At 43.3% G+C, this 72089-nt stretch overlaps 1 protein-coding gene across 1 annotated transcript; it reads right to left on the bottom strand.

Annotated features, from left to right (window-relative positions):
* Positions 1-22695: 22695 nt before the first annotated feature.
* Positions 22696-54889, bottom strand: LOC146190304 (guanylate cyclase soluble subunit beta-1-like). The gene is made up of 10 exons (XM_084599767.1): positions 54784-54889; positions 52085-52324; positions 49484-49649; positions 46832-47087; positions 39764-40168; positions 30956-31144; positions 29411-29557; positions 26709-26863; positions 24978-25197; positions 22696-23259 (listed from the first exon to the last, which is right to left on the bottom strand). The coding sequence occupies exons 1-10, from the start codon at positions 54866-54868 to the stop codon at positions 22696-22698; spliced, it is 2427 nt and encodes an 808-aa protein (XP_084455893.1). The 5' UTR covers positions 54869-54889.
* Between the last annotated feature and the right edge of the window lie 17200 nt (positions 54890-72089).

Raw genomic sequence — 72089 nt, 5'->3', positions numbered from 1 at the left:
TGTGTACATATCCTGAAGCTTATTTTATGAATTATTTTGTGTGTAATGCTGGAGAAAGATTTGATGTTGGGAAAGGTTGAGGGTCGCCGGAGAAGGGGTAGGCAGCGATCGCGATGGTTAGATGGCATTCTCGAGGCATTGCAGATGAAGCTATGTGATGTTAAGAAGATAGTGAGAGACCGGAAAGCGTGGCGTGACATGGTCCATAGGGTCACGAAGAGTCGGACACGACTGAACGCCTGAACTGAACTGAACTGAATGCTTTGTCTCCACCACGCTTAAGGAATTAGCTACTGATTTACACATCCTGTCGTCTGCTAAGTTTGAGAAAAATTAAGACAGCAAAAATGTTTAGAAATGTCTCGCTCGAAATGTCAGCTCCACTGGGAAAAATATTCAGATATATCACAGCTGGTCGGAGCTTATGTCATCGATAAAACTAGCCACAAGTACTTCCTAATTTATTTTTTAAAACATTTAGAATAATTTTGTGACCCAGTTCTATTATTGGCACCTTGTAAACTACGCGTCGACCCAGCAATAAAGCCAGTCCTTCATGACCTTGAACATCTACGTTTTACTGAGGGGTTTGCGGCCTTGGCGAAAAGTGCATCAAATTCTATTGCCTACGTTTTTTTTTTTTTTACCCTGCTGAAAAAGCAAAGAAAGGGCGTGTTGCAGTTTTCTAGAATGAGACCCGACATTTACTGTAACATGCTGATCAGATCAAAAATGTCGCAGTAGATTACAAAGAACGGTAGTAAACTCTTCTTTATGGATAATATAAACTGGCTGAGTGCAGATTCTTTTATTTTTTACATGTCGCATCACGTAGTTCTTACAACGCGAAACAGGTTTTTATGAAGCAGTGCGACGCTTGGTGTTCACTTTAGTTTTTACGGCCTAGAAATATTTTATTATCCGGTTCTGTTTGACTAGCATCGAAGGTTCTAAACCATTGCCATCATGAAGTTGCCATCGCGTAGAATTAGTTTTTGGTGCCCTCGTATTGCCGTTAGTCGGTATAAAAATAGCAAGAAAAGAAACACGGGATATATGGCTATTTCTATCATATATTTTTATTGTAATGCTGTAATGACGCTTGAGCAACCCCTAAAGTTTATCAAGGCTGCTTTCACTAAAAGCTTTCTAGACTCTGTCTTTTGCTGAAATAGCGGGTGTAAACTTGGACTTTGAAGTGAAGCCACATTTGTGAGATCCTCTGTAGCATGGAAGTCCCAATCTGACGCTAAACTATCGGCATATTTCCGCCTACTAGAAGGACCTTTTATTCTTTTAATCTTGTTTGCTGAATCCAGTGAAAAAGTAACTCTATGATATGACTAAGAAGGTTTGTAGATCTCTATTATAACGCAGGCTTACATTTACGGCATGGGTAGCCACTGAGCTGTACGAGCATGATTTATTAGAAAAAGGAGGCAATGGAGTATATAGGATATTTAGGAACTATTGTGAGCCTTTGGGGATATTGTACAGTGTCAGAACTTGCGAGCTTATGCGAAAAATAAATGGTCTCTCTCTCACTTTCCTATACATGACGCTCTTACATCAAATATTAAGATGAACGAACTGATGAATCGATGAACTGAGCTTGATGATGATTCTTCCCGTTGACGGAAAGAGAGGGAGTTAAATATTGGCATGAAGGCTGCTTGATGCTTCATCCGTTACAATCCTACGTTGACTGGAAGAAGAGGAGAGTGTGCTATCGTCGGCTTTCCCTTCGCTCCGCTTAGAGGAAGCACTACGCGACATATTGATTTCGGAGGGCAAACGTCTTCTCTATATTCTTGTAAGATATGAGTAATATGAGTAATGACTACCTCTTCTCTCTTCCCCCACTTTTATTCCTGTACTGTGACATTTTTTTGCCTAATTGGATAATAAGCGTCCGTCAGAACACGATGTTTTCAAGGAAAAAAAAAAAACACGCTTAATAGAGCAAAGTGCAAGATATCGATCACGGTCTAACCAGCGTCCTTAGCAGCGATATGAGCTGGAGTACGCAAAAAACGGCCTGCGTGTGACCTCTTATAATGAAGGGCACAGGCAGGCAGAGTTAGAATATCTCCAGATTGCGGGCAAAATGTCGCCAAAGTAGCCATTTTTCATTAAATTGTCTCCGCACGGTAAATGTAAGGTTATACAGTTGCTAACTATGGGGAATGGACCCCTTGCAAAAATCGTTAAGTAGGCTTTCCCACGCTGCTTCTTTCCCCAAACATGGCGTCACTGGCCGCCAGAAAAACGGCGATATAGACCTGAAATCGCATGTTGCTTCTACACAGATGCATGTAGTGGTAATAGAGCAATTATGCGAATATGTTCTGATGCATAAATGATATGAATTATGGCCATAATATAATGTTTCAATACACTGCTGTTCCTCCATTAGAGGGGAATGCAGCATAGAGGTGAAGCTGACTTAACATTTACGAAAGGGGTCTATTATATGCGGTTCATGTATTACTTCGCTGAAAAGTAAACAAACTCAGCCTTCTATATTTGACTACACCAAACAAACCAGATGTATCGAAAATCCTGAGCTAATAATTTGTTCTGATTAGCTTTGTATTTAGGTCACCAGAAAAACTGTTATCACCGAACTGATTTTTTTTTTTTTGCCTGGGGGTTATTAATAACAGTAATAATAAAATCCAAATTTTGTACACGGTCGTTCATCAAAACAACCTTCAAAATGATGCGATTATAATAATGACCTGCCAACTGTATACGAAATGGAGGCGTCGCGTTAACGTCGCCCCCGAGAGCGTTTATGTCGACTGATTTGTTGTGAATGTCACGTCACCTGCATTTCTTTCACTCTATACCCTTATTTTTGTCGCCGAAGGCGATATTCTTTAATACTTTATTGCAGCTAGGTGCAATATGCAAAAAGTATTGCGACAGCAACAGATTAAATATAATGCAGAGAGCGCGATTGATGCTTTTGATGGTGCCATTTTTGCCAAAAGTAACCAGGCTGAAAGGTTTGCTTCTCAGCTGAGCTGCGTTTAGAGCCTCTTATCTATCCTAAAAGCAAAAATGTTCTTCGCAGATTAGGGTAGGTATCTTTCTTTCCGCACAAATGATTAAATTTTTGAAATGTCTCATAAAAGCTGCACTACAGGGCTAAGGAGCAAACCGCGCTGCCTAGCTTCTTTTGGCAAAGATGGTACTTGCCTTCAGCAGAGGTGTAGTGAACGCTGTAGCTGAGGCACACGACTCCTGAGGAGCACTTCCTTCGCGTCGGTGCGCAGGAAGTAGCGTACGTCAAACACGGCACATTTATATCGCCTCTGTACGAGTCAGTCGAATGTGAGAAACATTGGAATAGTTTCGTTAATATTTCTGTTTTTCATCTCCGGTGTCTCGGAGAATCGGCAGATGTCGGAGGCCACCCTACCTTAGCCAAAATAGTGGGTAACGAGGGACGACAGCGCATGCTCGCGACATGTTATGATTATGGTGGTGCAGGTTGCCAGACAAAACACTGACCGCACAACGACTCTATGCTTACCAGTTTCGGTGTATACATTATAGGGCTTCAGCTAGACGTACGAGTTGTGCGAATTGCACGAAATGGGTGCCGGTGGCTGCTCAATTCCAACAGAAATAACGTTGTATTGCGATTACTATCACATTCTACTTTTGTTTCAAACGTGCCAATTGAGATGCTTTGTCTCCTGATTTCTCGATCTTAGTTGAAGCTTGATTTAGGAGAATAGGGTGAAATACTGCTGCATTGATAGGCGCGTTTTTACCACGCTTCACCGTCGGCCGCAACGGTCACACTCGGGTCACACTCACGCTGGACTCCAAACGGAAACGCATCCTGACGGCGAGGAAGTTTGTGTGAATAAGGCATGTTTCTTGCATGAAATTTCCCATTCTAACTTAATGGCGTATATGTAAGCAGCGCATAGTTTGTATGTCTGCTAAATATGTGACGAAAGCGTGTGACGCAATGTGTATTAAACATTTCGTGTTTACTTCAGATAGCTTTAGCAGTTTCTCGCCTCTCAAAATTACCACTTTTTAAGGGGGGACACGGCTCTTTGGCACCGAAAATCGGCCCGAAAATCGGATTTTCAATTTTTTCATTTTCGTATTCCTCGCACCATTCCGCATCTGCACGCAAATTTTCATCCTTATACCCCGCGTATTTATGAAGTTATAGCGATTAAAAAATGCAGTACCACACCCACTGCCCTTTAAATTGTGGACAAACGACACCCAATTTCGATCGCCCGGCGCATGAGAACTACGCGTTCCACCGCGGCGATTTTGGTCTCGTTCGAAAGCGCGCGCTTTCGGCTTATTTTTTCTTTCGGAAAGCAACCCTGTGCGCTCCGCCTTCCCCCCAAAAAAACAAACAAAAAGATAGCATGCAGCGCGCGCTACTATTGGCCGGTTAAGGCACGTGATCAAAATGGCGTCGTTTGGTTGGTTCCGGCAAGCTAGCCCTGGAATGCGGACTCCCAGCGACGCCATTTTGTCTTTCTGCCGACCACGCTAGTGCAACGCGAGAGTCATGCCAGGCGCGAAGAAGTATCGCTCTTTGCACAAGTTCGGGCGAAAGCAACCCAAGAAACGCGTTAAGAATGCGACATCGTTGCATACTGTGCAAGAAGCAAGTGCCAGTGCTGCGGGATTGTGTGACGATCACGTTGCGGGCGGCGACGCTTCTCCGATTCCGCTGGACAACGGCGCCGTTCTTCGTGCCGACTGCAGTCGTGTACGAATTGACACCGCGCCTGTCACTAACAGTGACATAACCCAAGTGAGTGCCCGTGAGCAGGCTACGCTTGATAGACTGGTATCGACGCCGGCGACGGCACGAAAGACCGCGCTGTTCGCCGATGCAAGTGGTGCGTCCGCAGAGTCGGATGCGGACGGAACAGCCTCCTATGCGGTAATTGACATCAGCATTGTGAATATCCTTCTGGATGCCGTGCGGTGCAAAACGTGTCGTGGATGCGTGCGTTTAGTTACCAGTGACCGAAGCTATGGCCTCGCCGTAAAACTGATCGTGCTGTGCGACAACTGCGGTGAGATTGCGGCCGAGTGGAACTCGCGGAGGGTTGACGGCGAGAAAAGGTGCAATCCTTTTGAGCTGAATATTCTGGCTAGTCGAGCAATGCTGTCGACCGGTAACGGCCAGACAGCAATGAACGATATCTTTTCGGCGATGGGGTTGTCGCGGCGCGGGATGCACAACAAGACGTTTCAACGGCATCTGAAGAACACACTGCAACCCGCTGCTACCCGAGCCGCCACGACCGCTATGGCACAAGCCGCGCAGGCAGTGGCGAAGGTCTACGATGACTTGTGTTTTGGGCATAGGGGGAACATTGCCGTGTGCTACGACGGCACATGGATGACGCGCGGACACTCATCACATATAGGCGTCGGTGCCGTGGTGGAACTCTTCACTGGTTATGTGCTTGATTATGTGGTGTTATCAAACTTTTGTCTGGGCTGCGAAATTGGTCCCAAGCCAAACACTGACGGCTACGAACTTTGGAAATCACGCCACCAGTGCCAAAAAAAACACCAACTCCAAGGCTGGTCAAATGGAGGTAGAGGCTGGCAAAATTCTGTTTGAAAGATCTCTGCAGCGCCATAACATGCGCTACACAACCATGCTATGCGATGGGGACAGTCGCACATTCAGTGCTCTTAAAGATGCTGCAATCTATGGCTACATTGAAATAGTCAAAGAGGACTGCATAAATCACGTGCACAAGCGTATGGGAGCAGCTTTGCGCAACCTCTTGCAGAGGCACAAGGGTGCAGGGAAGCAAAGTCTTGGCGGCAGAGGAAGGCTGACAGCTGATCTAGTTGACAAGCTGGCAGTATATTATGGCCGAGCGCTTCGATCAAATGTAGGTGATGTGGATGCCATGCAGCGAGCTGTGATGGCGACATATTACCACATCACATCTACTGATGACTGCCCCAAGCACAGTTTGTGTCCTACCGGTGAGAAGTCATGGTGCCGCCACAACGCTGCAAAGGCAAAAGAGGAGCCTGCACCAAAGCACAATTACAGTCTGCCAAGAGATGTGGCTGATGCTCTTTTGCCTGTTTATAGTCGTTTATCAGAGAAGAGCCTGCTGCAGAGGTGCATTCGGGGGAAGACCCAGAACTCGAACGAAAGCTTCCACTCGGTCATCTGGACCTTGATCCACAAAGAGCGGCACTCATCACTGTTTGCTGTGGAAGCAGCCACAGCAGAAGCTGTGCTGCGCTTCAATGCCGGCTGCAAGCATACAGCAGCAGCAATTCTGCAAGAATGCAGTACAAACGTGACAGCAACTGGCTCCAGGAGAGCTGAAGAAAAGGACTTGCACCGTAGCGCACGTTCTGCAAAGAAGCGGGCGGCTTCGCTTGGCGTTGCTAAAACAGAAAAAAGAAAACACCGCGACAGCATGCACCCCGACTATGCTTCTGGTGCATTTTAATAGCATGAGGTCTTTGGGGTTGCCCTTCCTGATTAAATGCCGTGAGGCTTGAGTGCTTCCGACAATCCCCCAATTTTGGTAGTGTTGCATTTTTGAAAGATCAATATCTCTGGTCCTGTTCTTGCTATTGCTTTAAATTTTTTTTTTCTAGAAAGGGAATCCTGAGAGTCTCATGAAACCAAGGTAAATGCAGTGACCACAAAAGAAAATTTGCTGAGAAGGTTATGTTGTCTTCGGTACCCAAATGGAATTTTCCTTTCAAACGTTTCCTATTGCGTAACTTTGGCTCAAATTGGCATAGGCCATTAATTTTCGCTTCAGATCACTTTCCACCTGTTTCTGATATTGTTGACATATCAATCATTGACATAATTTACACCTACAAGCTGTGAAGTGTTTTTCTTCGTTTTCTCAAAACTGCAATTTTGAGGGTGCTGCAATTTTGGAGGAGAGATATCTCTTAGTCTATTTGTGCTATAGCTCTCATTCTTGTCTTGTTAGAAAGAGAAAACCTTTGACAGTGCCGTAGGACAAAAATATGTATAGTTATTATGCGGCAACATTTACAGAATTAATTATCAATCTTAGGTGCCAACTTGGGCTTTTAGTCATAAAAGTTTGACTTATTGTAACTTTGGTTCAAATTCTTCTACCACGTTAATTTATGACTAGCGGCACTCTATGATCCTTCTAGATCACTCTGGCAGGGCTATTCTCATCATGCCATAAAGTGTTTAGTAATTAACTCACCTCCAAACGAAGAACATGAATTAGGTAATAATTTGAAAGCTATTTGATCTACAAGAAAACTAATCAGATATTTGAAATCAGCATGCAAAAGTACATTAATGGTGCAAGTTTCAATCAGATCCACCCATAAATAAGGAAAAAAGTTTTAACAGGGGTGTCCCCCCTTAAGACAGCTAGGACTAGAACAAATTTGAACTCCCGACATTTTGTGAATATATTTCTCCGCGTTGTCATGCAAACGTTTAAGGCAGTCTGATGGCCACAGCTTTTGCCCTTTGCACTACTTTAAAGTGCACTACTATGCACTGGTTCTCGCTAGAATTAGACCCGTAATGTCGTAATTTCCGATGTGCCGTTATGACCAGCATCATTTGGTTCAATGAACGGAGACTGAGGAGACAAGAACAAGATCCGCCTGCAATTTTACATCATAGCCACCTTGGTCTGCATTTATATATCATTTGCATATGAATTAAATTCCAATAGACCACGCCTTAATGTTAATGCGCATTTCGAAGTTGTTCGCACTGCCATAGTGTCATGAGCTGCCTCACCTATTATACAGCGGAAGTTGCGGGAGCTTCTGCCTCAGATATAGAGCGAAACTCACGGGACCCCGCCGCTCCTCAGAGCAGGATTCAACACGCCGGCAGGGGCAGCGACCACGCGTCCTTGACACCGGCGCTGCGCAGCAAGCCGAGTGTATAAAATAACAGACCGCAGATCGCCCGTGCCAGTGCGCCCTGGGAAGATTCAGTCTTCCGGGCCTCTCTCGCGGCCGCTCTGGGAGATCGTCATGTGTTTAATCGGGCCCGCGATCGACGCATCTTTCTGCTCATCTGCACGACCTCCGCTACCGAACAACCCAGCCTTGGACGCCTCAACTAACAAGACATTCGTGAGAATTCCATTTCGCCATAGACTGTTGTTTAATCGAACACTTGCTTTTTTTCGCTTTTTGTTTGACCATACTATGACTTAGTATTTTTTCGCTGTGTTTTCTATGCAATCCTTGCCCATACGTATTATATCTGGAATACTTGCTTTGTTATCTTTATAGTCTTCTTTTTATCGCAGCGTTTTATTCATTGTCGGGTTTTCCTCTGGACATTTAACTAGTCGTCTTTTATCAATATCTTGTCATGGCGTTTTATATTTTTCATTGTACTCTATTATTATGCAGTGTAATTCGGACTACTATTTATAAACATTCAATTGTTTGTAAGAAAAAGTGAACTATATTCCTCAATCGCACACCGACACACGTACTTCACGGGTTGACCGGCTTAACTTTTAAATGTGTTCTCAAACTTCATAGAGGGACGACGAGTAACCATAAAGGGGATCCCGCGCTTCTCTTGACCGTAAAGGCTGGGGCTTCTGACATATAAGAGGCGAGAAAGCTGGGAATTCTAGCCGGCATGTAAGTAAAGCTAGAGGATGCATGAGTTTTACCTTTTTCGGAACGATCAGCTTTATAGCAGTGCCGGCATGACCATTTGGCTCATTAGAATGATGCGGCGGGCGCTGAAGAAGCAAAGGAAAATATCACTGATTATTCTCCAACGAAAGCATACAGTGCATCTGACCACGGAAATCAGGACATGACAGGACGAGCTCTCAATGATTGTAACCATGCCATGCAAAGGTAAAGACCTACAGGTGTGTCGCTACGGATTTGATTCTAGGTCACAGTGAAGAAGCGGCATGGAACTCTACCAAAACTTGCTATCTGCATTGCTTTTTATGTTAATTTAACAATGTTTTCTTCGGTAGTAACACATGTGCACATATATCTAGGAAGATATTATAAGAACCTGTAGTGCGGCACAATATCATGAGCAGTGATCGTAGCGTGGCTGGGAGAAATGCTCTTCTAGTCTTTTTATAGACGAGTGGTATATAAAGGCATCGAGTTGCTAAAGTGCATGGCTTGCAGTCCGGCTACTAAGTGAACAGGCTCAATGTGGAAAATATTAATGACGCCAATTGACACCCATGGCCACAAAACCTAACGGCACGCTTTATAGCTTTGTCTTCTCTATTTTAGGAACAATGTATCACAAAGGTGTATGACTACCACAGGAAGCTGAGTCGATTCTCTTCATAAACTCTTTTCTTCTTGTATGCAGTCCACGAACAAAGCCTCAAGGGTAATGGAGAGGCGAGCGGCATATTACACTGGGCTACGTCTTAAACGATTGATGGTATGTCATTGAAGGGCACACAATTTTTTGTTACAATCCTTAGTTACATGCGATTCCCATAATCACTTGAGCCGTGTCAAAAGGCATGAATGGATAGGAGAAATTCTCTCAAATCGCTGTAAACTTGAAGACCCAGTCGGAAAAAACTAGTGGAACTTTTCTGCTGTCGCGACCGAATATCTGTGCGGTTTTTCGCAGGAAACCAGCTTGACAACAAAACGTTCTCTAGTAGCATTAGCATTCTGAGTTCTTGGACTTTCATGACTAGCATGAGTTCTTGGACTTTCGGACTTTCGCCGTGCCTAAGAATGACGTTTGTTTTACCTGCTCCGGGGTGACGATGTGGCGGTGAAGGTGGCTAGCGTTCAGGGAGACAGTGTTTGTAGACCAGGATAAATATAGACGCGCGCGCCATAAGAGAAATCCATGTTGGCAATCATTATTTCTTCTCCTTCTAGCTGACGCCGAATGGTTACGTCAGTCACCCGTGGCCAATCTGCAAGTATTTAAATTCATTAAAATGTTTCTCTGGCTCCAGCCGCGTGGTCACGAATTTTTATAATTTGAAATCTGCATGTTACTGATATGTCTACGAGCGAGAATTCCTACGCCTCTTGAATGAACGTTCCACTGGGTCTTCTTGCTCACTGCACAGATTTAGCACATTAAGTGCAATCCTTCAATTGAGTGTGCCTACTCAACTTCAGAAAGTTCAGGCTTAGAAACTTCGTGAGATGAAAATCCGTGTGGCCGATTATTTGGGCGCGATGCAGTAGATAAATAATTGACTGAGTTAACACGCGCTAACGAGATTCAGTTTTTAGTTTTCTCAACGAAAAATATGCCGGAGAAACAGCCCTCCACTCCCCTCAAAGCTTGTGATATCTTTTGAGTTTTCAACTCTTGCATTTTTATTGCATTCAGAAAACGGCTAATATATGGCGGGATTCAATTACCAGGAGGGATGGTAGCCCGTTACGCTCGAGGGAGTAATGAGTTTACCAGGGCGTCGCTCAATTAGCTAATCAGATAGTGGGTAATTGGATTAACCTGTTCGTTTTGGCTCAGAACGTGAGCATAAGGCTACCTGTACAATGCTACACAAAGCGAACCTGCATGAGGGGCAGCAAAGGCTTGCAAACTACATCTGCGATTTCGATCTCGGTTAACTAAAAAAGTCTAAGTTTATATAAAAAGGCTTAGTTACGAATGACATTTCGAAATGTTTCGACTATAACAGAAGTTGCATTGCAGCTTCCTTTCATATGAAGGTGATGGTGACATGACCAGAACAGGCTTTCTTAAATGTATTTTGCCTGCTAAAAAAGTGCGGATATTAAGCTCATTTGGGCAGTGAGATCTAAATAAAGGAAGACACTAGCGAAGAGTTTAGAAATAGCAAAGCAGAAAATATGAATGTGTGGAATAACTGGGGTGAACGTAGTTATGTACTGCACTTTGTACTTCCCTGCCTGCTGCATTACGTACTCTACCTCTCGGAAGCCGGTGTTATCGAATTAAGTTCTTGCAAAAGGTTGCTTCGTCCCAACAGTAACATTCAGATCAGCCCTTACAGTGGAATAGAATATATTAACGTAGAGCCTAGCTATAAGGCTTCCTACTCTGAGATCTGTAGAGATCTGATCAAGCGGTAGGCAACAGCAGCCTGTTAATGCAGTCTACATCCAGCTATAATTTGCATACTGCGCTATCGAGAGTATAGTAGCGCCTTTCTACTTCTGGGACTTTTGATATCCCTTGACGATAAATGGTTTAGACCTCTAAACCGCAATCGCCCAGGTAACGTCAGGAGGGACTCGTAAATAACACAACGATAACAGAGATAATTATGTGCAAGATAATGGTGTTAACGTTTGAATTATTCACTTTAATGCGGCAAAGCTCTACACGGGCTACGAAGAAGGCCGTGGGGGAGAGTTCTAAATATATTATGAAGGTTTATCGGCCGTTGACTCCTGAGAGCTAAAGGGCGTCCTTGCTTATTTCGCCTCCATCGAAACAGAGCTATCGTGGCTGACGTCCAACCAACGACCTTAAAATCAGCCGCAGAACAGCGGAGCTATCGATACTTCAGAGGAGCAGGTAAGTGTACAACAAAGGTTAGCCGGAAATATGAATTTCTGATGAGGTGCTGTGTGAAGGAGAAAGAGAAGAGAAGAAAGAAGGTGGGGGGGGGGGGGGGGGGTGTTGAGTGCAAATGGAATGAGAATAATTATGAAAGTGTATGCAGTAATATGTGTTGACATCACTATCACAAGTCGGAGCTCGTATCTCTTGAAAAGCGTGAAAGCATCCTCTCTTCCTGAACAGGTATATTCAAATATCAGAGCCCGGGTCGCGCAGTTAGTTTTCAGGCAGTGGCCTGCTGTCTAAACGTTTTAGGGAAGCGTTTAGGGGCGGAAATTTTAGGGGCTGAAGTTAGCCTTTTTTTGCGCATATATGGTGACGTCAGTAGCAAATAGCCTGCAACGTTAGATACGCCACAAAGGAAGCAGTCCAGAGAGTTAGCTTATCCAATCAGGCTTGCGCTTGAAACCAGACATTTTAGTCTATGAAGCAGGTATAACTGACAGCGCGATGTTCTATGTAGAAAAAAATCTAATTGCCGGATCAAATCTTTTAAGATGCCTATGTTGAGTGTTTGGCTTTTCCTAAATCTTGCCGTTGCATTTCACGAAGAAAGCCTTGAATAGGGCATGTGGTCTTCAATTTAGAGAAAAGTACGTGTATTCAGAGGGCACTGCTGAAGCCGCTTACTGGTTGTCCCTTTCATTGTCATTGGGCTCTTTGTCTGCAGGGATGCACTGAAACCTTATACGATAGCATTTTGTTGTGGGCATACGAAAGAAGTCCATTATGCCCAGTGTTTAGGTTGTTAGGAGAGGCACGAGCAGGAGAGCGCCGAAAACTTGCTGCTCGCTGCTCCGGAGTGTCTGAGTGTCTGTTTTTGGCCCTGAAGGAAAAGACCCCTTCGTGCCCATCCCCCCCCCCCCCCCCCCCCCCATCTCCAATCCAAAACCATTGTCACACGCGCGCACTGTTATCCTTCGCGGATACGATGGGCGATTTCAGTCCTTTCCTGATACGGGTCGAGGCCTCCTACGCTCCGAGCCAGTGGGGGCAGCCCAGATGATGTGCCGTGAAGAGTGCGATAGCGGAAAAGGCAAGCTGATGATATAGCAAATACACACCCCGATTGAGGTGGTTCCCGGTAGATTGGGGAAATCGACTTGTGAATGGCCCACCAGCTTCACAGCGGTTGATGTTGCATTCTGTCCTAAAATGTATCTAGTATTCGACGTCTGCTTCTCGGTTATCTGCACAGCTGCTCTCGTTGCATATGGTGACACTGACCAGATGTATGCCAGAACAAATTGCCGCATTGCACTAACTGGTCGCACAGAGCCCTTTAATATAACGGGAACATACAGCCACATAGAAAATTCATTATCGACAGTGGCGTAACGGGTTGATGTGGATGGTATTTCAAATGGCTGCTGCGGGTACTTGATTAATAGCGGTTGCCCCTCCTCTAGAACCATCATAAATGAGTGACAATAGTGTATGGTAAGGAAAATATACACAATGTGCTCTTACTGAAATTACAACAATAATTGTCAGACACTTGCTTTCTCATTCCTGCATTTGTTAGAAGTGCACGGTGACAGTCCAAGCCATGTCTTGAGCACCAGCGCTTGGGCATAGTCTAAGGCCTGAAAGCATGGAGGGCTTATTTTATAGCGCAATAGGAGGCTGTATTGCATCTAACGTACGACATTGTCTGGTAAAGTTTTAGTAAGCAGGGCTCTTTACGGCCCTACCTGACGACTGTTACGAAGCGAAGAAAATGCCTAACATAAGTGAATCTTGTCTTCAGCATATTACCAGGTCTCTATGTGAGGACGAGTACTCTACCCATCAGGTGCAGGCGTGTAAATTTAGCAGCTGTTAAGGTAGCTCGGAATGTAGAGGAAAACCGGAGGCTGATTTATGTGAACGGAATGTGTCTGGTACCTACAACCTGTAATTCGGTGCAAAAAATACAAAATACGCTACAAGCAAGCGAAATCGCACATCAGAAATACTTCAACACAAACCTTCCTGCGCACGAAGGGCAATAGCTTTACTTTGGTTATGCGAGGTGGTCGTCAGATGCAAAACGACCTTGTGTTCTTATAAGTCGCACTACTAGCATGAAGAGTGCGAATAGCTGAGCCATTGGGCTCTTGGAGAGAGTGTTGCAAAAACATGGCCTGAAAGACCGAAGGAGAACAAAGCTCTCTACCGTATTCCACGCAAAGATTTCCCGAACCCCCATTGTGCTGCTGGCACCCAAGGACATGCACGTCTCGGCGATATGTTGACAACGGCCGATCAACAGTGGGCCGAAAACTCCCTCACGGTCTTGATTTCCCGCTCGAGAACCACCAGTGCTGCTTTTGCAACCTCCACACCCTCTCTTGTGGCTGCATTGCGTTGTGCTATGAAGTAAACCGATCACGTAGGCCATTCCATTCGTCCCTCGCGAGCAACCAAACAACGCCTTCCTCCCTTGCAGCCTTTGTCGCTTTTGTCCTCGTGTCATCGACGTATTTCGCTCGCCTGAACGTCGCTGCTCATGGTACGTTTGCTTTAATAGTTGTGTTCTGATGAGGAAGGCGGGGTATAGTGATGGGAACGGCACAATGGGGGCGAACGCTGTTTCGCTCGCAGCAGGGCAATGCTTCGCACCACTCGTTCATTGGCATTGAGCACTTGCAAGACGTATTTTTTGGGGCTAGTTGACTAAATTTAAGCTTTATAATACCATGCAAGCTCAGTCTTCATTATCATAGATTGCGAGTTCCTGTATTAACAAAGACAAGATTCGTTTTACCGGAGTGTACGAAAATCAGCAGCCACGAACTGTATTGGGTATCGAATAAGGAGTTGAGTACGTTTGTGTTTGCATTCTCCTTTTGCATGTTCTTTTACTACTCTGCCTTTCTTCGAGTGTTATAACAAGGTCATATTGCAGCTGCCTCTTTGCATCAATCTGAGAAGCAAATCGGAGGGACGTTGTTCGAAGATACCCTGGTGAATTGATATGAATACGTACCTAACATGAGCTCATAGAAACGGACACAGGACACGGAATATAAAGAGTTGTTGGGTCCTTGTATTCTCGTTTTGTCCATGTTTATGAGCTCCCGTTAGCGCGGGAATCGGGGTGTACTAAAGGCAGCAGAATTTATCCTTTCCTTTAAAGTTAGCAGCGTGAATATATTTAACCTGCATACCGTTTTAAACCTAAAAACTCATTTAAGCAAATTGCACGAACATTGTTATGCGGTAAGCTGTTGGACTGAGAGTCTAGCGTTAGAGTAAATGTAGGCACACAGTTATCGAAGCGTTGGCGGAGGATATTGTTCCTAGATGGAAGCCTTAAAGCCTAAAATGATGGCTATATTAGATTTGCTTTGTGTAACTAGCCGTCGTTTGGGACGTTCATTTGTTATAGTAAGGCGCCGTGTACGTGCTTGTGGCACATACCTACAGTGCTGTGTTCTTTATTGGCAGAGTGGCTTCACGTAGATGAATTTGTCATCCAAATATTTACTACTCCTTTTCCAGACCACAAACAAAAAATTCTCTTCTACTGTCTAAAGTGAGGGCGACCAAGGCCTGTAAAGTATGCAGATAATTTCCCAAACCTTAGCTATCGGATTAACGCAACTGAATCCTGTACTCTGGAGCGTTGCCGTGTTTCCGCAATATGCAGAGCGCTTCTGGGCGGAACTCGAGAGAGGAAGCTCTGTTATCAAATTCTTTAAGGCCAACCTTAGCTTTGGCTAGTGCATACCTGAAAATGCTTGCAAATTTTCTGTGAAATGTACAAACTAGGGCGAAAGTGATTCTTACCAGGTCATGCGTTTTACATTACATGTTAACAAAAATAAATTTTATTTACAAGAAAAAATTGAACCTTTATCGCAATCAAGTTATTGCTGATGGTAGCTTTCGCCGCGACGAAAATGCATCACGCTCTTTATGAACTGTTTAGGAAATCACAGTGGGTATCTGAAACGTCTGGCGACTTCTTTTTCTGTAGAGAAGGGGGAGGAGGAGCGGTCAAAAATAAAAACATTGCCCAGCCGGGGCGGTGCAGTGGTAAGACGCCCGACTACTGCCCGGAGTTCCCGGGTTCGAACCCGACCGACCACGGCGGCTGCGTTTCGATGGAGGCGAAACGGAGTGGCGTCCGTGTGCTGTGCGATGTCAGCGCACGTTAAAGATCCCTAGGTGGTCGAAATTACTCCGTAGTCCTCCACTACGGCTCCCCTTTCTCTCCTTCCACCTTCACTCCCACTTCATCCCTTCCTTTACGGCGCGGTTCAGGTGTCCACATAGCAAGTGTGGCAGATACTGTGTAGAACCAATTTATTATTATTATTATTATTATTATTATTATTATTATTATTATTATTATTATTATTATTATTATTATTATTATTATTATTATTATTATTATTATTATTATTATTATTATTATTATTATTATTATTATTATTATTCGAAACTAGAGTAGTGCCTCTGGAAAACGTTTCACACTACGCATATCATTTACTGTGTCCCTGTCGCCTTTTCTGGGCCGTATACCTCGCGTGTCAGCCCTTTCCGTGTACACTGATCTTCGTGTGGACTTCATTGTCGCAGCGGCTCCACAGTTCAGTGGCGGGGTCAAAACATCGACAGTGCTTTCAAATGTTATCAAAATCAAACATGTCGGAAGTGCTGTGCTTCGTGCCATAAAGAAAGAAAACGGGACCGGCTTTCGCACCACTTTCGCTTATGACGTGGGATATTTTCCAAGGCAGGAAGGCCGGCATGAACTTTCACACCGGTTCACGAAAACGCCACGGACTTGTGCAAGCCCGGACCCCTAGTCAAGCTTGGCAAGTTTCATACGAAGTCACTGCACACTGCGTTTTATTTGTGCAGATTACGTCATCATGAAACTTTTTGACGTGATGGGGTTCAGGCCTCGTTGATCGAAAAGCCGGCGTTATGAGCGAAAAATCACGAGCGTTGCGCTGGCAGCTGACTTAGTCGCGCACTGACTGAACGTTCAGTTCAGTTCAGTCGTTCAGTCGTGTCCGACTCTTCGTGACCCTATGGACCATATCACGCCACGCTTTTCGGTCTCTCACTATCTTGCCTAATGTTTTGTTTGGAAGGAGCTCCCAACTCCGCCCGTCATTTCATATTAAAAGGAGATATCATAATCAGCCTGCCAAGGCCCTTGCCTTTTCGATACCCCTGGGCCACTCAGGCATGTTCGCACGGGTTGGCTAAAGCGCGGCTTTATGTGGGGGCTGTTAGTTTTAGCGCTATTGCGTCATACCTATAAAGCCGAGCTTGTGTCTCCTATAGTTCTTTACGACCCCATCACGTCAGTGGCACTTCAGCGGTAAATGTTCACCTCAAGCAATAAAGCTATGTGACGTACGCATATGAGGGAACGCTGAAGGCGTAAAAAGGTGTAGAGGGAACGCTGAAGGCGTAAAAAGGTGTAGATCCTAGGCAGAATAAAATGAAGAAAGTTAAAATATAAAGGTGCATGCAAACCACACTCTCTCCTCCCTTTTCCCAGTACCGCATACAGAAAATAGTATATTTAGGATTGTGGCAGTCTTCAAGTTGGCAGCTGTGCTATTGTCCATGTGTAGCACACAATGGAATCTCCCGATATCCGGCTCATAGCTCCCATCCTCAAAGCGTTTAAGAAGTGATTTGCCCTAAAACTGCTGCCTCTAAGCTTCTCTCTCGAGAATATGTTGAGCCCAGCTTTCAATCTCTAATGGCCACTAGTATACACCTTTGCGGCTTCTTTGTTATTTGTTTCGCTGCAGGGTTTAGGCATTAGAGACATACAAGAAACTAGAATAAAGCATTTTAAATACGCAGGAAATCTCAAGTTCTCTTTTATATTTTGTTTTTCAGCTACTTTAGATAGTGTTCAATTTCTGCTTTGCGCGGATTTATACCCGAAAGCTGGCATCAATACAAGTAAGAATTTAGGCCGCGGTTTTGAGCAGAAAGAGGGTGACAAGATGAATGACGGTGTCAAAAATAGGATGGACACAAGTATTCTGCTATGTTTTGAGGAATCCTCTAAAGTGGAGAAGGTCATTAAAGGGGTCATGACACCAATTTCGGAATATAAAATGCTTATTGCATCTTATTCCCGATGTGCCAACCAACTGAACTATGAAGTTTCAGCTCCATCGGAGCTGTAGATATTTCTAAAACTAGTTTTTTTATTTTTCGTGAACAGCTGTTGACCTGGCCACCGGCGTAGCCGGTGACGACATGAAACGACGCCGCGTCGTCTGTTGCATACGTGGCGGACCAAACAGCAGTCATGCCGCCAACCGCGATTAGCGCAAGCCGCTTTTCGTTCACTGTTAGCGCTTGGATGGATGGATGGAATATAGGAGCGTACCCTTTGAAACGGGGTGGTAGCAGTTGCTATCATGCTCATTTTTCTCCCTATATTTTAATTATTGTTTTAGATTGGTTAACTATACCACCATTCTATGTATTGAATTTTTAACGTAGGCAATAGCGACGCCTGTGGGCGGGATTCAGGAGCACGTCGGCGCCCGAGTACGCAAGCAGCATGAGCACCGTAGTGTATAAGGTAGTCAAGGGTTCGACAGAAACCTGTTTACTCTACTATGTACCTTAGAACACATTTATTGGCAGCATTTTATCTCCCCCTTCATTTCTTTTAATCTGCTCACGATTCTTTCTCAATCGTTTCCTCCCCAATTTTCCATCCTACACAGAGTAGCACGTCAGCGAAATTTAAACGCCGGCTAAAATCTCTGTTCTTCTTTAAAGGGTCTCTCTCTCTCTCAGAAACCTGTCTGACAAGGGGTAAACGTAGGGGCAGAAGAAAACGTACACTCACCAAGTACTGGAAAAAAAATGTTTAAGACATGACGTTTTGGGACCCCTACAAGTCCTTTGTTCACAATGAAGAATGTGCGGAATGAGCCGCCTCTTATAAGCGTGCTTGGCAGCGTAGTGAGCGTGCATAGATATCGGGGAGATGGCCCTTCGTCCAGTTAATGACATTCGTCGTGGTCTGTCAAACATCGACATACGTCAAAGATTCATCGGATTTGGTCTCGAAGCTTAAGGATGTGTCTGTGGATGAAGAAGACTTCAGGGTATCTTTTGATCTAAAGTCAATGTTTACCTGCGTTTCTATTGACTTCGCTGTGGCATGCTTCAAGACGGTACTTGAAGAAGATGCATCACTGCTATCCCGAACGCCTTTTAAAAATGTCGATGTGTGCCCTCTCCTCAGCTTCTGTCTCAAAAACACATAATTCGTCTTCAACAACTAGTTTTAAAAGCAAGTTTCTGGCCCCGCTATGGGTGCCAATAGGGTGGGCAGACACAAAATCCAGATATTTGCCGATGTGTGTAGGTTTTCGGAAAACAGTAGTGGCAAGTCCATCCGGAGTGCGGAGAGCGAGAACGTCAAGGAAAGCGATGCTTTCATCAACTTCTTCTTCTATAGTAAATTGAATACTGGTTTGAGAAGAGTTGAGAGGGTCCAGAAACGGTTTGGCATCCTTGCGGGGAATTATACAAAATCAATCATCCACCTGCCTCTGTATAGTGAAAGAAAAAAAAAAAAACGAATGGTAAGAGCGTAATTTATTGCAAAACAGAAATACCTTTCCGGAACAAAGCTTTCGCCAGGCGCTATCCTGTTCCTGCAACAGTCAAAGCATTATCGAGGCGCAGATTATTATCTAAAAGAATAAATCGCACTAAAGCTACAGAAATAAGAAGATTTCCCACTTGGTACCGGAAACTTGTTTTAATAAAATTGATGATATTTTTCATCATTTGTGTCGGTTCGTTGATCTGCTGTTTTTTTTTTTTCTTCAGTTTTCTCTTCAGTTTTTGTTTTTATTTCACTGGGTGTAACGCCCAACGACAGTGTGCAGTATTTGTGGCCTGTCATGTAAAGGGAGATTACAACCCTAAAACGAGAATAGGAAAGGATTTCTTACCTGTTGCAACCTCAAGGCAGCCCACATGGTTAGAAAACTACAGATACTTTTCAGCGGACTGGCATTGTGATCGCATTAATTGTTCATTACTGCCGAATGTTCGTAGGTAACATATACTTGTAACAAGCTTCAAATAATTCGGACTACAGTTTACACTAAGCACACCAGACCTGCGTAAGCACTTTAATGTACATTTGAGGCGCAGTAGCACAAAATGGCGCAAAAACATAACGAAAGAGATCAAAACGAAAGAACATTATTTTCGTTTGAAACGTCACTATAAATTACTTATCATACGGGAATTTGAACTTAGCCCATTAAGCCACCAGGTCAGCTGAGACAGCCAGCTGCAATTCTAGCGCGGGTGGTTTGCGGCCGTACATCTATTCCCAAAAGAAATTTTAGCGGGAGTGCTCTGCCCAGTGCTTTGTGTTGGGGTTTTCTAATAGTGCATCACTACGAGATCCATACTGCTATGGTACTCTGTATTTTCAGACTTAGTGAAGCACACACTACAGACAATGGTGTTATTCAGATTTACTCAGATTGTGGGTGAAGTGTGAAGGGTAAATTTATGAGGTCACTTATTTGTACACTGCTCCGCGATAACTATATTGTAGGGCAACATATGGTGACATCCTGAGCTCTTATTGGAGGCGACCTCGCACAAGCTGCAGACTTGCCCATTTTTCATAGAGTGAGGCATGATAGCATCTCCCGGTACTGCTGCGTTTAAACTTGGACATACGTAACTGTGTAACAAGGGTCGGCTTTAGATACTACTACATTGTGTGTATTCTATTCGCAACCTCACTCGGACAGTATGCAGTAGGATTGTATACAAAGTGAATGACTGTGGCTGACTTTGAAGACCGACTATATATGCTCATTGCTGATTTTCAGCCTGCTACGATGTTTTGCAGCACGTTATCGTATGGCAGAATATTTGCGCTGAGAAGCAATTCAAAAAGTGCAGTAGAGCATACAAAGAAATGTCTCTCGCGTAATGTTACAGAATCCTGGTAACTAGCTGTCACTGTGGTTCGGTAATTACTGCCATAGGCATGATCAAGGACACTTGTTTTCTGTCGTTCAGTAGCCCCCCCTCCCCTCCCCCCCTTTCCCTTCTGTACGAATTCACTTCATGATAACAAAGGATATTTAAAAAACTCTTCAATACTTCTTCCGTCTTGGGAAACAAAAGAAGTTTATAAAACACTTTAGACACACTGGATATCTCCGTCTTGAGGTATATACATGTATAGTGCACAGATAACAATATCCTTAGGCCGCCGCTTGTTTTTGGGCTACAGGACAGAGTGCCGACGACTTTTGTGGGGAAGAGACGCTACCGTTATTATGGAAGCGATCTTGTCTCTTGGAGGGCATATATCATTCGCTGTACCCTGCGTGGGAAATAGAGCTTAATCTTTTTGTTTTTGAAGTGGAAACAATATTTCAGATATAGATAAGCCGTCCCACATTTCCAACTGCAAAACGGCTGCGTCCGCCTGAGCCGTTTGAGGCAGACTGGTACCCCCCTCCCTCATAGGCGTGCAACGAAAATCAAGAGGGTGCCGACCGCCGCCTCTAGTCTGCACTTGCCTATTCCCTTTTTGTTGGTGAGGGCTGCCGAGTGAAACCGAACAGGTCTCACGAATTTTGTGAGTCACAGGAGTATGGAGGGAGCGACGGCGTTGGGGATGAAAGTGGGAACGAAGCCCTTGACGGAAGAGGGCGTGGACGCTCTCACCAGAGAGCGCGACAGCCCATCTATTGCTGATGAGTTTGCTTTGAAAGCGAGGCCCTGGGTCCGAGGCAGAGCTCAAACCACGGGCAAGTGGCCGCCTTAAATGATCGTTTTGGTTGGTTAACTGACGCATGCGACGGGACACTAACAATGACCGTCCCTATTTTGCCCACGAAAGAATAAAAAAACGAACATGACCGAAAGGAATTACGTCTGTACTGAGGCTCCATGTTTAGCACGTAAGCCTACAAGTACCTAGGCTTTAACTAGGGTACTCCGTAGAGAAGTAAGGTCGTGTTGATATAGTATCTCTGTGTGAGATTGTTTTTGTTTTAAATTACAGTTGTTTATTTTGTCTGTGTGACTTAGCATCGTTAGCTTGCAGTTTGTATTTTTGTAAATGCTGTTCATATTTATTCCTTCTGTATCATCGCCTCCTGCTTCAAGACAGCTGAATCACCACATTTGAAGTGATCTCAACCCTTCGAAAGAATAAGAGCCATCCCGTCAAGAGAACGAATCATCGTGAAAATTACTAATATTATCTGCACATCATCCTTGCTACCGGCACTCATCAGTGGTATGAGGGGAATAGGATGAAGGATTTAGGGGCGGGGACCTTTTACACGTCAAGGGACCATTAGTACATGCGCAGAATTGATAGTAGGATTATCTAGATACCGCACTGCTTGTCATGTGGCTAGGCAAAGAAGACCCAGAATAATGGCAGATCATGGAAATTTAACGGCAGTTATGTTGAACAAGAAGAAACAGCAAATAATTGTTTCCGCTCTAGGTATTTCGCAGCTCCCCTTACTTCTAATGCCTACACTGCGGATGTAACGAAAAGTTTACATTTCTTACGTCAGGTGAACATCCGCAAAGATAGACAAATTTGCTCTACTAATACATTATTTTTTTGCGCCCCCTTTTCTCTTTCATTCAATGCTCCACAAATAGGATTTAGAGGAGCATAGTAGAAACATTGTATAAGGTCAGTGCAAAAAAATAAAAGTAAAGAAGATGTGCTTTGAACATTCCCATGGATGTAAATAAATAATTGTCCTAGTTCCCTGCAATTTATCATTTAGAGATGTGTGGGAATGTTACAGTTCAAGACTCCATGCAGCCCCGTTGGGATAAGTAACGTAGGAACCCGGCGTTGTGAGGTTTGTTCAAACTCCAGATGCAGGACACACACGATGACCAGGTAGTCGGGGTTGTCGGTGAGAGGTGCAAGACATCGTAATAAAGCGCGGAAGACACAACACAGCCTAGCACGTCTCATCCTTAGAGAAGTACACTGCACGAGACTGCAAACACTACACCTCAGGAGGGGAAGATAGCCTGGGAACAGAAAGTTTCTTTCCGCACTTCGGTTTCCCCTGGAGATGCGATTTCCTCTAAGCCACCAATGCTTCGGTGTGTGCTGTACCAGATGATTCCACAGCAGATGATGGCAGATTTATACCATGTTTTGCCGGAGCCGATGGTCTTGGAAACGCAATGCCGTCTTCGCGGAACCGTGAAAAGGGACAGGGCTGTCTGATTGCATCTGTATCGTTACTCGTTGATGATGACTCTATTGCGCTCATCGGTCCATATTCAAGACTGTAACTCTTGTTTGAGTGGCATTGTGTAGAGTTGCTATCTCCTTCTGTTGGCCTATTGGGATGCGGCGGGGTCCAAGAGAGCTCAGGTAAGGAAGTCGTTTTATTCTCTGCCGCGTTCTTCTCGGCCTTGCTCCCGATGGTATGCTCTCCCATTTGGTCAACGCTGCTTAGTGCAGAACTACCATCAGGTACCGCTGTGAGAGAGATATCTGTGGGAAACGATAGTGGTCCTTCTCGATCTGCTGAGCCACACTTTTGTCTCTCTACTTCTTCGTTCTTCCTCCTTATCTGCATTCTCATACATTGGTCCTGAGCGTCGCTGCCATTGAGCCTACTCTTGATGAACATGCCGATCTGGAAGGGGAAATAATATACGCTTTAGTACAAAAAGCAAGCATGCCGTATTTCCATTCATGCTGGACAACAAACCCTCACGTAATAATTATGGGGCTGTTTAAGCTCCTCCTTAAGAGGGTGATGAAAAAGTACCCTGTCTCACTCTGTGGTTACACTCGACCTCATTAGCGAACAGTATTAAGGTGTGTGAAAGACCACATGATCTAAATACACTTCCGAGAGCACTGTGGAATCTACACTGCAGAAATGCAAAAGCCTAAGCATTGCTGGTGCACACGGTGCATCCTTTAGCTCTCATTATCACTATCAGCTAAATGCACCCCCATTATCATTGCTAATGTCATTATAGTCGTTATCACTAACTGCAGCATCATCGTCATCACTACTATAATCCTCAAAAATGTGCATTGCGTGATCTCGGGCGTGGCGCAGTTTGTTAAAGAGCTCGGCTGGAAATGCAAGAGATTGTGGTTCTATTCCCGGTGGAGAAAGGATATTTATTTCTCAGGGGACGTCATCATAACGTGATTTCATCGACAGCTGTAGTGTGACTGGAAGTGGAAACGGTGACACTAATATAAACCCTGGCTTGTCCACAAGCAGTAGACGCGTACCTTGTGCAAACCTAGTCGGTAGCGTTCTGGAAAGGAATAACAGCGCGGAGACGAAGGACAAGGAAGAAGACAAGGAAGAAGTCCTTCGTCTCCGCGCTGTTATTCTTTAAACATGTACCAACTAGCGTTCTGGAACAAAAGGCAAGTGTCTTGGGTTCGTATTATATCTGTTAGCTAATATTTACAAAAGTTTTTTTTTTAAGCAGCAATAGTTAATTCGTATAGCTGAATTGTTTGAGACACGTGACAGGCAATATTTTGAATTTCATGTCATGCTCTCTTCAATTTTATTCAACACGTTTTGTCACAATTAGCGCGAGCCTGTGGGGCGTTTGAAGTGCGACTGTCAGAGCGTTTGGCGCTCATGCTATCATTCTGTGGATCAGACAGGAATTTGCCCTCATATCGAACAGCATGTAAGACGTCGCCGGCGGCTTTTGTTGCGAAAGCGACACTACGCTAGTCATCGAGCCATTTAGCGTGGCACAGCGTGGGCCAAGCTACGCATGCGCGAGGAGCCGTGTGACATCACAGGCAGCAGCTGGTGTGTCGGAGCTGCCGTCGCGGCCGCGCTCCTCCGGTGCCGGAGTGACGTCATAACCACAGCTGGCGCCAGCTGCGCGTCACTATATATAGCTAGGAGCACGCAGTCAGAATTGACCAACTATCCGCTGCTCAGCGGCGCAGAAGAGCGGACAAGTTAAACTCATCCGATCCCGAAATGGTTGCCTGGCTGGTGGCTGCCGGGAATAGAAGGAATGAGAGTAAGAGAGCTATAGGCTTAAGCGTAGCCATGCAGCTTAACCGGAGCTAAACCACTGCCAATGTTTTCTGCGACAAATAACTTTTTTGCTTTGCGTGAGTGTATATCACACGGCTACGTAATAGAGCGACATGATGGTGTGAAGCAGAGCTATGTACCATTCAAATTAGTGTATGATAAGTGGTTTCGCACGCGATTCTGGCTACATTGAACTGCTCTAACTGGAGGTAATACCTTGCATTCTTCTAAAGAAAAAGCGGCTGGACCCTTTTAAGGTAGTGGCGGATACAAAAACGTATGAGGCTGCGCATCGTATATTTAAACGAAGGTTTCTGTACCTCGTCTCCCTCTAAAGAAGGAGTTGTTACAGCCGACGCGCGGCGCACGGGCGAAGAAGAAGGTGACAGAAGCATGCTGTCGTTGGCTGACTGCTGATCAGCCGCTGTTGGCTGCCCTGCACTGGTGTTCCTCGACGCGATGTCTACCAAGTAGCACTGAAGTGGGAAGTCACCCACGTCCAGGTTGTCTTCAAACACATAGTGCTGCTTCGTCAGGTGCCTTCAGGAACAAGAAAAGGAGGAAAATGGAATAGTGCGCAGTGCAAGCATGTTGTTCACCGTGTAAGAGCGTCAGGAATATTAGAAAGCAGAAAAATATTGATAATTAAAGAAAACGGAGGAAGATGAACCAGAAGAGCAATTTCTCTGAGTGAAATAAAAATTTTATTCTTCTGCTTAAACTTTATTCTCGCTTAAGGTCCAAAGCACTCGATCACGTATGCCATAAATACGTATTTTATATTCTTTTTATATTACTTGTTGATTATATGTTTGTCTGAATGGTAATGCTAATATTTGGAATGGGCAAAATCTGGCCACATTGGTTTGCTTGAATTATGGTCAACATCAGTTATTGGCATTGCTTCTTTTCAGGCACACGAGATGAGTGAACAATTTGCCAATAGCAAGAAAAAAGCGACATGAAATGCAAAAGCGCCTTGGTTGCTCCTTTGCGAATCGTATGGACTGAGTCACGCACCTGTTTTAACTAAAGAAGACAAGCAACCTCTCGCAGCATATAAAATATGAAACATATATATCATCGTAATGCCGCAGCTGCCGAGACTACGAGTAACTTCCTACTAAGTAATAAGTGGGCAAATTTGCAAGACGCCACTAGAGCATATTGTTTCGAGATCACATTGGCGTCCGAAAAGGCGTTAGGGATGGTGTCGGAAAAGGCGGTCTCCGTTAACTACGAGTGCCGCCGGTAGCAAAATTTATTGTCTGAGGCAGCCAAACTGAGGCAGGCAGTGAGCGCATAAATTTGATACCACGTTATTTTGAAGAATCAAGTGGCAGACATTTTTTGGAACGATTCTGTAATCACGGCACTTTTGACAGTTGGGACTCAAATTTGTGTTTCGGTCTTGTGCGATGTAAATATCTAATACTTCAGTTTGCATGAAATAGTTGAGCGCCAGTGGTGTCGCGCATCCCACATTTTGACCTCCTCGCCGTGATGTCTAGCCTTGGATAGTCGCAGAGTAAAATAGGTAAAGTTAGAAACATCACACCTTTCATATCACATTGTACAACCTCTAGCCTTCTCACGAAATGAATACTTGTTCTTAAACCCGTAGGTGTCCTCTTCTTTGCATGCTGCTCTTGATAGTCTGCCTTCCCTCTCGAAAGTGCAGAAAGAAAGTCTTCCGAGCACTGATTATATAAATTGGTTTTATAGTGGTAGAGAAGGGCAGAGCCTTAGTCAAAAAATAGAAAGAGCTCCAATATCAGTCCGAGAGCCCTCTTTTTGCGGGTAAAATGAAGGAATGCAACGTTATGAACAAAGTGCTAGGTAGTTTATGGAGTTAGTTTAAGCATCAGTGTCAGCCACCAGGTTTTTTACTCCTAAGAGATAGTAAAACCTCTCTGCAACATTCTCTTTTGGTCAGTTTCCTGATGTTCTCGCCCATTTTTAAATAAATCAGGGCGTTAAGAACACAAGGCATAAGGACATGTATCTAGCATGCCACAAGGGACGCTCATAAAGCCTCGCTCCCTCCTCACCTTCTGGCCACCTCGGTGATGTTCACCCTGGATGGCTTGGACAGGCTTTCAGTTTTGTTGGCCAGGGTGACCGTATTGCCGAAGAGGCAGTACCGGGGCATCGTCTTGCCCACCACACCGGCTGTCGCGTAGCCCGTATGAATACCAATGCGCATCTGAATAAAAAAAAAAAAAAACATTGATTTTCAGTATACGTGCTGAAAAAAGGGGTTGGGGGGCGGGCAGGGAACACTGAGAGAGGAGCTTTGAACACACGTGAAATTGCCGAAGAACATAACTTGCGCCGAAAAACAATACCTTCTTCCTAGCTTAAATGAATATTCTGCCAGCTTACGACCCGGTTAAGTTAGTAGATTTAACTGTAGCTTGACTTGGTCATAATAAATATTCTTTAATAGCGGTGCTCATATAAAATTCCCTTTATTTTAATTGCTAAAATAGTGAGGTTTCTGAAGAAGTGTTAGGATTCGGCTTGCACACTATCTGAAATATTTAGCCCCAGCTTAAAAAGCTTTAGTCGAGACAAAAAATATATCCAGAGGCCGACAAAGCACAAGGCCAGACGGCAGTTTCATAAGGAACGCCGTATGAACTGTAGTGTATTAACCATTCAAGAATGTAGAACGACATAATTAGACACTGAAACTCCCATTTTCTAACTAAAATTGTTTCGAAAGCGGGGCCCATCGTACTAAAAAATCGATACAAGAACATCACAGTTGTAACTTCCAATTGGTGCGAGCATTGAGCGATTACGGCGGATTCTACTACAGCTGCGGCGCCGTCATTAAACATCGCATGCTTATCTAAGCACACGTTTAAGAACTGCACCCCGTAAGATACTGTCGGAGGAAGTAGTGTTAGAGCAGACGTATTCACGTAGACATTATTTGCGGGATTGATAGAGCCAGCATTGATGTAATAGCCCAAATTCCGATTTCGTTACAAGAAAATGCAAAAGCTGTATTTTTTTATATCGAAGGTGATCTCCATAAGCAAGGAAAAATTATCGACGATGACTTAGCACATAAAAATACTTGTGAAAACTACAATAAGCACACTTATAATCACCTTAACGGCATAGCAATAAAGCCACAAGGGACAAACGTCGGTCTACACGCTGTTTTATTATTCTGTTCAATTTGAAAAATAATGGTAGTGCCACTCTAAATTTGTGCATAGATTTACTATTTATCGAGTCTTTGCAAACAGAATTTTCTCTCACCAAACATTTCCTATGCATACTAATAAAAGTCGTTAAATATCAAACGCTAAACAATTTGCGCCGTATTGAAATCGGCGGTATAGGTCTCCGCAATCAAAATATGAGGAACAAAAGTGGCAGGACTGAAATTGGAAGGTGAAATAAATCGGCCACGAGAAAAACACATCAAGCAAGAGCCTCAAACTCGCCATATCATGGGATCATAGCCTGCCATTTATGCATAATACCGCGCGGGGGTGTAATGGTCTTAACTTCTTTAACGCCCTACGCATAGCCATCTGGTAAAAATCACTTCGGCACTGTAAATTTTCTTATTTTAATTCATTATTATTTCTCCCTTTTCCGCTCTCTTGCAAGCCACAAAAAAGCAACAATAATAATTCCATAATGATGGAGTTAAGAAACTCGGAATAAAACATTCGCATGTTCTTTCTTCTCAATTTGTGATTGGTTTTGACTCCCAAATACTGCGCTATGGGGCAATAAAAAGACCATTTATAATCGCATAACATGCTCCAGGGAAAGGAAGAAGGTTTATAGCGCCGTGTGGCCTTGGCTAAAAATTAAAATTTGACTGCTGAGGTAATATGGCCTCAATTACTGCTTTTTCTGGTGAACTGATGGTAACCGCTGCAACCGAGAGGTTGTGTGTCTTCTGAGCAGGTGTTTTTATCGATATTTTTAAGCCTTTAGCTCTCCTTTAGCTTGACATTGCCTAATAATGAATAAACAGCGCTACAGACTAGGACGAAGATCAAGAAGCAAACAGGATGGGCGCAGACTCCGTCCTGTTGCGTCACCGTACCAACTCGCCCAGATGTCTCTTCTATTACAGGACATTGCTTACCTGGCCAGAAAAAGTTTGTTCCACTCGATGAGTTTCTTGTATTCTGCAGCGACGATTATATGAAGTACGTTGACTTGTTACCCAGTATTTTTAGACGCCATTTTATATCTGTGCTTGTTTGTGTATTTTCTTTCCTTATTAAAGCTTGGGCCTGATTGGTAGGCAAGAAATATGTCCATATACGGTGCACTCGTAAATCGGCTATATATGCCTTCCAACTGAGACACTCGCAGAAATAGTGGCGAATCCAACGTGTAAAGAAACAAGACAAATCATTTCATGACCAGGTGTTCAGAGTTAACTCCCCGGATGCCAGTAGGTACAACACACTTGCTTCATTTCCATGGCGTCAAAGATATTGTATCGGCTATTTGAGTTGGTTCGTGTAATGAATCCGCTCTGCGAATAATTTAATATCAAGGTAAAAATGCGAACGCTTCTGCGCAAGAATACATCGTCTTTCTTCTAACCAAACAGTTTGCTTTGAGCTGAAAGTCTAGTCAGATCTGTAGCGTTAGAAACGACCAAATGTTTGTATACAGGCCAAGCAGTGCCATGAAAGATATACTTTGATCTTGGGATATGTGTTATTCCTCCATTCGAAGTTTCGCTTACAAGTACATGTATTACCTGAATCGGTTCCCCGCTGACAGGGTTAACGACGGTTTTCGTAGCGGAGATCATGTCCAGACCCATGATAACAAGCCGGTCAGCGTGGTCCTCAAAGAAGTCCGGCACACCAGCCACCACCACGTACGCGTCACCGATGGTCTCCACCTGCACGGGCAGCGCAGGGAGTTTCGTGCTCACAAATGGCGGTGTAAAAATAACCGGCCAGCCTCACCGGTAGTCCTCGGAAAACTCTTTATCACGTTTTTTTTACAGCTGTGTATACGGCGATAAGGATAAAAAAAAAAAGATTGTAGAGGTTCAGCTATTTTTGAATCCAGTTTCACGATCTATAAGCCCTCGTTCGCAGCCGCACTCGCTGCTGCCGCTTCGATCTTGGATCGTTGCTACGTTTGGTAAGCTTCTTGGAGACGGGTTGGTGTGACTTCTCATTTTCGATGGTCACTGCAACCTGCCTGACACGGCAACTATCTCTGTTTTTAGTGAAATGACGTCTGTGTACCGAGTATGTAACTAGGTTAAATAAAGGATCGGCGCAAATTAAACCTAATCAATAAGACGATGTTTACTGTACAGCGTGAGAGTGTGTTGTAGTTTTACACTAGGCGTCATTGGCTGCGGCGACAGCATGACGATGAAGACAATGCCTGCTACACAGCGTGACATTTCAAGGTTACAACAGCACCATTCATGGAACCCGGCCTCGGAGTTTATCCTCTGCCCCAGCGTGGGCGAAGATGTTCCCATAAACTTGCTGGTGAGTCGGGCGACATAGATTCATTAGCGTGTTTTATTGCTAGCTCGCGTTGTTGTTATTGCAGCGATAAATGCATATTTGTTATCAACAAGGGTTGTTCTTTTCTTTCCAAGAGCACAGCGCTCCGAGGCCCACCTGCGCTAGGTAGCGTGCCAGTAACGGGATGAGTTCAGTGGTTAGGACAGTCAGCGGTGACTAAATGGAGAAATACATCGTCCATTTACGTCCCCACAAGCAGTGTGTGCAGTCGATGTAAATAAATATTGGTTCAGTGCAGGACTTCTCAGTACGTTTCCAAAAAATTAGCACCGAAGACACCAGCGCAGAAGTAGAGCCAAATAGATGTAAAAGTCAAGCAGAGCCGAAAGAGCGAAAAAAGCTTTGAAAAAAAAAGAAGAAATCACGACTAAAAATTTCGGTAGTGCTGCGTCTAGGGCAATCTGCCTTGCAGGTTTTAATCATGCCATGAGAATTGCTTTTTTGTTCTCTTGTTAAAAACAAAACAGGCAACTAAGATAAAACTTTTGTTTGCTGCCTTTGGGTTGTTCTCAAAATTTGTTGATAACGCGATTTAACAGCAGTTCTTCTATACAACCGCCTTATTATTTTTGCATTTTTACCTTATTGTTTTTGTGCTCGTCAATGAACAAAATCACCTTATTTAATGCATCGGCTTTGACTGCTATGCATTGTCTGCCTCCTTACTATCGCATCTACACCAGAGCGCAAGGACTAACTGGTATTTAGAACGGAAAGGACTCGCAAGAATGGCGAAAAAAGCAGCTCACTTTGTAGACGCCGTGGATGTGTGAAAGGTTGTCAAACTGCAGGTACAGCTTGTTGAGTAGGCGTACAATATCCATGGGCACGCAGCTGCCGCACATGTTGGTGAAGCCCACAATGTCGGAGAAGAGACAGGATACCGTCTCGAACTTCTCAGCCTCGACGGGAAGGTTCTGGCAGAGAAGCTTGGCTACCTGTGGAGGGCAGGGCGGGGTATCATTTGGACACATATAAAGGAGGACATTTATTTGGCTTTTAAATATGTTTAGCTAGAAATAGATATAATGAAACGAAGATAACTTCTACAGAAAGAAAGCATTAAAGAAACTAATTGCTAAAAGTTATTAGTGTTTTAAAAGCTCAGTGCCATCAGATTAACAAGTCCCAGCAGAGTTGTTGACAAAATTGGGCAGTTTTTTTTAGACGCGATTACAAGCATAATGCTCAAAGGCCGCAGTTTTACGTCCGCGGTTTTGAGTATTATGGTACATTGTCAATTATTTTTGAAGGCCAAATTAAGGAAATTCCTCTTTTAATTAGTATTTTTTGCTTGACGTTCATACTAACGCTGGTCAATGCTTTAACTCTTCTTAATCGCCTTGAACTGCTTTGGGGTATAAAATTCTTATTTCTTGGTCATATAATTTTTCTATCCTTACTGAACCAAAGCGCGGCTTGTATGATATTCTTCAATACATAAATATATTGTATTAACCACTCAGGATATGAGCATTGTCCAACGTTATAACTTCAGAAAAATTCCGTCCTCAGCTTTTTTGGCGTCAGCTACTGTCGATTATTGAGACAATGTCCGATAATTAGCGCAACGGTCGCGCATCAGTGTCAATCTATCGCTCATTCTCTCACGAATGGTAGCGCAGTGGGACTACAAATCTGAACATGACAAAAAACGCAGGCAATGTTTTCACTGCAAGTGCAATGCGCAGAGAACACTTGTTAAATGTATTGTCTGGGGAGAGCCGAAACATTTTTGCGCAGCTGTAGCTTGGAATTACAGTCAAGTAGCTGACGGTTAAGCACGACGACTTTCTTGAACTCTGACGAGTGCGCGTAGCCGACCGAGGCTGCCTATTGATCGTTGTTCATCGTGTTTGTAGAAATTGCGGACATTACATGGATATATTTTATAGTTGGTATTGCGCAAAAATTATGAATTCCCTCAAGGACTAGCCCGAGTAACATTACATCTGGAAGAAACGAGGTCTGTGTGTCGTCAAGACTTTATGAAAACCGATTTCCTGTTTTTTTTTTTCTAAAATGTTTCTGTTGCTATACTGCTTTTAGGCATAACTCTTACTGCAGACATCTCTGCATGCGCAATTAGTGCATAATACCTGGTCCTGTATTTACCTTAAGCAACTACAACAACGCTGTCGAGTGAGCTAGATCACACGTTGTAGACTTTGTTTCTAGGCAGATGGGGCCGGATAAATATGAGGCAAATCACCAGAGTATTGTTCTCTAAAAATGATCCTACCCACGTTTGTTGAAATCTTCGTGAATGAAACGTTTTCCGGAACATGCAAAAGGTGGAATTAAATCATCAAGCAATACACGCGAGAATGAGAAGTAGTAATTTGCATTAGTAGCATTTTTTAATGAAAAGAGGCAAGAAACGTCAAGCCAACATATATAAATTCCGAATGAAGCCATTATTCAGCCAACCGTAGCGATTGAGTACAAAGAACTCCAGGAAAGCACCGCAAGCTCAGATTTTAATTAAAACGGCGCTCTGTTATATCCGTACTGTAGATATTATATGGGGCTGCACGAGCTTCACGCTTTGAACAAATGTCGTCAGGAAAGCATGCATGCAAACAAAAAACGCGGCGTTCTTTCCCTGGAATTTAGTGCTGAGGGTATTGTTTAAGCCGTCAGAACGCATCTACGTTGTCATCCGTCGACGAAAAACTATACTGGCATAACCGGAGAACGAATGGGGAATTATTTTTTTTAAAGCCTGTTCATTTTAAGAAGCGATTTGTTTCAGTGTTGAAAATAAGGTTCAGAGAAGTAAATGGCTGCGATTTCAGCAACAACGATAATATTATGGTACCACGCATCGACATTCCTGCAGACGATTAAACTGAAGGCGGAAAATGATTCAATGGAATTTTATAATAAAACTTCGCGCGTGTGCTGGAGCCCACTGTGAGGAAAACTGAGTTTTCTAAGCATAACTAATTGGAAAAGAGCATAGAGTTGCCTGATAAATGCCAGCGAATGAGTAGGGTGGCTGGTATTATCAGGGAGCATCTGCACAATGTGCTTATAATTTACTAAGCCAGCATACAGTATTCAATGCACTACACAGACTTTTACACCTAATACGTGTTCCACGTCCTTAAATAGAATGCGGACTCCTCATTTCTAAAAAAAAAAAAAGAGCAGTCGATTTTTTCGTAATCAATATATGTTGTTTGTGTTTAACGAATTTGCCTTACGTTTCACTTACGCTCTGAACTAGTACCGCTCGACTTATGCAGGAAGGCTGTTTACTTGACTTCTTACGATATCACAAAGTGTTAACGCAAGAAGTGAACTTTTGTTAAGTTTTAATTTTGATCGCCTTCAGCTTATACTGTGTGCTGTGCTTTCGCTGCTGTCTATTTGAATCTTTTACGCTTTCAGAAATTTTTTACATAAGGAGACGTGAGAAAAATCATTTATTTTTTATTTAGTAATAATATCATATGTTGGCAGCCGAAACGCGAGAACTCCAACGTGTTTACCTTGAAAAATGGCCAACGTTGGCCTTAATCAATCTTAAGCTGCCATGTCGATGAGCAGTTGGCCTCTATTACGGAAGTCGATGAGTAAAATGCGTCATTTAAAGTAACAAAGTGTAAATTAAATAAGTTATTATACTTTATACTCCAACACATGATCCTTTTTATTAGTGGACAATTTAAGCTTGCACCTTAGATTGAAGGAAAGAGATAAAGAAAGAAAATGGTGCACCAAGAACAGGCCACTCACTGGATAGAATCGACTGAAGGCCGCGCTGATTCCCAGGGAATTTTGTTGGATCCTGCCCTTTTGTGAAAGCGGAGATTTTTCAGTTATCTTTTTGAAATGTATTGGAGTAAAACTATTTTCCTGCAAATATGTATATTGAGTGAAATCTCTCATGATGCTTTCAAGGGTTATCGCTGATATATCCGCGAGGCGACTTCTCAGGCTGAGAACATCCCCACCCTTCTAAATCAAGTCATCGTTGCGCAGCAAGCACGCTTAAATAACTTGCTTTTAGCAAATATGTCCAGAGATAGAGCACAGCACGAATACAAATTCTATGAGCAGAGGAGAAAACGAGCCTGGGATATGCTCCACTGATTCGCTTCTCTGCCGGCCTTTGCCATACAGGCAGACATGTGACGTTTTTTAATGGCACAGACGTTAAAGTTCGTAGAACAAGGTGGTTGTCTTGTTATGCAGCGCTTAGACAAGTATATGGCCATTCGAACGTTTTAATGCAGCGCAATGCAGCGATTGTTTTTTCGCATATTTTCAGCTTGCAGGTGCGCAGGGGCCGCATACCAGCATGTATTGCTGTCAAGTTTATTCAGGTATTGGGTCAAAACGAGACCGTAAAGTCACGAATGTTGCGTAAGAAAAAAAGGAGACGAGAAACAATGTGATATGAAAAAGAGGATTTTATAACGTGTGTGAAGAAAATGTATTAACGGCGATTCAACAATGTGGCAGTTTTCGAAAAATAGATAACAATTTGATGAGGAAGCACATATAAAACAAATAAAGGATTTCAACCCATCAAACTGCTTATGTGAAAAATGTACGCCATAATAATGTAAACTAAATGATAGTGTTAAGGAGATGTGAGTGACACATTTAGGCTCTTCCAGTGCCTAAACCGAAGCAGCCTTGAAATTTAGACCATGGCCACATAAAAAGTTCTGGAAACAGATAGAAGCACAGATCAGAAAACATAATGGAGGAATGCTTTTAACGGCTGCATTGCCAGCTCCCATTTTTCGTTCTCTAGGGTAGCGATTTCAAGTGGCCTGGTGACTATCATTACCTTTTCAGAAATTCTTGTGTGTTCTTGCATCAAGTGTTACTCCAATATAAAGTCAGGTGAAATGGTACTAACTGCAAAGTTTTCCTAATTTACTTCCTCCAATAACGATTTTGCGACGGTACAAGATTGTTAGTCTGTGAGAACTTCTAACGCGTGCGCTTCTAACGCTTGCCGCTGCTGCGTCATTTATGGCTATTTATTGGACAAGTCGCCTTACAATCAGCTGATCTGGTGCTCATGTTTAAACAGTCTCTTGTATTTTATTCCTTTTGGATGTCTCACTCTTGAACTGCCACATGTTTTGCTAAGACGCTGTGACCTCACATAATGGTGCATTTACCGGTGGAACCTTTCACTTCTGCTGCTGCAAATTACCGAGAAGACTATCGCCTTCGGAAGCGACAGGCGAGAACGCTAAACACCGAAGAGGACAGAGAGTGCGATCACCTAACGAAGCATCCGGCGCTGAGGACAGAAGAGTACCAAGGGCAGTAGCATGGACTACCGTATCTACTGGATTCCGAGCACCCTCCTTTCCGATTGCAATGTCCTACTTTGGGCATCGCGATCAGTTTCGAGAAATCCAAAATACACCCAGTCCCTCCTGTTTTCGGTTCGATATCTTGAGACAGGCGCGAGAAATAATGAAATAATATTTTGTTTGGCAAACATTTTGCGCAAATTCGGTTCCAGTAGGCTTGAAGTTTAAGTTGTCACAGCCCTCTTCAACTTCATTCCGACTACAGTTGCGGATGCCGAACGGCTGATCCAAAAAAGTAACGCGGGTCCGCGATAGCTGCAAAAGCTGGCGAGATTCCAGGACCACGCGGCAATACTCTAATTGAGTAATCTGGGTCGCTTTCGTACGACTTTTGATGTCCTGGGTCGCCAGCTGTCGTGTAGTGTCGGAACGCAGAAACACGAAAATCTGGAGACCGCAAAGCGGACACCGCACCATCTGGGGTCTCCAACGGCTCTGACTCGACTTACCGAGCAAGTGCGCTGACAGCCTTGTCTACGCTCTCTTCTTCGCAAACAAAGGGTACTTAGATTCGCGTGTAAACGTTTTTCTCCAAAATGTTTTTTCGAAGTCAGGGGGTTCCTGTACTCGCTGTTCTGAGCGCCAGCACAGGATAGCAGACGCGTTAATAAAACTGAGTTTCCTCACAATCGGTACTTTTTTATGTCAACAGACTGTGGACCAGCACCCATGCATTCCTACAGTGAAAAGGCTAGGCGTAGCATAGATTGGACTGCCAATTTGTATGTCATCTTAACGATCTGTACAGCAGTGTAGATCAATCGTTAATCAGAATTCTGTGCTATAGAGCCTCTTACTTCGGCGGCGTTTAAAGCGAATGCTTGATGGAGACTGTTTAACTGAAAACCTGACGGAGTTTTAACAGTTGTGGGCATTGTGCGCTGAAAGTGACGGGCAGGTGTGATAGTTAACAGACGACACGGCATTGCCCTGCTCTGTCGACGTGTTTTGTTACGCGCGAAGCGACATAACATGGCCGAGTTGGCAGTACCTGGCAACTCGAGCAGCGTCTACTAAATGCGGGAGGGAGCTGTGACTTAAATCGAGGACTTTGAATCCCGAGTCAGCCTCTGCACCTTACAGGGTACTTAGGCGTGTTCGGTAAGTTCGTAGGACAACACAAAAAAGAATTTCTGCCGCTGTCATCTGGGCTTGAGCATAATGTGGTTAGCTAGAAGAGCAGCTTGGGCATGTTGGTTATGAATCTTGAGGTAACAGCGCGGAACACAGGACGGGGAGCAGAAGATTAGAGGACGACACGACGCGCTGTTACCTCAAGATAATGTGGTAGCGTACGACAGCACGCTTACGAGTATGTGTTAGATAGCTAAGAGACAAATTAAGGGAGTGAATGTTTGTGGAGCAGCAGATTGCATGCACGTGAATGAGGGTCAGCGGGCAGAGCCTGCAACCGGGAGCCTTCAACGGTTTCGTGTCATACCATGAAGAGCGTATATTAAACGAATATAATATTTCCTTTGGCCTCTTCAGAAGGCAAAACCATTAATTAAATACGTGACAACAATTATACGTTTAGTCGAAGTAGGCGTGATGATTGTCGAGAAGTTCATTTCTTCGAGAAGTTCACTGCAGTGACTGTGCAGCACAGAATGAACAACTTATCAGCTGTTCCTAAAGTATACGAACGTTGTTTGCCTCCGCAGCGCAGCGAAGTGGCAGTTTAGTGTTTTCTGCTTTTTCGTGTACTTGGCTATTGCAGTGAAGTGCGGCGATTGAGTCTAGAATCATAATAGCACGTGCTCGATGAAATCAAGTTTCCCGCAAAGAACACTAGATGCTCGTCGTTACAGTGCAGTCAAGGTGAAGTTACATAAAAAAAAAAGCTTTTTTCAGCCTGCGGCCAAAGACAAAGAGATAGTTAAGATAACGATGAAATTTGTAAGCAATGGCATGTATCAATGCCCGATTTAGATTAGTGAACGGATTCTGATCCTACACTACAGAATGCAGGCCCTTCTTTCTTCTTGTCTTACTTTATTGCCGGGAGGTTTTAGAGAATTATATCTGCTGCGAGGCGATGCTTTATTCGCGCTGCTGATTGTGCATCTAATTGCGCCAGAACCTGTTTAGGTCCGGTCCACGCCATTCGGGTGGCATCTACGTCCGTGTATCTAGGCTGTTCTGGTGTTTGCATACTTTGTCAGCTCTAGTAGACCTGCTCAGTGCAATGCAGCAGCACATTAGCCCTTGTGGAAGCAATGTCTTAATAAAAAATATAGTAAGTATAAATATATTGAATTTCTTTTACATTATTGGGAAAACATGCATAACGTCGAGGTGGAGGCGACAGTGAGAGGCGTTGCTGCTAACGGAAATCTAATCACGAGATTCAGTGAAGTGTCACTAACATCTGCGATAATCACGTTCAATTGAGCGAAGAAAAGTAGATATTCTTTTTTTTTTTTTTTTTTGGAAATAAAGCATTCATTCCGACCTTCGGTACCCTGTGCTATTCGCGGCATTGCACACTTTATTACACGACAATAAGCATACGCCGTGATTATACCATCGCGTCCTTAAAAGCGTCATTTTTTTCTTGTAGGTAAAAGGAAGATAATTATTAGGTATACTTCTAAGGTGTCTTTTTTAATAGGTAGCTCTCGTTTTCAGCTTGAATTCCTGCACCGGTGTCCTTTATCCGATCAGCGTTGCTACTATTATTTCTGCATAATATATGTAGGGGCGATTCATGAAATAATCACTAAGAGTTACCGTATTTTTGAGTTGCCAGAATAAAAAAAAAAATATGTAGCTAGGGTAAGGGGCCATTTGTTTAATTCGCACACCTAATATATCCAAAAGTGCCTAGTTCATGACTAGGTTGAGATGATCTAATCAAAAATGGCAGAAATTTGCTTTTAGTCTCGTTGAATGAAATTTACGGTAAAAGTGTCCGTATTGATCCCTCATTATTGTCGCCATGGTCGCCACCTATTGCAAATGAGTGTTGCAAATTTCAACACCCTACTTCATACTGTCTGTAGTTTCATTTTGTTTCATCTCCCAGTCTTCAAGAGATCATTACCACATTTTCTGCCTTTCTCAGCGTTCAAGCGTTGTGATGGCAAGGAAGAGAACACGTGCTATGTTTTGCGAGGTGCAGCCATAAACTCCTACTCGAAGCAAAGATGATCTGCTGCAAACAGCATCTGGTCTTCTTTTTCCCTTCAAGGAGATCACCATGAGGCGCCTATTCAGCCTCGCATGCAGTGGCGGAAGGGAAGCATTAGAGCGTCACATAAAAAAAAAGAAACTGCACTAGGTTCCAGGTCATTATTACATATAAAATTTTTTTTTATTTAGTTATAGCTTTCTGAGCCACACCGACGAAGCAATGAAGTGAATACATAGAAAGAAAAAAGGGAGTGCTAGAATGACATGGGGGATCCCGGGGGTGCATGTTTGCATTTTCATTTTCACGCGGTGACCACTATTGTGTTATTTCTGCATTGTCAATAGTGGTGGCCCCTTAGTGTATTCTTGCACAGTTATCTCGGCATTTATATAGCGCTGCTTCTCGCTATTTTATTGATATTTTTCTAAGCTTCTCTTGTTGGGTTTTGACTACCGTACTGCGAGAATAGAGAAAAAGCATCAAATGGTTATTACAGATCACTGAGAAAAAATAGTGGAGAAAAAATAGCCTACGTGCCCATACGTCATTACAGTTTTACAAAGGGAGAAATCACTTAAGTCATATTGGACCAATGCAGAAGACAATGTAGCTGTACAATTAGGAAAACCACTTTCGAAGTTATTGTGTAACAGTTAAGCTAGCAGAAAGCGGTAAGTTTAGAAGACCGTTGGCATGGGCTTCCTTATTTTTGTTGTGAGTAAAAGAGCCAGCGGTACTGATACATATATTATGGTGAGGCTACCCAAAAAAAAACATTAAATAATGTGCCCCTGCCCGTGCCACTAGGTATAAAGGGCTTAGCGGTACTGATTCATATAAGGTAAGATGGAGTGCAAAGTCAGACTCCACCTGCACCACTACTGTATATATTATGTTGAGGCATGAAAAGGAAAGAAAAATAAAGAGCCTCTGCCTGTGCCACTTAGTATAACGGGCTTCACTAATGTATACAGTGAAATTTTTTTTTTATTAAAACGAATGCTTGATCAACAGCAGATCAGTGAAAAAAAAAACATAGAGACGGGAAATAGTGAGAGCGCTAGAAAACTCACCTTAGCAGGCAGAATGGCGTGTAACAGCTCCTCGGTACGTTTCTTGTCTTCGTCCAACTTGGACTGGAGCATGCGCAGTCGGTTGGTGGCCTCGTCCAGTTTCTCAATGAGTTCTCGCTCACCGCGGTGATGGTGGGAACGCAGGATGAGCTCCCTCGCCGGGTCGTGGATGGCCAAGTCACTGAAGAATAGCCCCATACGCTGCATGTCGTCGATATCTTTTACGCGCGGCGAGCACAGGAAGAGGATGCTGTGCGTCTCCTCCACGGACACCATCTGGCCTTTGAGACGCAGCACTGGCGGAGGAGGAGCTGCGGGATTGTTCTCCCTTTCAGTGTTCACAGGGTTTACGCCAGCTGTGCTTCGGGGCTTGAGCAGGCCTTCCTTTGTCTGCACCACGAAAACCTGTGTGGAGGACAGCCAGGTAATTATTTTCACAGACACAAATATAAAGTGGCTGCGCTCTGTGCGTGGCGTTTTTAGCCCTCGTTGTAGTACTAGTAGTATTTTGAGTAAGCGGAGTAACCGGAGCGGGAAAGCCACGGGAAATCAGGTGAGAAAGGAGGGTTAGAATGGACGGGAAAAGGTGTGGATGGAGCAAAATATTTCGCAACCTGCTAAATTACCCACATATTTAGCTTCACGCGTTCAAAGAAGGAATAGTGTTTGTTTGTCCCATCATAAATTATACGTTAAATGTACTCTTCCTTTTCCATTTTTAATTTTTTTTCGTTTTTGAAGAGAAATTAGTGTACTGTGAATAACTTTGTGTAAGCTGCTTTACTGAATGGCCATAATTATTTATAGCAGCAATATCAGCGAGAAACTATATACTGTTTAGAAGCAGTGCGTAGTAATGAGAGAGCTACTTATTTGTAAACCAAGTGCTTAAAATCTCAGATAGCGCTTGAAAACCAAAGAAGAGTTGTTGGAAGAGGGTGTGAAATGTAAGATGCCAGCATGTGCCAGGGAACGGCTGAGTGTCAAATAAACGTGCATATTGGCAATTAGTACACAAGAAGGAACAAGAACAATCCGTAAAATAAATGAAATGCAAGTCATACTCTAGAGCTATATTAGACAGGGCCAAATGATAAACCGCCATCTTCTTTGCAACGGTTAAATGTGGACGTTTCCTTGAAATGACGAAGCATACAATAAATAAATTAATTGCTTCCACAATGAACAGTCCGAGATAAATTTTCGCTTCTTCTGAAGTTGCACGCTATATTATTTAACATTGCAGTTGGCTGTTTCACGACGTCATACTAATCAGCTTCTGCAGTCTATATCATTTTTAAATACAATTGTTCTAGCTGGTGTCCGAAAATGATGTCACAAGAAAAAGGTAGACAGAGAGAATAGTGGAGCTTGATGAAACTTTATTTTGAATAAGGTTGGAGGACTGAGGGCAGTTAGCTAGCGTGCTGCAGGTCGTGGAGACTTTTGGCTACGCCGGCCCATTCGATGGCCTTGGACTGAATGTCCGGGTCATCGCGGGACCTTAGATTATCCCAAGCTGCTTTAGAGGGATCCGCAACAGTTCTCAGTGAGGCTTACCGACTTTACACATCCAGATAATATGGTCGAAGATGTCTTTCTCGACACAAAAGCGACAAAAGGAATTCATAGTCTTATTTATAAATCTTGATATGTGGTTTGGGTTGGGGAGGGTCCCCATCTGTAGCTGTCTTCATACTACTTTCTGGTATCTTGTCATTGTTTTATGGGATGGTGGGAGGGTTCTTTTTATTGGTTTGTAATGTGCATTGAGTTTGGCGTATGATATGAGAGGTCCAAAGAAGGGTTCCGGTTCTTTATTTTACGCCACCACTCGGCCGGCTAATTGTCGAGTGTGTCTGTGGGCATCCTCGTTTCTCGGATTCCCCACATCAGCTGGTGTCCATATTAGTTCAATATCCTTGAAGAGGCGAGATTCTCTTATTTATTTATTGAAAACCGTACCTTTTATAAAGTTGCTGACAGCCAACTTGGAGTCGCCTGCTACGGTAGCAGCATTAGTAAAGGCAATGACCGCGGCAATGGCAGCTTCCTCCGTGGCTAGTGGTCTAGATGAGGAAGCCGTCTCCGCCATCTTATTAATTGTTTTATTAACTTCAGCATTCATTACTGTTACACCTTATGTAGAGCGCAGTATATAAATATTATTGTAACCTTCAATAATATTGTAGATGCTAACTTTTCATTTTTTATATATTTTTATGAAAAGTGTGTTATGAGCATTTTAGTTTTTCATTCGAATACCACTGTGATTTTTAATTTTCTGCATGCCCATATGCTCTTGTACTGGTACGTGACGTGTAAATATATTTCTTTTGTTTATAATGTAATACGTTTCACATCACATCACATCACTTTATTTTCCTTAAAGACCCCTTGCGGGGTGTTACATAAGGGGTGGGTTTTTATGAAGTACAGGTGTTCAATGCAGTCATGAATGTTCCAGGGCAGGTGATGGCAGCGATATCGTGGGGAAGGCCGTTCCAGTCAGCTGCTACCGCAGTCAGCTGCAGAAGCGCAGTCAAGCTGCAAGGACGCAGCTTTTTTCCTGCCACGTTTTTCGCCTTGTAAAGTTGCGAAATAAAGATACTTTGAATGATTGATAACCAGTCTGGCTCGGCTAACGCAGGGGTGTCTAATCCCCCATATAGAATACCTATTATGGTCTGCGTCTTCAGCAGTGTCGAGGCAGGAGACATCCTGCAGCCGGCTCATAGATTTGTGCAGGCTCTTCGCTTGGGCGTCTTTTCGGATGTGATGTGCGTGAGGGTTCATGTTTCGAGTGAAAGGTTTGACGGTGATCATCTCTCGGATTTTTCTTGCAATAGCTCAAGGGAAGTCTTGTAAAAGTTCTCCCTCAATACCTAGTCTGTTAAGAATTGTCCTACCTGCTGGCATGCTAGACATATATGCCTTATTTGGGCAGCTTGTTGTGCTTCTTTGGGTTTCTCGTTGGTATTGTGGCGCTGAGTTTGAGTCGCTCTCCTTTAGGAGTTGAGCGAACTAGGCTCATGACTGTTTTTTAAGCCATTATAATGATGGCGTCGGCTCTCTCCACCTCGTCGCCTTTGAGATTTAAGAACGGAAGGAAGTAAGTGATACTTATGATGAAGGCGTCTTTGAGTTTGGAGAGGTCATGTTCTTTCATGCTTTTTCTTCTAATGGCGATTTTTTGTATTAGTTTGACTCTTTGGTGGACCTGCCATTTGAGCTGGTCGATTTCTGGAGCGTTTTCAGAGTCAGTAGCCTGAACCTCAGGATCCTAATCTTCTGGACTTCTGTCACCGTCGTAGCCTCTATAATGACTATCGCCAAGGGCGCATGTAAGTTGTCTTTATGAAATACTATAAGCTCCGATATTTCAGTGCAGCATTTGAGTCTGCTTCTAGGCCCCTTCTCGTCCACATAGAATTAAGGACTCCAGCCCGATGACATTCCAGACGCACTTAGGAGGGAGAAGGAAGATAAGAGGATGCTAGACTAAGAAACACAAGAACGCCATAGGAAGAGTAGAAAGGGGACGAGGGTGAAAGATGATGACTACAGGGGAGCCGGAACAATCTTTCAACGCACTTCTTCTGTTGCTGTATTTTATTTTGCTATATTCCGGCATCTAATACACTGCCCTTTTTGTGGGACAGTCACGCAGAGAGTGAGAATGAAAAGGTTGATGTGCCTATTTCGGCGGAGAGTGCGAGCAGCGGGGCAGAACCAGTAGTGAGCTGATAGCCCACTCACGCAAACGAGAGATGATTCGAAGGCCACTGCGCTGCGGGAACGGCACAACGCGGAGAGAAGGAAGCAAATGCCGCAAAAAAAACCTTCTTTTCGTGAAGCATGGGCGGAGATAAGAGAGGGACGTGGTGAACGCCCCCCTCCCCCCCCCCCCCAAGAAAAAAAAAAAGAAAGAAAATACACTTACTGCCCAAACAGTGCAACGTAGAGCACCGGCCTGAAGAACACATGCACACAAAGTGAGCATAGTGCGAGCGTGGTCGAGGGATTTCGCTGTGGCGACCTATAGCAATACCAAAGTAAGCAGAATGTGCCTTCATGTGGGACGTATACGCAATCGGGTAAAGAAGCACTTTAGTAGATTACACTTATTTATTTTTTATTTACAACATACTGCTAGCCTCGGTTGAGGCTGTCGCAGGTTTGGGAGATTGTATTATATAAAAGGAACAAGAAAAAAGATGTAACAGAAATTGTAGGTGCCCTTCAGGAACAAAACAAAGAACAAAAAAAAAACATCAAACAATTCGAACCAGTGACATAAAGCTAGTCAATTACCAGAATGTTGAAATAAAACGCACACACAAAGAACATATTAAACAACATTCACATCAATGACGAGATTCACACTAATCGTCCTTATGAATCATAAACAACACTGCACAACTTAGAGATGAATGAAGAAAGCGTAGTAGACTTCACAATATCTTCAGGCAGAGAATCCCAGTCTCTAACCGCTTGGGGAAAGAATGAATACCTAAACGTATCGTTGTTGAACCTATATTCATTTAAATGTTTACAATGTTTATTACGTGTATTGCGTGAAGTCGAAGGGTACAAGAAACGACTGGCGTCCATTTTGAGGTAATCATTTAACCGAAGGAATATAAACTTAAGGCGCATTAACTTGGCACGAGCACTTATATTTGGAAAGCCAGCTTGATTCAAAAGTTCGGTTGGTGAATCATTACGTCTATATCTATTGTATACAAATCTTAATGATTTGCATTGGGCATTCTCTAATTTTTGTATGCATTGTTTCGTATATGGGAACCAGGCGATTATGCTATATTCGAGTATAGGACGAATTAGTGTTGCGTAAGCCAGAATTTTCGTATCTGGTACTGCAGAGCTGATTGCGCGCTTTAATGAATGGAGAGCAGAAAGATCCTTGCCTATTATAAATGTAACATGTTTCTCCCATTACAAGTCTGATGAGCGTATCCCTCCTAGGTACTTATATTCACTCACTTGTTTTATCGGTGTGTGCTGTATACTATAAGGAAAAGAAACTGGATTTTGCTTTCTGGTTACAGCCATGAAGACGGACTTTTCATTGTTAATTTTTATTTGCCAGTTCTGACACCAGTCGTCTATTGATGTAAGTGCAGCTTGTAATGCAAGCTGATCTTCATAGGTAATACTTTCTTCGTCAGCAAACATTCGAATTGTCACATTAAGGCCGCGTGCTATGTCATTGATATACAGGAGAAAAAGGATCGGTGCAAGGACTGTGCTTTGCGGTACTCCAGAAAGTACATCAGCTTGATCTCAAGACTGGTTTTCAAAAAATACAAACTGACGACGACTTGAAAGATACGCTTCCAACCATTTGGTTACATTGCAGATGCCGAGATAGCTGTCGATTTTGTAAAGTAACTTTTTATGGGATACGCGATCAAAAGCTTTTGATAAGTCTAAAAATATCAGATCAATCTGTCCACGTTTATCGATTGTGAGGGCTAGGTCATGTATGGTTTCTATTAGCTGTGTTGTCGTTGACAGACCTTTTCTAATTGCATGCTGGTTCGGGTGTAAGATATTATTTCGTTCAACAAATGCTATTAAGTGTTTAAGAATAATATGCTCAAGTATCTTACATGCAGTGCATGTGAGTGAAACAGGGCGGTAGTTTGAGGGATTCGAACTATCACCTGATTTGAAAATCGGAACAACTTTAGCTACTTGCCAATCTTTAGGCACTTCAGAAGTTTCAAGGGACTTCTTTTAAATCACTAGTAAGTACCTCGAAATCCACTCTGCATATCGTTTGAGAAACGCATTTGTTAAGTTGTCAGGGCCATTAGACTTTTTTTCATCAATATTGAGTCGTAAAGAGAAAATACCGGGCTGGGTTAATATTAAATCTTCGAGTTTATCTAACTAACATGATTATCAAATGACAGTTGAGGCGTGATGCCGTCATCAAGAGTGAAGACTGATTTAAAATAATTGTTAAAGTCGTTAGCCTTTTGCAAAGCGTCCTTTGGCGGTAAATTGCTCTTCTTACGCGCCCTGGAAGATAGATAACACCAGAATTTATTCGAAGACGGCTTGATAAACTCTTTCAGCGTAATGTTAATATGTTTATGCTTTGCATTGTTTAATCATTCTTTCAAAGTTTTCGACATCTCGCGAACTTTGATACTATAGCTAGGCAGTGGGGTCTTATTTCTAAGTTTTCATAATCTTGAAATTTTGCGTTTTAAGTGAATAATTTCTCTTCAAATTCAAGGATTATTCTGCCGTACCACTTTTACTTAGGTAGGAACAAAAGCCGATAAGCAATGCTGGGCAATGGCTTTGAATGAGAGCCACAGTTCATTTACTGACACTGTATGATCAGTGGATCGTTGGGAGAAGCATTCAAAGGAGCTATCAAAATAATCCAGAATGCTTACATCATCCGCCCGAGACCAGTTATAGATCTGGGTAATTGATTTTCTTTGTTGCGACATTTGGAATAGCGATATGGAGCACTTCGTTGCCTTGTGGTCAGATGTACCGTCTATCACTTCCCAAGAATAGCAGCTAAGTGGAATGTCATCGCTTATGAAAGTCATGTCCAGGGTACTACCTGTTGAACAAGTGACGCGTGTTGGTTCTAGGATTGTCTTTTTCAAACTGAAATTGACGGCCATATCAAGTAATGCCTCTGCACTAGCTCTATCCGTTACTCCGCTATCAAAATGTTGCCATGCGATGCCGGGAAAATTGTAATCTCCAGTAAGAATGATTTTGTTATGTTGGTGCCAAATAAGCTCCAGGAGATCCCACAATATCTGTCCTGAAAGCTAGTCGTCTGCTTAATTTGCTTATTCACTTTAAAAATTTTATAAGACCGAGATTTAATGCAGCCTAGAGGCAAGGAGCTTAAAAAACGCAATGTTAATTTCCGCCCTGTGTAGTGCGAAGCAACATTCCACTCGCAAGCCCATCTCGAGAACCTTCTAGCATTCATCTGGACGCATGTATATGGTTTAGACAAAATACCCTAAAAGAGAAATTGCACACGTAACTTCGATCACGAACCTGGTTGCAATAGCTCCGTATCGACTCGAAAGTGCACTCGATGACAGGACGAGTGATTTCAAAGATGTCGTCAAACTTGATCCGGCGTTCCCGGTTCTCCTTCCAGCGGTGTCCAGCAAGACGTAGGAGGCCGTTACCCGCCTGCACGATGCTGAAGTCATTGCCAAACAGCACGTGGAATGGGAACGCCGTACACATGGTACGAACGCCAATGGGAAGGTCCTCGGGGCGGTTGCTCAGCGACTCGGATGCGTTGCTACCGAGAAACAGTGGGGGCGAAAGGGACAAACATGAGAATCAATTTTGCTAGTATATAGGGTGAACATTGTGTGAAAGTCCTCCGGCATAAAAGGAATACCTTGGAAAAATCAGAAACATTGGCAGGCGTTATCTCTGCGAAACCGATTTTAGAGCAAAACATGATTTCTTTTCTCTTAATCACTTATTTTAGCTCTGTGTAATTGCTGTTTTCACAATAGGGCATCACAGCTTTAGCTTTGTTAACTCCAGCAATCCTGGTACTGCCTTGTTTTCTCATTAGTACCATTTGTACTTATTGCTGAGCCAGGTTCAACGAGTTATTCCCATTCCTAATGCCGTATATCAGGACCCATTGCTCGTTAATGGCGCCGATCGCATCGGTTGCGGTGCTCCGCTGTTTTTTTGCCGCCATCCTTAGTAGCTAAATCCTATTGTTAGAGGAGTATGACATAAAGATCACATGTTAATATCCTGATCAGCTACATCGTTAACATCATGAGTTCCAACGCTCCAACTAGCTGTACGCTGTTTTCGCGAGTGACTATAAGATATTGTTCGATTTATTGATTAACTGTGCGCATCCAATTTGGATTTGAAAATCGCTATCCATTCACCCACTTTTCTGACGAATAGCAGGCAAGTTGCATTTTTTTTTTGTGCAGCTGTGCTCTGAAAGGATGACGTGTTAACATAGCAAGAACGAGAAAATTGTACTCTCATTTAGATCATAGCGTGCATACATGGCGAGTTTTTTTTTTTTTTTGTAGTTCGCAGACATGCATCTTTAAAACTACGCGAGATAGGTCTCTGCGGTCTGCACAAGTAGGTTTTAAAGCAAGCCGATATCAAGCATGAAATATTGTTTGAGATAACCTGAAGTAACGAACTAAACTTTACAATCGCTTCAGGGCCACTATTTTACTCAAAACCTAAAGACCTTCAACGTTAAAGCTAATCCCTCCCTAATTGGTTATGTGGTCCTAATGCTCCAGCGTCAAAAACACGCATTCGAAGTCTTGCTGAGTTGGATTGTTTTCTTTGCAAGCCCATAAAACGGCGTCTACGGCAATTTATGCTCTAACAATAGAGACACCATTTGTATATTTTATAATATTCAAAACATAATGCTGATAACATCCAAATACGTAACAACGTCTATATATATAGTTATGTAGTGCAGGAAAGCCAACTCGAGGAGCTCTTAAATACGCATTAATTTCTGCCGTTTGGTGTTGCGTATCACTCCACCGGTTATAAAAAAAAATAAAAAGAGCTAGGGCTCACATTTGATGTTGATGAAGATAAATATCGGCAATAAAATATTGATCTTTGAACTCAAAGGTAATTACTCAATTGATATTTTTAGTTGTGGAGTCATTTGATCATCACGCCTATGGCGCAATATTGGCGTCAAAGGAAATGCGAACAGTGAAGCGCGTGAAAAAAAGTTTAACCGCGGCAGTTCGGCTGTCGGTATTTTAAATAAACGCGCTCATCGGGTTTACGATACTTTTCTGTCATGTATTAAATTGGGATTATCGTTTCGCCAGTGGAACCGCATTCATTCTTACAGAGGTGGTGACTTTCTCAGCGCGGATTCGCTAGCGGCAGCCGATTGACGTGCGTGAGTGAAGCAAGCGCGACGACGAAAGAAAAATCAGAGCGCTGCAGACAAATGAGCAGAGAGCGCCCGCTTGAAGCAGGCGGGCCACAGCCGCTGCCCACCAGCTAAACCACGTTGAGCAAGTCCGTCGTTACCTCTCTAAACAGTGAACGTGGAGCCGCAGTGACAAAACGACAAAGCGAAATATAAAAGATGACAAAAGCAAAATTATCGGAAACCGGATGAGCGCGCCTTATATCTGATGACGACAAGCATACTTCTTGAGTGGACCTTTCTTCACACCCTCCGCTGTTCGCATTTCATTTGACGCTGATAATACATCATATTCCTCTTGTCCTAGTACTCAATTGTACAGACCCCCCCCCCACTTCCTCCTGCAATAACTGAAATACAAGTTCACGAAGGGGTAAACAAATCTCATCAGTCACGTCAGCCCCATACAGTGATCCACCAATTCTCACCTGCGTTCACATTATGCTTCATACGACATTTAACTTAGCTTCCCGCATTCCTCATAACGTAGGAATTCATCTTAATTTAGATGAAACCGATAAAAGGGTATTATCAAGAATATGGAGGGAATTCTACAAAAATTAACCACGACTGTCGGAACTGACAGTCTTGTGGCCGGCGTTTGCCTCCAGAATGTCACGGTGGTAAATATTGCTTCTTTATTTGCTATGCCCAAGCGAGCGTCGCATAAGGATAAGCGAAAATTGCCTTAAAAACTTTCATGTGCAAACAGTCGATGTGACAACTCAGCTTACCTCGGAAGAAGGCAGCTCTTGCCATGCGTCTCCTTCTCAGTGACTTCTATGGTTACGTGGGCCTTGTCTCCGAACTCCGACACAACAGAGATGTTTGCACAAACCTCGGTGTTGAAGAATTCTCTTCCGACTACCTTGACGATGCCTAGCACAATAGGATGGAGCCCTGAATATGATACGGGGAAAACAAAAAAACACACCATAGCGAAACATAAAGTGAAATAGGCTTTTTGGTGCAAAGCCGAAGTAAATTTATTTATTTATTTATTTAGTATATACTGCAGACCCTTTTCCGGGTCCAAGCAGGACAGGCATTTATTGTTAAGAAAACTCAAAAGATACAGAACACAATCAAAAGAAATAGGCATAAAAATGAGGCGACAAGTTTTGCGAAACTCTGAAAGTGCCATAACATGATTCCAATTGGATATTGTACGCGGAAAAAAAGAATATTTAAAACAGCCCGTTTTCGCAAAATACGGTGTCAATGAGTGAATGTGATGATGTCGGGTATGCCGTGTGGACAGAGGGGATATGTGCTGCGAAGGATCCAAAGCTAACCTATGGTTAAGTAAAGAATAAAGAAACTCAAGGCGACATTTTCCTCTTCGCGTTTAAAGTGATTCAATATTGTTAGCCGCCATGATCTCTATGTGGGAGTCGGTGATTTTAAATTTTGAATAGATAAACCTAACAGCTTTTCTTTGAACTCTTCCTAATTTATAGATGTTAAGTTTAGTAAATGGGTCCCATACAACCGAAGCATACTCAAGCTTTGGCCTGATGTAAGCGTTATAAGTAAGCAGTTTTACGTGAGAAGGAGAATTTCTTATTTATTCCTCTGAATCAACATAGCTTTTTAAATGAAGAGGAGCATATGTTATTTATATGTGAGTTCCAGGAAAGATTGCTTTCATCAAGGAATTCAAGGAATTCAAGGAAAGATTGAATTCATCAAGGAAATAAATAAGGTACGCGCACTAATATCAATACCTGTTGCGGCAAGAAATATACGCCGCATTTATTGACACACTGAGAGATAAAAATACCATTTGGTAAAATAAAAGGTAAATGCGAGAGAAGGCTAGGGAGCAAGCTATTCATGTCTATGATATTTGGCTTCGGTGACCAGCATCTATACTAACTTTCATGTGAATTATTCACTTTTCAAATAATAAGCTTTATTATCAGCCTATAAGTCGAGTCTCCAGTGGCAAAGGAGCTTTACACCTTTCTGGTAGCACGTTTTACCACTCTGAGCGCCATTTGCTTCCTATACTGCAGCCTTACGATGCTCTAAAGCATTTCCTACAAAGATATTCCATACATTGGGTACAGGAAATTAGTTCTACAAATACGCAATACACCGACTGTGTAATTAGCATAAGTACAACGCGAGGATAAAGCTATAAATATTACTTCAAAAACACGTGGCGCTTCGAAAAAATGCCGGCGCTATCTGTGAAAAGCCTTGATGACTAATGTGCTTCCCTTTTATGTGAAGTTTGAAAAGTGCGATTCCCGCTGAGAGCGGTTATTTAGACATTACTTGTTGTTCTTTATTTAAATTGTTATCCGCAATTGTAGGTCATCGCATATGATATCTGCTATGCCATAGGAAATATCATATGCGATATCTATATGCTTTCATACGACTACGTGCTTTCATACAAGCACCAATTTCTGTTCTCCAGGAGTGCAATACACTCCTCTGTTTAGACACCATACCTTTACGTCAAACGTTAACGCCAAATTTCACCGTTAAAAGACTGTATTGCATCAATGTGGTCGCCAATTATTTTGCTGTTTACCGAGATTAGATGTTTTGTTAGGTCAATCGCAGCCGAGAGGCGGTATAGCCTCGGTAATTCTTGATAAGTATGGAATTGCTTATGATAGAAGCAGTCGTAAACGGAATTAATCTTCCCTTGCCCTATTTTTTCTAGTCTGAAGATACTCGCAATGTTATAACATTCATTGTCATTAGAAATAGCCTAAATATACCTACTGCTGTGCCACGGCCCCACTCACATCTCTCCAACTGACCTGATCTCCTGCGAGCCGAGGACGTCTAATCCCCCAAGGGTTCCTAATCTCATTCGTCTTGCTTACCCCTGTATAGCCAGATATTCTTGTTTGATGAAATTGTTACTGCCACCCGATCTCTTGGTTTTGAACAGGTGTTGGCTGAGCGGAAAAACGCCAATCCCTTTTTCACTTGAAGGATCCTGCACAATTAACCAGGTGAAGCGACTGGCATTTTCTGTAAGATTGGAATGGATACCACTAGACGCTTTGAGGATGTCTGGGGCGCATCTCCCGTGTGTGTTACATTTCTTAAAATCCCAACGTGCAAAATGTTATCGTATGCTCCGTTTGATGGCTTCCGTTTTAATAATACAGCAATCAAAATGTTGCATATGCATGTCTGTGGCACTGGTGGACATTACCGGTAAATGTGCTGGTTCCCAGGGCGCACTTCGCACTTGAAGCGTATTGTTGAGTCAGTACACAGGGCGAATATAATCGCGATAATTGCATTGGTAGAAGTTCAGGTATACCCCACCTCAGCAGCAATGGCTGTATATAAGAGAAACACACCTTTCCTGTCGCTGTAGTAGTGCAGCAGGATCTGACCACTGGGTCCAGGAGTCACGCGGAAAGAGGGCGCCTGCATCCCGGGGTAGGTGGAGGCCAGGTGGTCGTGCAGGTTGTCTAGGTTGGTCAGAAAGTCGGCCATGTTGGAGCCCAGCACACGCAGGATGTGGTCGTAGCCGTGCTGCCGACAGAAGTACAGGAAGTGCTCGCCGAACGCCTCTAGGCACGTGTCCAGGTCCAGTCCTTCGGCAGAGAACATTCAATTTAGACTCACCGTCAATTATTACAAAGGCACAGATATTTCTGTTTAGATGCTGAAATGCAAAAGCATTGCGAATTTTGTCAAGTCGCTGGGTGGAGTCGACGGATACTACGCTGGCGAAGCTTAGCCGCACTCGCCGAGATGGCGTATGTGTACCGCGTTTTTGCTTAGGATAAATAAACGATCGGCTCAGATGGCAGTTCATGAACACGACTATGTGCACAGCACAGCGAGAGTCTTTTTATTCAAGATATTTGCCATTAAGCTTAGTGAAAAAGGGAGGGGGACTGGTTTCGCAGTTGGAACTTCATGAAGTCGATGAGTTTTACTGCACAGTGAGAGAGTGTGTTGCAGTTCTATATCAAGCGTTATCAGCTACCGGGATAGTCTCCGAGAATGTTGAAAATTTGTTATAGAGGATTACATTGAGATGGAAATAATTCGATATTTTTCAATCTGATTAATGCTGGAAGAAGCCTTACACCAAGCGTTGTCCTGAAACCAGACGCAGTTTCGAATTTTAGCTGGCGCATGCTATGGCTGCACACACTCTAATTTCATCCTACCATTGCCTGTATGTAGAATGAATGCGAGGATCAAACGAGACATCAATTTCGCTAGGGAATTAGGGGAGGGTTTTATGTTAAAACAGCGCTAGAAACATGTACATGTAGAAAGACAAGCTCACATTGTGCTGAACTTACAAATGAGGTTTTATTCATGAATCATGTGTTTATAACCTCAGAGTGTGATAGAGCGTAGACAACCAGTTTCGTCGCTTGACATAAAACGTCACCCTCTTCCTTCCAAAAGATCCTTTTCCTTCGCATGAAGTATTAGGGATGTGCTGCTTACGCATGTTTCTTTACCATCTGAAATGTTTACTGCCTCAATAATTTCTCTTATTTCTCTCTGTTATTTCTCTTCAGAGAGATTATTGAGACAGTAAGCATAGCAAATAGTAAAGAAACATGCGTAAGTAGCACTTCCCTAATACTTCATGGAAGGAAAGGGCATTTTTGGAAGGAAGAGGATGACGTTTTATGTCACGCGACGGAACTGGTTGTCCACTTTCTGTCACTCTCTGTGTATATAAAGGCATGCTTCAAGATTAAAACGTCCGCTGTCCGTACAGTGCAATGTGTGTTTGTCTTTCTATCTGTACGAGTTTCAAGAGCTGTTTTAGCGAAATGTCTAACCAACTCACCCAACAATCCACTTCATTTTGGGGAGATTTGTTCATTTACACCCTGGTAGATCTAAATTAGGGACAAGCGAAGCTAACCTGTTTGCTTCGCCTAGGGTTTCAATTTTAGGGCGAAAGCCTTTAATGTATCGTGGTTGTCGTGAACAAAAGGTGTACCGCTTTTGAAGCGGCTCTTATTGGTCGATGCGGGGTGACATCACAAACTTCTCGACCAATCAGAGGGCACCATCACGGCATGGGCAATTAAAGCCAATGCTAATGTGAATGATAATCACTAACTAGTCAAAAGTTAATTAGCACTCCTTATCACTAAGTAGTCAGAAGTAAAATTAGTACTAAATAACTAATTATTCACAATTTAGTCACAGTGAATAATACTTCATTACTCATTACCACCAATTAGTCAAAATTTAATTAGTGCCTAATCACAAATAATCGCTAATTAGTTGAAAATTAGTACTTAATCACCAATTAGGAGGTCAGGAGACATTACTTTGCCGTTCGTGGTCGGAGTTCGGAACATTCTCGAAACGCTTTTACCTTTCATTACTTTGGCTCGTAAAGTACCTCCTAATTTTTAGTCAAGGTCGAAGGCATGGTAAGGTTTTCTTTTTGTGCTTCTCGGAAAGTGGGTCAGCGGAGAGCAATGCCTTCCGGTTTATTCACTTTTGACTTTGATAATGGCACTTTGTTTTTTATTTAAAGCTTTTGTCAACATGGCTGCGGCATGTCACCTCTCATACAAACGTAGTGGCTTAATCGATTCTACACCTAGACTGCCCTGCTGAAGAACTGCATGCGTGCTGACCCGTGTTCATAAATTATAGCTACAAAGCTTGGTGTTACATACTGAGAATGAAGATGGAGTAGTCCTTTTATATCATGCGCCAAGAGAAACCCGAGGCTGCAATAGCGTTTGTGGCAGTATGCTGTTGAACTTTTATTTATTGGGCTCCCACCAGATCGCGCCGTCACACCGTGATGATAGCAGAGCGGCTTCGAGGGACTCAATACTTCATACCAAAAGTTCGCCGGTGCGTGAACGTTCGTTCTGCTTATGCACTGTATAGCGCAGCGTATGCACAGAACAGAAATCGCGCTTCAGGGAACGTCATGTAGGCGTCAATGCCTGGCTAGTTTTCCCCAGAGAGCACTCTCATACCTAAGTAAATGCAGCGCATGCTACAAGAAGCTGCGACTACAACTTTGATACGTATGCTACGCCTAACTTACCGAGCACTTCGCAAGCAGCGGCCACCAACTTCAGCGTCATTTCGTCCGTGTACACCTTGTGCATTAGAAAAGAGGCTCCGTGCATCGTGATGCCCGACGTTTTCCTGGCGAGGAAAACGTTCAGTTTAGACAGACGTTCAAATGATGGACCTCTTTTATTTTATGCACCGGCTTCTCTAGATATGCATTCTATATGCGTTCAACTTTGCCTTATATATATAATTTTTATAACTTTTATAAAAAGTAAATAATATAAATATAAAATCATAATATATTATATATATATATATATATATATATTAATTTTTAAACATATATATATATATATATATTTAAAAATTAATATATATTATATAATATATTATGATTTTATATTTATATGTATATATATATATATATATATATCTATAATATAGACATATAGACATATAAATATCTGGCATTTAATATATAAAATTTCTAGTTTTCAATAAAGTGTGAAGCACTGTTGAGAATGTTTAGAGACCTGTAAGGCAAATCGTAGCAACAAGAGAATTTTTTCTTGACGCTCGTCGTTAATTTACAGCGAAAATCATTTCTATGCTCTGTTTATCCACATAGCCTTAAATCTTATCTGCAACCCACATCATTAGCTGTACGACTTAATTACCTAGCAAATTATATCAAATACCAGCTGACATCACCGCCTATGGCGTTTATTTTTTTATTTCCAGTTTCAACAAATTCAAAAGAAACACACAGAAAAGCATTCACATGCCGTCTACAGACATCATAGCTTAGGCTTTGTTGCATTAAAATTCTCTAAGCATTGTCAGCAGTTCCATCCATTGAATTCATTCTGGTGTGCATGACTGCCTTTTCATTTCCTCCAAAAACCTGTTCACACACTCCCGAAAATACATGCGCGCAGGCTGTGCATCGGGGTCGCAGTAACCCCGATGAAAATTATATGAAAAATAATTGAATTTAGCTGATTTACTATAGCTTTTATCAAATTAAAATCATATGTCGCCTACCAGCCGTATTAGATGTCAAAATGAAAGAAGGAAAACCTCTTTCCAGTTTTATAGAAACAATAAAGATTCGAAAAGTGCGGGACGAAAGAGGGAAGGGGAAAACAGGAGACAATGGCTGGCTGTGTTACTTTGGATGTTATAGATGTAAAAAAGCAACGCTAAGCCAAAGAACCTGAAAGGTGGCAACCGTGGAAGCTGCGGGCTATGACGAGGGTGGAAGATAAGTAAGTTTAAGACAGTTCTACAGCATTTTGTAGGGCTATATGGCTAGTGCAATGATGCCGGAGCTTTCGCTTATTCATGCAGTTGGCTGGCCGACCTAGCTCTACTAATTTTGTTTCGTTTCCAAACTCAACGTCATTCACCCTGCCCTATAGATCAGTCATTCTTCTTTTAACATAGGCACAATCCGCTACTAACTGCCTCAATTTAGTTTGCATCTTTTTTTAAAATGTATCGAAGTCTATGGAGGACAAAATTTGTATAGATGATATCCCCTTTGGGAACACGAATTTCATAATATCGACTCACAGAAGCGTTTTCCATGTTTCTGGTCCAAACTTTTTTGTCACCAGGTCTTCCAGGGCACAGTGTATGAAGCCGTACTGCACGAAAAATAAATGCTGGTTGAAGCGTTTATGGCACTGTAGTTTAACGTGAGAAAAATATTGAACAGAAAGGTTTTGTAATTGATTGTCCTCAATTGCAGCAAAACTACTTGTATCTTTTAGCACTAAAATTCAGCATAGACACGCATTTGACATAATTCTTTCTCACCATATGCATACAAACGCCTAGAAACGAACAACTACGCATTAATGTTTGTGTAAACTGTTTCCGGTTATATACTATAGCTTGACGACTGGGAGCATCGTTGAAGGCAGCACCACGGTATATATTTCATTATATGAGCGTTAATGACGTGGTATTTCTTCCAAGATCCACTTTCACAAAACGACTAAACACACAAGTGCTCAAAGAGATAGTCTTGAAGGCACGCATTTGGCTCACGAGCGATATTCTTTTGGCAGTGCAACCAAATCCGGTAACCTGGTACGACGAATTAAACATACGTTTCAGAGTCGCATGTGCTAGATGAGCTGCGGTCATCAACTTATGTTGAGGCTATGTATCATGGCATTTTTTCAGTTTATATCACACAATATTAGGTACTATGTCCATGCTCCCTTTTTATGATTGAAATTTAAACAGCAGAGCGACAGACAGCACGTGCATAAAAATACAAAAGTAATAAAGACCTCAGGTTAATGTCTTTACTACACAGGCTTCTAATTTAAACATTCATTCCATCCTTAATATACAAAAACACATAAAGATCAGGATAGCACAGATCAACAGAAGACACAGATGAAAGATATTTACAGAAGCTCACTGTAAACATAAAAGAACAAGTGTTAGATCTATGAAACGAAAGAAGCACATAAAGAAAACTCTAGTTATCCGTTCTCCAGAAATTATTTTTTCGCGAGCTTATGAAAAGCAAAAAAAAAAAAAAAGAAGAGGGAGATGTCTCCATCATGTGCAACAACTCGGGGTGTCAGATCAAAAGATTTCACTTTTGCCAATTCAGCAACTGCATTTTCCTTTTTTTCAGCTGTTCATTATAGTCCTTTTCTTGGTTTTTGAGAGTTTGTATGTCCACACTCATATCGTGTGTGGCTTGGAAGCGTATGTAGAAATATATTTATTGCTGTGCCTCTGAGCTCTAAGATTACTGCCTGAGACAGTCGCTGGTATCATAGCGTTTGTACCAGGAAAATCCTATTGCACCTCAAGAAGGAAGATTTTGAGTCATATCTGGATAAACGTTTATAAAGGGAATTGATTTCTTCTGCAGTAAGAAAATGGTTTCAAGATTATTTCTTTTAGTGGCTCCCCAGACAGGCAGATAACAGCACAGGCTAGAATGATAAACTGAAATAAAGCTTGTGCCTTAATCGGAGCGGTAAAAAGGCCCGCAACCTGCTCAACATTCAAATACATTCCACTATGGTAGGCTTTAGGAACCTAATATGTGGCGTACAGCGGAGTTGTTCGTGCGACTGCACGAAGAAATTTTATTTTCAGCTTTCATGTTTGCTATTTCACTTCACAGCAAAGGTTCGCAAATCGCCTCATTGACTGCAGTATTAATTTGATTCTAAGTCGATAGTTTTTTTATAGGTCACCAGAATCAAAATTCGGGGTTCGCATAACATTCATGAAGTTATATAATCACCACGGTACAGGAGGTCGGATAGTTGAGACTGCAAAAGTGATATGCTCGGGTGCTCCCCCTTCCCTCCCTCCTCTCTCTTTTTCTCTCACACACACACACACACGCGCACGAGCACGCGCACGCGCACGGACGCACGCACACACACACACACACACACACACACACACACACACACACACACACACACACACACACACACACACACACACACACACACACACACACACACACACACACACACACACACACACACACACACACACACACACACACACACACACACACACACACACACACACACACACACACACACACACACACACACACACACACACACACACACACACACACACACACACACACACACACACACACACACACACACACACACACACACACACACACACACACACACACACACACGCACACACACACACACACACACACACACACGCACACACACACACACACACACACACACACACATGCACACACACACACGCGCACACGCACACACACACACACACACACACACACACACACGCACACACACACACACACACACACACACACACACGCACGCACGCACGCACGCACGCAAGCTCAATGAACAAATAGCAATGTGGCTATTTCCTAGATGAAACTCAGATTTCCTTTCATCGCAGCAAACGGAAATGCTTGTGACTCTTTCTGACTTAACGCATGTCGTCAAGGTTCATCATCCAGCGTACTTGGCCGCCTGTGTACTTCATAAACACGGCAGTTTAAAACCCGTGAGTTGCAAGCACAAGACTTAGACAAATTATTGCCGTTTAAATTTTGTACCTGGCCTCATTAACAAGTTTTAAAGGTTTTCGGTCCGGTTACGTGTGAGGAAGGCTTCTTTTCTTTTCCATTCACCCCTCATGCGTCCTTGGCTGGTATAGGTTCAGTATTTACTAGTGTCTAAGCAGCTGTCTGGTCTTGATGACGATTCACATAGTGAGGGGGGCTTAGATTTAAACAAGCTCTAAAATGCCTTCCGCATGTTTCTTCTAATCGATATCTTGATGAGACGAAGCAAGAAGACGGCAATTTATTTGGCAAATGCATTTCAAACACATCTTCCGCAAACGCGATTGTAGTGCGTTTGCTTTTCAAGTTTTGCCAGCTCTCCTCAAACGAATTCCGGCTACCTTTCCGGATACCACACAATTGATACTAAAGAAAGTAACGCGAGTCCACGATGCCTGCGAAACCTGCCCAGATCCGCCGAATTGGCGCCGTTTCTAGGTCCTCGTGACAAGACGCTAATATAGTGATTGGGGTCTCTTTCGGCTGGTGTTTGCTGCTCTCTCACCCCAGCTGTCGTTAGTGTCAGAACGCAGCAACGCAAGAATTACAGATTCCGCCGTGGAAAGCGCTCCACGTCCGGTCTCAAACGGCTCCAGCTCGAATGAGTGAGCAAGCGGGCTGGAAGCATTGTCTGCGCTCTCTTCTGGCAAAAAAGTCTGCTTAGATTCGCATGCATACGTTTCTTTTCTAGAAATTTTTGCGAAGCTATGTGGGTTGATTAGGTTTGCGAAAATAGAGTAAATACGTTAAAATTCATTAATTTTTGTTTCGAAGCAATCTTTTCGAAGAAAGTATCGGCGGAAGTCGGCACAGCGCACGACCTTAAGTTTAAAGGAACATTCTTCAGTGTAATTCAGTATATATTAACGAGCGATGATATATGTCGCATGTAATAGGAGTATCTACTAGGAGGTGTAGTCAAAAAGGTGAAAAGGTTATCCGGCATTATTACTGACGTTAGTATGACAACAAAACTCTATCGTCAGTTTACAAGCTCTCTACATGGTCCACGAAGCCGATGTAGTCTCGCTAGGCAAGCGTAGACCCTTTATTACGAACTATAGAACGCGTAACTTACTCAGTATGGTCTGCCTGTGACATACTGGATAACATGAGCAGTCGTGCTGAGAGTGCGGGTGTGTGTAATGACACTATTGAGAATGTCGTCGAACTGATAAGAGTGGGATTTCAATAAGCGTAGCCAATAAATGTGTATTTGAATGTGTATTGTAAGCGCGCACATCACCATATAAGAACAAATGATTGCCACACGAAGTCCTCTTTTGCGAATTTTGGAGGCTAGAAATCAGCGCTTTGCCATTGCCACTTTACTGCAGTTATATTCAACCAACTGCACTCCGCGGATTCTGGCAATACAAGCTGACAAAGAAACCCAGAAGGCTAGATGCGAAACTTTCTAATCTCTCGAAAGATAAACTTCTGAGCTATTCGTGTACCGGAAGACGAGTTGCGGATGGTTGGTTGACATTGGTGTTTAGTTATAACAAGCAAATGTACTAAATATTAATCGGTACCATTTAAAAAGGCGTAGGTTGTTGAATAAACTAGCAGGCGTCTGCGAACACAAAGATCCTGCTTACGAATAAAACCATGCTGCTCGACAAAGAGGCTGTCTGAAATATTTCCCAATTGCCAAGTCTATACAAACGCTCTACGGAATAAATAGCTACACCCTCACACAGCGTTGGGCATATAGCCCTGTCAAGTAAATATCACTATAGTGTTCAAGTGCCTGAAGTGAATGGATGAGCATAACAAGCTAGTCGTGGCTAAAAAAAATGTCAAATGGCTAGCACGACCTATGCAGGTTATAATTTGTTATAAATGCTGGTTGGGTGATGGGAAACAGCTATGATACATTTTGGGGGATCTTGCTTTGAGAGCTCATCAACACACAACAGGAGGTGTTTGTAAAAAGAATAGGATAGGCAAACAAAAAATTATAAGATGAACGACAAGAAGTGTAATGAAAAAAGAATTTATGTAGCACAATGTGGCTCTGTAACCATCACGCCAGTTTTATGTTTCCCGCTCATTGTTCTGCTATCCGAATTGTTTCTCCAGAGGAAAAATTAAAGCTCAATTTTACTCTGTTCCGCAGAACAAGATGAAGAGAAAATTACTGCACGGAGACTCAAGCTTTAATAGCTCCCGTAAAAGGCTCGCCATGCTGGTTCTTATCATCGAACATGTAGGTTGCTGCTCACTTAATAAATTAGTTTTTAACCAGTTGATGTTTACCGCAAATATGCTTAGTAGATGTAATCTACCGCGTACATTACGTGGAGGACCAGCCGACGCAGGTATAGAGATGCGTTTCAATCAAGCCGCCAGAACCAGCCTGCATGTCTAGGGAAGCTCGTCTGAGTCTGAATTAAATGGCCCCATAATTTTTCATTGCCATCTGAACCTCCGATCTCAAAGGAGCTGCCTGGATTAACAGCTCCTGCCTGCCAGCCGTAAGGCGTTACACACTGAGACGACCCATCAGTGTATCGCGTGTAACCCGTGAACTACCCCCGCCAAAGACATGCTCGAGCTTTTTGCTAACAGCTAACCGCGTTACAATATTGAGGACCACGCTAAAGTATCGATGGCGGCTCAACTCGGTTAAGCCTGGATATGCTTAGCGAAAGCTACTGAACAGATGGTTCGCAGTCCGACTCGAACGTTCACGTCGCAGATGCACTGGCTGCAAACCGATTGGTGTGATCGGCGATTCGGCGCCTCTTCTAGGCGTCTTCCGAATCGTTGTTGTTGCTTGACCAGTTCTACTCCTCCTCATCTCTCGTTCCCTCTTCTTTCATTCTGTGGCGGTTCTTTCTTCCTTTGTGCCTAGCTCTTTACTTTTTCTATGGCTCAGACATACTAGTTACCATAGTTACATCGCATACTGATAATTACCCGAAAGGCGCCGCTAATTAGCATAGTGCACCTTTGCTACAAAACGACTCCGCCGCATTTTATGGAGAAATGAGTATTCAATGCAGTGCAGGGCGCTTCCAGGAAAACGTTTGGCAGTGTTGATACCATGGCAAGATTTGAAGGGTTAATATTTAGTGAGGAAATTACAGCGAGAGTGCAGGAATGCGGATTATTAGGCAGCGATTTGAATTTCTTCACCAGTCCAGCCACTTAATCGCACATCATGTTCTTGTTGTAGAATTAGTAGAATCCTGAAATGACTGCCCTAGAATTATACCCATACATATGGCATCTTAAAATTCCTTAAAGCAGTATGTCGAAGAAAAATCCGCTTTGTGTTTCAATTTCGTGTTACACAGTGGTACCCATATGCAGCCGGTGCTTTTATAGAAGCCTTAAGTTTTAGATGGCTTTCTGTTGCCTGTTGGAAGACTTCTGCTTGCAGAATGGTACAGCTGAGAGGCAATGTGGAAATTCCTCCTGCTCTAAAGCGCAACAATGTTTTTTTTTCAGCTCTGATTGTACCTTGCATGGGTTTACACTTGAACCGAAACGAATTGCGGCATCTGCCTCACCTGCATCAAGATTCCATAGTAGCGTATGTGGATGGAAGCCTGCAAGGCTGTGAAGCCAAAACAGCAATCTACTGTCCACGGAGACCTAGCCTGAATCAGACCACTACGTGTCAGCTTTCGGAACCACTTATATCTTTCTGCGCTGAGCTCGTGGCAGTTCAGGAGGCACTCTGCTCCATGACTTCCATAACCATGCTCCCTACAGCCAAAGTTGTCATCCGCACTGACGCACTTCAAGCAGTACGTCTGCTCCGACGTGTCAGCCGCTGCCCTAAAATTTACCAACGCATCCACCAGCTTGCGGCGCGCATCCCGCAGTCAATACGCATTGAGCGGGTCCCACGGGATCTGCTGCCTTCCCAAAGTCAAGCTGATTTAGCAACCCGCCTCGTGAACCAAGATGCATCAATCCCACGGCTCCTCGCAGTGGACGACGCTACACTCCTTTCGTCATGAAAGGAACACCTTCGGAGCCGCACACGTGCACTTATCCCTCCATGTGCGATATCCCTTCGCCGCAGTCTCACCCGTGCAGAGGAGGTTGCGCTTAGGAGGATCCGGGCCGGTGTTGCCCTTACACCAGCTGTCACTAGGACGTGGTCATACTTCCAACACTTATATTCCCGCCCAGGGTGCCCGATCTGTAAAAACGAACATGTTGAGGCCGACATCCATCACTTGCTGTGGGACTGCCCAGCACTCAAACCAACACGAATACGGCACCTGAGCATAGCTGGCCTTTCAGCAGCGAATCCTGCCTCATATGTCAATTGGACGCAGGGACCTCATCATCGCTCACTTCCGGACTTCATAAAATCAGCACACATTTTTCCATTCATTTAATAATTTATTCATCCTTCATCTCATACTCTAGTGCTGCCCTGAGGCAATAAATATCGATTAAAAAAATTGCGGCTACTTTTTCCTCATAAAACGATATCTCTTTGCTCGCTTTTGTGACTAATGAAAATATAAACCGCTAGTGCCTTCTAGAGCGCTTCATGCGGAATTGAAACTCACGGCAGGCTGTATTTCATTCGTTTGGCTCGATATATAAAAAATCCCCATGTCAAAATACACCTACGTGTGCTTATAAGATCTCACAGAAAGTGCAGGCTGATCTTTCGAGTGTCCGAAAATTTTTAAGAGTAGAAATGTCTGCAGATATTATCTCGCACTCAGGCTTTACTCGGGGCTACAAAATTGCTGCTTGCGTTTGAAGGCATAGATACGAAACCCTGATGTGCAACTTTACAGCCGTAGAAAAGGCCGCGAGAGTATCCGGCATAGAATACTCTGCATCGGCACTTTGCGGCCGAGTTGCGAGCGAAATGACTGCCCCTATTGGACATCGGCACGATGGCTATCAGCGAGGCCGCCATCGAAGCGCAACTAGCAATGAACTGCGGCGCTCTCTCTTGGCTTCAGCTGATGCTTGCAGGGCAACGAAATCTGTGGGAGCGATGTACGGCGCACGCGCGCAGTCATGTTTTTTTAGTGTCAAACCTCATATCGGGTGTACATCTGTGGGCCTGGTAACTCGTCTACAATTAAAATAAATTTTTCTCGGGTATACTATATGGCGGAGGAGCATTTTTATCGTTCACGGATGTTCCATAAAACGTTGCGAGTGCTGTACATCACCACCTCATCGTTTTTTCTACATTGCGGAAAAGCGGGGTCGCTCAAAACAAACCAATTTTAGCATGCGGCAGAGAAGCCTATATGATGTTTTAAGACCCCAGCCTATCCAGTAGGTGCCTCCTGTGAAGCGTGCACCATCTCATGAGGAGCCATTTAGAAAAACAAAAGCGAGCAAGTCCAGCTAATCTGAACAGTGAGTGAATGAGCAAATTAGAGAAACTACTATTGACTGAACCAGATTTGATGCTGTGTTTAGCAGGACCGTGTCACAGTTTATAACTACAGTGGCTAAGGCTGCAACTCGGCAAACCATCTTTATTTAGCACAGCCGCAAAATGCTAGAATGTTTTGTTAGGACATCGAGTCGGTTCAGCAGGTTGTCTCCTGCAGAGCGCGCACCACCGCACAAAGAGCCATATTGCAAGAAAGCTAGCTTACGGCTTATCTGAACAGATAGTGATTGAGTGATTGAATGAACAAGTGAGAGAAATGGCTATCGACTGAGGAAGATTTGATGCTGGTTTTAGCAGGATCGTGTCACAGCAATAAAGCTAGCTTACGGCTTACCTGAACAGTAAGTGATTGAGTGATTGAATGAGCAAGTGAGACAAACGGCTATTGACTGAAGAAGTTTTGATGCTGGTTTTAGCAGGATCGTGTCACAGCTTAGAACTAAAGTGGCATGGCTGCAGTTCGGTAAACCATCTTTTTTTAAGCACAGCCGTCAAATGTTAGAATGTTTTGTTTGGACACCGAGTCTATTCAGCAGGTTTTCTCATGCAGAGCGTGCACCACCGTAGAGAGAGCGATATTTCAAAAAAGCTAGCTCACGGTTTAACTGAACAGTCAGTGAATGAATGAGCAAGTGAGAGAAATGGCTACTGACTGAAGATTTGATGCTGATTTTAGCAGGATCTTGTCCCAGATTTGAACTACAGTAGCTAAGGCTGCAGCTCGGTAAACCATCTTTATTTAGCACAGCCGCCATATGTTGGAATGTTTTTTTAGGACACCGAGTCTATTCAGCAGGTTGTCTCCTGCAGAGCATGCACCTCCGCACAAAGAGCCATATTGCTAAAAGCTAGCTTATGGCTTATCTGAACAGTGAGTGATTGAATGAGCAAGTGAGACAAACGGCTATTGACTGAAGAAAATTTGATGCTGGTTTTAGCAGGATCGTATCACAGTTAATAACTGCAGTGGCTAACGCTGCAGCTCGGTAAACCATCTTTTTTTAGCACAGCCGCGAATTGCTATAATGTTTTGTTAGGACACCAGCCGCCAAATGCTAGAATGTTTTCTTAAAACACAGAGTCTGTTCATCAAGTTGTCTCCTGCAGAGCGTGCACCACCGCACAAAGAGCCATATTGCACGAAAGCCAACTTGTCACAGATTTGAACTGCAGTAGCTAAGGCGGCAGCTCGGTAAACCATCTTTATTTAGCACAGCCGCCATATGTTAGAATGTTTTGTTAGGACACCGAGTCTATTCAGCAGGTTGTCTCCTGCAGAGCATGCACCTCCGCACAAAGAGCCATATTGCTAAAAGCTAGCTTATGGCTTATCTGAACAGTGAGTGATTGAATGAGCAAGTGAAACAAACGGCTATTGACTGAAGAAGATTTGATGCTGGTTTTAGCAGGATTGTATCACAGTTAACAACTACAGTGGCTAACGCTGCAGCTCGGTAAACAATCTTTTTTTTAGCACAGCCGCCAATTGCTAGAATGTTTTGTTAGGACACCGAGTCTGTTCAGCAGGTTGTCTCCTGCAGAGCGTGCACCACCGCAAAAAGAGCCATATTGCAAGAAAGCTAGCTTACGGCTTATCTGAGCAGTTAGTGATGGAGTGATTGCATGAACAATTGAGAGCAACGGCTACTGACTGAAGAAGATTTGATGCTGGCTTTAGCAGGATCTTGTCACAGCTTTGAACTACAGTGACTAAGGCGGCAGCTCGGTAAGCCATCTTTATTTAACACAGCCGCCATATGTTAGAACGTTTTGTTAGGACACCGAGTATATTAAGCAGGTTGTCTCCTGCAGAACATGCACCACCGCACAAAGAGCCCTATTGCAAAAAAGCTAGCTTACGGCCTATCTGAACAGTAAATGATTGATGATTGAATGACAAAGTGAGAGAAACAGCTATTGACTGAAGAGCATTCGATGCATGTTCTAGCAGGATCGTGTCATAGCTTAGAACTACAGTGGCTAAGACGGCAGCTCGGTAAACCATCTTTATTTAGCACAGCCGCCAAATGATAGAATGCTTGGTTAGGACCGCGTGTCTAATCAGCAGATTGTCTCCTGCAAAGCATGCACCACCGCGCAAAGAGCCATATTGCATAAAGCTAGCCTATGGCTTATCTGAACAGTGAGTGATTGAATGCGCAAGTGAGACAAACGGCTTTTGACTGAAGAGATTTGATGCTGGTTTTAGCAGGACCGTGTCACAGTGTATAAGTACAGTGGCTAAGGCTGCAGCTCGGCAAACTATGTATATTTAGCACAGCCGCAAAATGCTGGAATGTTTTGTTAGGACACCGAGTCTGTTCAGCAGGTTGTCTCCTGCAGAGCGTGCACCACCGCACAAAGAGCCATATTGAAAGAAAGCTGGCTTACGGCTTATCTGAGCAGTTAGTGATTGAGTGATTGAATGAGTGAGAGAAATGGCTATCGACTGAGGAAGATTTGATGCTGGTTTTAGCAGGATCGTGTCACAGAAATAAAGCTAGATTACGGCTTGCCTGAACAGTAAGTGATTGAGTGATTGAATGAGCAAGTGAGAGAAACGGCTATTGACTAAAGAAGATTTGGTGCTGGTCTTAGCAGGATCGTGTGACTGCTTAGAACTACAGTGGGATGGCCACACTTCGGTAAACAATCATTTTTTTAGCACAGCCGTCAAATGTTAGAATGTTTCGTTATGACCTCGGGTCTATTCAGCAGGTTTTCTCATGCAGATAGTGCACCACCGCACAGAGAGCGATATTGCAAAAAAGCTAGCTTACGACCTATCTGAACTGCGAATGATTGAGTGATTGAATGAGGAAGTGAGAGAAATGGCCATTAACTGAAGAGCATTTGATTCTGGTTTTAGCATGATCGTGTCACAGCTTAGAACTACAGTTGCTAAGACGGCAGCGCACGCTCGATAGGCTAACTGTATTTAACAAATTCGCCAACTGAGGGATAATTTCTAATGACTCCGAGCCTATTCAAAAATGTTTCCTGCAGAGCGTGCTCCACCGCACAAAAAGCCATATTGCAAAAAGCTAGCTTAGGTATGGCTTATCTGAACAGCGAGTGATTGAATGATTAAGTGAGACAAACGGCTTTTGACTGAAGAAGATTTGATGCTAGTTTTAGCAGGATCGTGTCACAGTTGATAACTACAGTGGCTAAGGCTGCAGCTCGATAAACCATCTTTATTTAGCACAGCCGTCAAATGCTAGAATGCTTTTTAGGACACCAGCCGCAAAATGATAGAAAGTTTTCTTAGGACACCGAGCTTGTTCAGCAGGTTGTCTCCTGCAGAGCACGCACCATCGCACAGAGAGCCATATTGCAAGAAAGCAAGCTTACGGCTTATCTGAATAGTTAGTGATTGAGTGATTGAAGGAACAAGTGAGAGCAACGGCTGCTGACTGAAGATGATTTGATGATGTTTTTGGCAGGATCTTTTGACAACTTTGAACTCTTCAGTGGCTAAGGCTGCAGCTCGGTAAACCATCTTTATTTAGCACAACCGCCATATGTTACAAAGTTTTGTTAGGACACCGAGTCTGTTCAGCAGGTTGTCTCTTACAGAGCATGCACCACCGCACACAGAGCCATATTGCAAGAAAGCTAGCTTACGGCTTATCTGAACAGTTAGTGATTGAGTGATTGAATGAACAAGCGAGAGCCACAGCTACAGACTGAAGAAGATTTGATGCTGGTTTTAGCAGGATCTTGTCACAGCTTTGAACTACAGTGGCTAAGACGGCAGCTCGGTGAACCATCTTTATTTAATATAGCCGCCAATTGTTGAATGTTTTGTGAGGACACCGAGTCTATTCAGCACGTTGTGTCCTGCAGAGCGTGCACCACCGTACAAATTGCTATATTGCAAAAAATATAGCTTATGGATTATCTGAACGGTGAGTGATTGAGGGACTGAATGAACAAGGGCGAGAAACGGCGATTGACTGAAGCAAATTTGATGCTGTTTTTAACAGGATCATGCTAGAGCTTGGAGCTACAGTGGCTCAGGCTGCAGCGCGGTAACCAATCTTTATTTAGCACAGCCGCCAATTGTTAGAATGTTTTCTCATGACACTGAGTCTATTCAGCAGGTTGTCTCCTGCCGAGCGTGCACCACCGCACAAAAAGCAATAGTGCTAAAAAGCTAGCACACTGCTTATATGAGCAGTGAGTGATTGAATGAGCAAATGATAGAAACGGCTATTGACTAAAGAAGATTTGATGCTGGTTTTAGCAGGATCGTGTCACCGCTTAGAACTACAGTGGCAACGAGGGCAGCGCATGCTCAATGATGGAAATGATGGAGGTTTTCTGTTCACTCCGAGCCTTTATTTTGCACTACTTGTTTTCACTGTATTATATTCATTGTTCTGTATCATAATTAACCCACTCCCCTCTGTAATGCCTTTGGCCCTGAGGGTACAATAAATAAATAAATAAATAAATAAATAAATAAATAAATAAATAAATAAATAAATAAATAAATAAATAAATAAATAAATAAATAAATAAATAAATAAATAAATAAATAAATAAATAAATAAATAAATCGAACGAAATGTTTCCTGCAGAGCGTACTCCACCGCATAAACACAATATTGCAAAAAGCTAGCTTACGGCTTACCTGAACAGTGAATGTTTGAGTGACTGAGTGAAGTGAGAGAAACGGCTATTGACTGAAGAAGATTTCATGGTGGTTTTGCGCGATCATGTCACAGCTTAGAACTACAGTGGCTAAGGCTGAAGCTCGGTAAGCCATCTTTATTTAGCACGGCTGCCAAGTGTTAGAATGTTTTGTTAGGACACCGAATCTGTTCAGCAGGTTGTCTCCTGCCGTCATGCACCACCCCACAGAGAGCCAAAAAGCTAGCTTACTGCTTATCTGAACAGTGAATGATTGAATGAGCAATTGAGAGAAATGGCTATTGACTAAGGAAGATTTGATGCTGGTTTTAGTAGGATCGTGTCAGAGCAGACTACAGTGGCTAAGACGGCAGCGCATGATTGAGAGGCTAACTGTATTTAAGAAAGCCGCCAAATGATGGATGTTTTCAAATGACTCCGAGCGTATCCAAGAAAATGTTTCCTGCAGAGCGTGCTCCACTGCATAAAGAGCGATATTGCAAAAACACTAGCTTACGGCTGATCTGAACAGTGGGTGATTGAATGAGCAAGTGAGAGAAACGACTATTGATTGAAGAATATTTGATGCTGGTCTTAGCAGGATTGTGTCACAGCTTAGAACTATAGTGGCTAAGGCTTCAGCTCGGTAAACCATCATTATTTAGCACAGCGGCCAACTTTTAGTGTTTTGTGAGGACACAGAGTTTATTCAGCAGGTTGTCTCCTGCCAAGCGTGCACCATCGCACAAAGAGCCATATTGCAAAAGAGCTAGCTTACTGCTTATCTGAACAGTGAGTGATTGAATAGTAAGTGAGAGAATCGGATGTTGACTAAAGAAGATTTGGTGCTGGTTTAGCAGGATCGTGTCACAACTTAGAACTACAGTGGCTTACCTGAACAGTCAGTGATTGAGTGATGGAATGAGGAAGTGAGAGAAACGGCTATTGACTGACGATTTGATGCTGGTTTTAGCAGGATCGTGGTACAGCTTAGAACTACAGTGGCTAAGGCTGCAGCTCGGTGAACCATCTTTATTTAACACAGCTGCCAAATATTGAAGGTTTTGTTAGGACACGGAGTCTATTTAGCAGGTTGTCTCCTGTAATGAGTGCACCACCGCACAAACTATATTGCAAAAAATCTAGCTTACGAATTATCTGAGCAGCTAGCTTACGAATTATCTAAAAAGCTAGCTTATTGCTTACGTGAGCAGTAAGGAATTGAATGAGTAAGTGAGAGAAACGGCAGTTGACTAAAGAAGATTTGATTCTGGTTTTAGCAGGTTCGTGTCACAGCTTAAACCTACAGTGGCAACGACGGCAGCGCATGCTCGATAGGCTAAGTGTATTTAATTAAGCCGCCAAATGGTGGAGGTTTTCTAATGACTCCGAGCCTATCCAACAAAATGTTTCCTGCAGAGCGTGCTCCACCGCAAGAAGACCCATATTTTAAAAAAGCTAGCTTACGGCTTACATGAACAGTGAGTGATTGAGTGACTGGATGAGCACTTGAGAGAAACGACCATTGACTGAAGAAGATTCGATGCTGGTTTTGCAGGATCCTGTCGCCGCTTAGAGCTACAGTGGCTAAGGCTGCGGCTCGGTAAACCATCTTTATTTTGCACAGCCGCCAAATGTTAGAATGTTTTGTTAGGACACCGTGTCTAATCAGCAGGTTGTCTCCTACAAAGAGCTCACCACCGAACAAAGAGCTATATTGCAAAAAATCTAGCTTGCGTCTTATCTGAACAGAGAGCGATTGAGTGATTCAATGAGCAAGTGAGAAAAACGGCGATTGACTGCAGAAGATTTGAGGCTGGTTTTAGCAGGATCGTGTCAGAGCTTAGAACTACAGTGGCTAAGGCTTAAGCTCGGTAAACCAACTTTATTGAGCACAACCGTGAAATGTTAGAATGTTTTGTTAGGACCCTGAGTCTATCCAGCAGGTTTTCTCATGCAGAGCGTGCACCACTGCACTGAGAGCCATATTGCAAAAAAGCTATCTCCCGGCTTATCTGAACGAGCACACGAGCAGCAGCGACGGTGCTGATCGGACGCCCCCTTATCTGCTTTATTTTCGTCTTACAGATTTCAACGACGAACCCTGCTGCGCTGGCCTCAAGACAGCTCTAAGTGTGACGTCACAGACTTTTGCGCCACCGCGCTTCTGCCTGCCGAGCTGTAAACGGCTCACACGAGCAGCAGCGACGGTGGTGATTGGACACCCTTTATCTGCTTTATTTTCGTCTTACAGGTTGGTGAAAAACCTACTTTTCTAATATACATTTTTCTTTCACCACCGCTGCTGCTGTCGTGTTGCTCGCTGCTATCTTTTTTTTTTTTTTTTTTACCGTGCTCTCATTTGTAGTGTTAGGAGAAAGATTTTCCCATTTTAAACCTGTATGTTGCATAAGCTAAACTAAGGCTAACATGCCGGGCACATGCCCTTCCTGCAAAGAGTGTCTGCCAAGTGACGGACTCGCCATCAGGGGCACCGAATGTGAATACACCTACCATCTCGGCAATTGCTCTGGTGTCTGTCAACATATAAGGGAAAAGGCGAGAAAGGTCGCAAAGCGTGGCGATGTCCAGACTGTCGTAAAACAAACGCAGGAAGCTCTGACACGCCCAGTACGCAGCTAGACCTTGATAGCTGTTTAGCCGGCATATGTCAAAAACTTGATGCTCTTGCTGGCCTGCCTGATCAAGTCGATGAACTGAAGAAGTCCATTGAACTAATGTAAAAAAAATACGATGATATACTTGAGCAACAAGTGAAACATGATAAAGAAATCTGTACCTTAAAGGAACATGTTCGTGCCCTTGAGACCACAGTCGACGCTGATGAGGTTGAGTCGTTGAAAATGACTGTGAACGACCTTGAGTGGCGAAATAGAAAGCTGAATCTTGAGGTACATGGCATACCGGTGACAAATGATGAGAATCTGATGGAAAAGGTAAATGATGTAGCAAATTCTGTGAATTTGCCAGAGCTCACTTTGAACGACGTCGATGTTGTGCACAGACTTCCTTCAAAGGCAGGGAAGGTGCCCGGGATCATTGTACGGTTTTCAAAGCTCTCAACTCGGGACATGTGGTTTCAGAAGCGGACAGCCTTAAGAGATGCTCAGTTGGAGGTTTCAGTCACTGAAAACATGACGCGTCAAAGCCGTAAGCTGTT

The sequence above is a fragment of the Amblyomma maculatum genome, chromosome 4 (assembly GCF_055883805.1).
Source record: "Amblyomma maculatum isolate TAMU_Amacu chromosome 4, ASM5588380v1, whole genome shotgun sequence".
NCBI lineage: Eukaryota > Metazoa > Arthropoda > Arachnida > Ixodida > Ixodidae > Amblyomma > Amblyomma maculatum.
This window is presented reverse-complemented; position numbering and strand designations above follow the sequence as displayed.

Bases quoted from the DNA above. Each gene is read 5' to 3' on its own strand.
- LOC146190304 (XM_084599767.1), bottom strand. From the start codon at position 54,868: ATGCACGGAGCCTCTTTTCTAATGCACAAGGTGTACACGGACGAAATG. The intron at 47,088-49,483 runs GTAAGCTGAGTT...GTTTCTCGGTAG, and splicing joins AAGAGCTGCCTTCTTCCGAG to CAACGCATCCGAGTCGCTGA. The intron at 25,198-26,708 runs GTGAGGAGGGAG...TTGTTCCTGAAG, and splicing joins ATCACCGAGGTGGCCAGAAG to GCACCTGACGAAGCAGCACT.